We start from the raw sequence: 70600 nt of genomic DNA on the forward strand, positions 1-70600 counted from the left end.
GGCAAACTTGTTTGAGTATCATGCTCCCGATACACCCCTCTATCGTAATCATAACTCGAGGGCGAGTTTTCCCGGAGAGAGAGTGAATAATGTAGAACAGTTAGCCTGTGATTATCTTGAAGAATGTGATCGCCGTAATTGCCGGAAATCTCGGCAGTTTTCTGATTAGGCAGTTTTTTTTACTTTAGGCAATTTCGAATTATCAATATTTTGTTTGATTTTATTAGATAAGATTTGATTTGATTTTATGAGATAAGATTAGATTTGATTTGCTTTGATGTTATATTCATTAATTCGGATATCTTTAGGAGTCCTATCATTATAAAAGGACGTCCAGCTTTGTATTCAGATATTATGAAATTGAATTGAATTCCAGTCGAATTGTAGAAGAGTTTTCCAAGTTATCGCTTCTATCTGCGTCAAACCGAGAAAACTTTGGGCGGTAAATATGCATTATAAAGTGACAAACATCTTAACTTCCAATAAAACTAATTAAATTATATTTAGCTATAATTATTATTACACTCAAAATTATCAATGATACAATAATGCAAGACAGCATCGCTCATGGTCCTTCGGAAAAAGACTGTGTGTTGCTGGTTGCATGGGAGATTCATCGGTAGCCTCATGTTCTTTCGCAGTTTGAAGATCAAAATTAGAAAAGGCCAATAACACCGCTTGGAAATAGCATGGATCATGCGGATGCGTGAGAGAGAGAGAGAGAGAGAATGCAGGTTAGTGGTCTTACCAGTGCGATTGAATCTATGACTTAGGCCTCCATCTAAAGCATAGATAGCATTCCACACTTGGTACTGGTCTCAAATGTCTTACCAACGGAGTCTACGACTTAGAATTGCTCTTAAATGTCTTAGCAGCACAAAAAAAGGGCGCTCCAAAGGCAAGCTCCACTCCTCTGAAGTTCAAGTCTCACCTCAATTCTTCACAACCTAACTCGTGGAATCAAGAGACAACATTTTAGTCCCTTCGAATCCCAAAATGGCATATAAAGTTAGACTAAGAGCTTGCAAAGTTCACCTCAATTGCAAGAAGTTGCCATGAGCAAAATTTCGATCTTATTCTCCATCTTCATCACCTTTAACTAGAAGAAAATTTGGTGAAGATTTAAGAAAGTTCCAAGGAAAAAGCTTAGTTTCTCCCTTAAAAACAGCTCTCAGCCACAACCCCCTTTCATTTATTAAATGTTAGTTTTGTTTATTTGGGGTCTTGCCGAGACTTAGCAGCTGATAAGGGTTAATATTTTTGTGTCCTAAGAACAGAATTCGGAGAGTCATAGACGCACTTTGACCTATATTTTATTGGTCCCTTCTTGCTCAAATAGACAAGTACTTCACTTTCTCATTGGTCCGATGTTACTTTCCAAGGATTAATGACCTTCTCTTCCTTGCTAGCTTCAGCCGACCTTATAATGGATTTAAAGACTGCGTAAATTTTCACCTATCGACCCAACTAAGTGAATTAAATTGATTACGGGGTGTTTCCTTTGTGGTTGGTAAGCACTACTATATAATAGAAACTCATTTAATATAACTATGATTTTCATAATTATATCTAACATTATTCATAATGCGAAACATTACTTAACTTATAATTATATTTATTGAATTCTATTTAGCTTTACTAATATTGATGCACCTAGGGGACCGCGGGACCCTTTTTAAACCCCCAAAAAAAAAACGGGTTTTAAAAAAAAAATATTTAATATAATCATTTTTTTTAATTGTGCACCTTGGGGGACCCGCACATAAAAAATCACAAAAAAAAAATGAAAAAAAAGAAAGAAAAAAAAAATAAAAACGATGTTGATCAATACTCACCTTGTCTTTGGCTGTGACTAACAATGGATTTTCGCGATTCGAGATTGTTTAGATGGATTTTTCTATTTTTTTAGTATTTTTTTATGGGTTAATTTAGTAGAGGGCAGTTTCGTAATTTTGCGTTTTGATGTTTACTAATCCTAGTAGGGTTAGGTAGGGGTGTCAAAAATACCCGCTCAAACATGACCCGACCCGAACCGACCCGACCCGAACAAAGAATTTTCGCATTGGGTCGGATTGGCATTAACTTATTTGGGTAACAGTATAAATAAGGCTTAAGCTTGTTTTGGATCTACCCGAACCCGTCCGAAACAAGCCCACCCAAAACAAACAAGAGCCATTTGTTCTTCTTGCTCCAAGCCTGCCCCAAACCTTGTTTATCGTGATAGTGCGACGCGATCTGTCATCTTCTTCCAGAGCTCCGGATCTGCAACCGAGTAGTGCGACGCAAAGGCAACACGTGATTAATACAGCCCTAATTCACAATGCTGGTTGGTTTTTTATAACAGAACGTTGAGCAAGAATGCATTGAGAAACAAGAAGAAAAGGGAGAAACAAAGGGAAAAAAATCTGCAGAGGCCGGTTCGCTCAAGTGATTCATGATATGATAGTTAATGTGAGTTGCATGTCTAGAATCTTGGTCGCTGGTTTGATTTCTGTGCATAACGAAGAGGTCATAGGGAAAACAACGGCGCAATGCCTTCCGGCAATTCCTTTAGAGCGGAGCTACTCAATGCTGCCGGTATTGGGCTTTTGAGTGAATATTGGAAGACGAACTTGTGAAGAGATGGCTCGGTGTACTTCTTTGCTCTCTGTTCACCGTTCTTTGAATTTATTGTGGTGAGGGGGCAGCATCGTGCCAACTTGGAACTCCTTTTCTTCGAATAATGTTCAAATATCCGTGAAATAGCATAAATTGTTCGACTTACTTAGCTTCTACTAATTTGGCGATTGAGTCGTGTTCCCGTGTATCTTGGTCTATATATCTATGCATAACGAAAGCTATTGCCAATAGAGCATTCTTGAGAGCTTTGGTCTATATATCTAATTTGGTGTTCCCTCTTTCCAAAACACGAACCCGACCCGATCCGAACATGACCCGAATCGACCCGATTGTGTGGCTATATCATGTTCGGGTCTTGTTTCAGTCGGGCCAAGCACACATATTCATTGTTTCGGATCGGGTCGGGTATAATGAAAACCGATCCGACCCGACCCATTGACACCCCTAGGGTTAGGTTTGGGGATATATAAGCTTGTTTTAGGGTTTCCTTTGGGCAGATTTTGAATATTTTGATTTGATAATCATATTTGGAGGACGAATTGTTCTTCTGTCGAATTTTCTTGTTCAGTCAAATTTTCTATTGCGTTTCGGCATCAAATATTGTTACGGTCATATTAATGATACAATAATACAAGACAGCATCGCTCATGTCCTTCAGGGAAAGGCTGCATTGCGTTACTGGTTGCATGGGAGATTCATCAGTAGCCTCGTGTTCTTTCACGGGTTTGAGATAAATATTAGAAAAAGCCGACAACACCGCTTGGAAGATCTACACTTGAACTCTGCTCTTCGTTGAACTCGCAGGCTTCCCATTTAATGCTGACCAGATTGAATCCATTGCTTGTCCGAGGGGTTGGGAGTCACCACACTCTTGGTTAGCCACATGGCAGAGTTCACTCAAAAGGACGAAATTGCTCTTGCCTCTTCTGGCTTTTTTGCCATCAAGTCTTATTTTTTTGGTCTTTTTTCAAGCTTAAGAGTAAGAAACGAAAAATGAAAGACCAAAGCAATGAATCCTCTGCAGATGGAAGATTCAGCAAGATCAAGAAAAGCATGGTTCATGCATTAAACAAATCAATAAATCTCTAGTATATATTTAGGTATTTAGCTTGCAGATTGATGTGAATAGGTCATGCCTCAGAACAGCAGCATCAGTTATCATGGGTTAGAGCGCTAATGACCAGACCTGTTATAGAAATTGTAGAGTTAATTACATCAGACCTGTTGTAGACCTATCATGGCCATAGGGGGCAATTTCATCCTCATTCTCATTCCCATAAATTTGGGTTTGGTTAATTTGGCATACTGTTTTCCATCGAAAAACGGAATGGATCTGTCTTCACATTTTAGCTGGTTAAGTGAAAACACTTTTTTCCCCGTTTTCACAGTTTTCAGTCTAAAATCAAACCAAGGTTTTCGTCACTTCCACTTGTTTTTGTCTAAAGACTCTAAATGAATTACTAGGACTGGATTACCGTTACTTCACTACAAAACCGCTAAGGGAAAATGATATAAACTTTCCTTGAATTTTGGTCCCATGTGCAATGTGGTCCCTAAACTTTTTGTTTATTCAATGCAGTTCATGAACTTTAGCCCAATGTGCAATGTGGTTCCTGAACTTTTAATTTGTTTAATATCGTTCCTAAACTTTTTGTACATGTTCACTTAAGGCCTTAAATTATATGAAAATGTTCAATGTAGTTCTTCCATTAATTCAAGTTCAGGGACTATATTAAACACTTTCATATAGTTTAAGGACAACATTGAACATGTACCAAAAGTTCATGGATCATATTGAACAAATTAAAAGTTCAGAGACCACATTGAACATTAGGCTAAAGTTCAGGAATTATATCGAACAAATTAAAAGTTTATGGACCACATTACACATTAAGCCAAAGTTCAGAAACTGTTTGTGCCATTATCCCCTTTTTTTTCTATGTGAGGTGGGAGTGATTTTTGTCATATGTCTTAGTGGTTTTTTTTTTTTTTACTTCGAGTTGTTAACTTGTTATTCATAAAGCATTTTAAATAAAAGTTAATGCCCAAATCAAGACCAATTCAAAATCGTTCTAGTCGGTTGGGTTCCCAAAAGAAACTAGTAAACTCAAGGCTCAACCGAGGAATCGGATCGAAACAAACCTGGTCGTTTCCCATATTTCCAACCCATAAACCTACCTAAGTCTCCTGCGACGTATAATCATCACCAAAAGAGAAAAAGATGCGAAGGATCCAATTTAGGGACAACTTTTTTTAGGACATTCTAATGAACAGTTACAAATAATCCCCTAGCTTTGGTTCTGCCGAACCACATGGAATGTTTGCCGGGGCGAGCGTGCTTCATTGGGGAGTTGCTAGAGGTAGGAAACGAGAGTAAATAAACGAGGAAGAGGTAAAAGAACATTTATTATTTGCATATATTGTGCTTCGATGCATGATAGACCTTACCCATGAGCGGAAAGGGACATGGCAACTTTTGCTTAAAGTTAAACTTCAAGTACTACTTTAGATAGACATTATGGTCCGGAGAGTTAGTAAGCTGAAAAGGATGAAGAAGAAGAAGAAGAAGAGGGTGCTTGCCATCAACGTTCGAAACGTACACGATCATTTCAAAGAGGAGATGTGATTAGGCATAGAGTGAGCAAGTTAGATAGTAATTGGATACCGGGAAGGAATGAAATCGAAAGATAGAAGGGATTGCCTAAGCTAATCAAAACCTTGAAACGAAAGATATGATAAGATCCATACTTCATGGCTTAGAAATTCTATACTAAAAAACAGTCATAATTCAGTCTATCCTTGCAAAAAAATAGATAATATATATCACATTAAAATAAACAATTTAATAGCCAGAAATTAGCTGCATATGATGGAAACAAATCGAAGTAACTTCAAATTGGAATAGTTTTACGTACATGTTAATTTAGTATTATCTAGCAATATTTGAATAAACAAGACATAGTTTGCGATGAATCACTTATTAAAGCAATAGACAACATGACTTAAGTTTGTTGTTTAGTTAGTAAATAACTACGAATCTGAATATATTGGGCACATGGTAGTTAAAAAATATGCTAACAATTTCGGATAATACTGAGTAAAAGTAATAGTCGACGTGACTTATGGTTGTTTTTGAGTTGATAAATATATATTGTCATGTACATTTAATTCACTTTTCGAATGCAGCGCAATGCACGAGTCTTCAACTAGCTGCTAATATAACAGATGCGATTAGTGAAATGAATAATTGTTCCCTGGGATGGTTTCAATGGTCACCACACACACACACACACACACACACACACACACACACACACACACACACACACACACACACACACACACACACACACACACACACACACACACACACACACACACACACACACACACACACACACACACACACACACACACACATATATATAACGAAATCTTCCTTAAAGATGCCTATAAAGGATGATAGAGAAAAGTCCCAAAAAAGTCTTAATCCTATTGCATTGATACCAATTCAATATATATAACGAAATCTTCCTTAAAGATGCCTATAAAGGATGATAGTGAAAAGTCCCAAAAAAGTCTTAATCCTATTGCATTGATATCAATTCAATCTTAAATTTTTCAATTGGATAAATTTAGTTATAAACATTTTCACATTGATACCTATTGAGTCCATCCGGCCAATATATGCTGGAAATTGCTGATGTGGATGCCGGTTATCCGACGTGACACAACTAGCGCTGACGTGGTCATTTTTTCTAATTTTTATTCTTTTTTTTCCTTTTGTTTTTTTTCTTTCTCTTCCTTTTTTTCCTTAGGGTTAATACCACAAAAACCCCAAACTGATATACCTATGACAAATTTACCCTCCGTTAGTCTCTATTAAATTTTATCGTCAAATTGTTAAGTTGGATAATACGTGGCAGTTGACCGGTATGCCAAGTTAGGGTTTTGCCCCTCTATTTGTTAAAAGTTTAACAGTTTGTGATTTTTCGTAATATAGGATAAATTTGTCACAAGTGTACCAATCTGGGATTTTTTGTAGTCAAAAAATTAGTTTGAGGAAATTTGTTAAAGGTGTACCAATATGGGGTTTTTTGTGGTAAAAAAATTAGCTTAGGGTTAATTTCTCACAAGTTTACCAGTTTGGGATTTTTCATGGTATTAGACCTTTTTTCTTATTTCCCTCCGCCAGTTGACAACCTCCGTGATGACCGGCGGAGGTCGCCGGCCACAGGTGAGGCCAACCCTTGCCTACCGGCCTCTGGCAAGGCTTGTCGGCCAACAAGGACCGGCCTCGCCTATGGCTAGCAAGGGCGTCCCGACCTTCGCCCTTGTGGCTAGTGACCTCCACCAGCCATCATTGAGTAATTTTTGCAATTTCCACTCATTTTGCTTCCGGTTAGGATATATACTTTTCTCATCAAATATCAAGATTGTTGTTCAACCAGAAAGGAAAATAATTTCAAAGAGCTTTAACGTTTAAAATTAACAATTGTGAAAAATTCTAACATATTATGTAATTCTTCTTATTAAGTATATTTCCTTGGAAAACTTTATTATTTTCTCTCAATATTACAATATCCATATATCATATAATAACAGCAATTAGGAATTTTGTTACTGTTATTGGATTCTTATATGTTCCAATTATATAATAGTATAAACTAAGAATTCAACCTTTTTGTTCTAAAGATAAAGATTCATATGAAATAGTATACAATAGATTACTAAAATATGGATCCTTATATATTGCAATATAATATAATAGTATAAACTAAGAATTCCACCTTTTTGTTCAAAAGATAAAGATTCATATGAAATAGTATACAATAGATTACTAAAATATATATTTTTTGATTTTACTCAAATGAAAGTATTTACTCTAGTAGGACATAAGAGTATGCAATTAGGTGCAATTAGAGAAATGACTAATTGTTCCGTGGGGCAATAGTCACCATGTACTATACATATTGTTTCCACGACATAAAAGAAAATGTGTGTAACTAGCTAGGACTCATCATACACAGAATATGAATTTCTTGTGAAAAATGACATAAATACGTATAACTAGCTAGAACTCATCATACGCATAGAAAATGAATTTCTTGTGAAAAATGACATAAATACACGTAACTAGCTAGAACTCATCATACACATAGAATATGAATTTCTTGTAAAAATGAAATAAATTATTTTTACAAAAACATCGCATAATTAATATAAATTATAATTTACACAAAAATTCATTGGGAATGCCTAAAAATGTGTTGAGATGGATTTATCTATATCGATATATGTAAGTCAATCAAAAGTGGATTTTGTCTTACTTTTAGATTCCCATTTAGCCCGGATTTAGATATTACCTTAATTTTGTAATGCAATTTAGCTTCAAATAGAAAGAATAAAGTTGGTCAAATAAAATGGTTAAAAAGGTAAAAGAACAAAAAAACCACTTTTCACTGAAAACTACACTTGGTGAAACTTCTTAACTATCATTACAATGCAACAACCAACTTCATTGTTCATCAATATTTTCTTTTTAGAAAAGAATCCATGCAGCGGTAGCAAAACTAGAATAATTGCTCGCGCGCATGAATATTAGTTAAGAATAAGGAAGAAATGGAGTACGGCAACACGTGTTTTCGAATTTTGCAATAACATTCGTGCCGATCTTTTGCACTCAATATGGTATGGAGACTGTTGTGCGGGTGATTCTTGAGATGTTCCGATTCAATATCAAGTCACAAATGCAATTCTCTCGGTGGTTCTTTCCTCCATGGGTACATCTTTCGTTTGTTTCATACGTACGCAGTTCTATCCTTGGATTATTACAAACGTTCAACTCGAGATCACGTTGATTTTTTCGTGCTGTCTTTCTTTGGTTCTATCAAGCGGGATCAAAGGTAGCCCGATGCGAGTATATGCACGCTTGGACTTCTTCATAAGGAAAGCAAAGAATCGTCCCTTTGCTTGAGTTTGACACCTCTGTTTTTGGGGGTTAGATGAATAAGTTTGGAATAAAAGAATACCTAATCTTACAAGAAATCTACCTCGTATTTCTACGCATCTTAAAGTAACAATCCCAGAGCACTTTGAAGATACCTTTCATTAGCAATCTACTGCTATAAATGAACTAAGGCGCAGTGCCATTAGATAACGCAAGGAAGTTTGAGCTAATTTCAGAAAAATGGCGGGTATCACGGGCAGAACGCGCTCAAAAGACCGTACGGTCGAAGTGTTTAAACCTGCTTCTGGGTGGGTCGAGGAATCGAATTGCCATTACCTCCTTGTTGATCTTCCTGGTATGGAAACTATATAACGATTTCTTTATCCATTTTGTAGGCGGTGAAACACCATATTTCGATATGATGAGTTCGGTTTCAGCAAGTGCCGACCATTCCCGCTTTCATTGAAAATTTTCTTAGAACTGTTCGCGGTAACATTATTCTGGGAGTGTTATAATTTTTGCTCTCTTCCTTCCGACATAAGAAGTAAAAAGTAAGAGGAGATCACGAAGTTCATGTTCTAATCAGTCTCCCATAACTAATTAATGTAGAAGAAGAATATGAGAAATTGCATCTAAAATGATCCTCTTAAGCTGTTAGAATTGCCTTTGAAGCCTACTCTGATGCTGGGTTTTGATCTAATTCTCCTCTCTCACTCCAAAAAACGTATAGATTTCAAGAAAGAAGACATCAAGATTCAGACAGATAGCATCGATCACGTGACGGTCAGCGGAGAAAGACTGCTAGACAACAAGTACATTTACTTCGAAGAAACCTTCAGAGTTCCGGAGGACTCGGATATCCAGAAGACAAGTGGAAGACTTGAAGATGGAATTCTCTCCGTGACGGTGCCTAAGCGAGATACAACTGTGGTGGAGAAGGAAGAGACCGAACACCATGAACAAGAGTTGAACAAAGAAAGCCACGGTGAAGCCCACGAGCCACCTGAGAGAAAAGTGAGAGGGAGAAAATCTAGCACAGAATGTTGCTACTCCAGTGAGGAGATCATCAAGAAATGGGGAGAAGAGAGAAGCATCTTCAGGAGCGCAATGAAGATGCTTAACAGGAACAGGGGGGTTATCATTACAGCTGTTTTAGCATTCTCTCTCGGGGTCTGGGTATCGGGTAAATTCAATTTAGGTGGCCATGAGGAAGCACTTGAATGATTTACTCTCCAGACGTTATATGTCTCAGTTGTAGTCACAATAAGAGCATCCTCAAGAACATGAAATAATGGCATTCATTCAGTTGCCCTGTTCAATTGTTACTTTCGCTGGCAAATTAGATCTTAGATTGCAGAAGGGCGAAAACAAGTCCATCCAGTCTCATCTTCCCGGCCAAATTTTCAGAAGAAAGTTACTATAAGAAAGCAAATGCACTCAATGAAAGGAGGAGGATACGACGGCACGGGAGCGGGAGCACAATCATAGCATAGAAAATAATTACAAATACAAATTGATTTCAATCATATCATAGCATAGAAAATAATTACAAATACAAATTGATTTCAATCATATCTTTTCATACGACATAAGACGCAGTCGGGACACAATGTAAACCACCATATTAAGACTCTTCAGAGGAAAAATTTCTTCCTCGCGAGTGATAAAGCAATAGCAGACATAATAAGTCTAGTTTAAACGCTTATACCCTAATCACAAATTATTTTCTGACAATAGTATTGCATGTATTGGCTTTGCACAACAAAATGGACTTATGAGTTGGGGCATATCACATAGCAACAGACCACTGTGTAAGATTTAAAACATTTTGCATTTGACTGGACAAAGAAAAGGGAAATTGAAGAGCTAACTTCTTAAGTAGATCATTCATTAAGGTGAATATTTACAGTACCAAATTGTCAGATATGAGAACCGAATATATAAAAGCATAAATCACCCTATAAACCTTTTAGCTTCTAGCACTCTGAAGCAAATATCTACATTGGCTAAGACAGAATAGTTCATTATCTCAATTATTTAGAGGTCATAACTGACTTATACTAGAACAATCACTGATGTGTCGACGCTTGAAGAAGACCATCACGGATCTGGGTGGCCACATCACGGATTGCACCAGGAGCATGGGGAATGAACACAGCAGAAGATTTTGATGTTGCACCAATTTCCTTCATGGTGTCAAAGTATTGAGTCACGAGAACCATGTCCATTACATCCTTTGCAGTGGTTCCTGGGACGTTCTCTGAGAAGTCAAGCACACTATCTCTTAAACCATCCACAATGGCCTGACGCTGGCGAGCAATACCCAACCCAGAAAGGTACTTGGACTCAGCCTCGCCTTCAGCTCTCTTGATTTGCAGAATCTTTTCCGCTTCAGCCTTCTCGTTTGCTGCAACCCTCATTCTTGCAGCTGAAAAAGATGAAAATGTTGGAGACAAAGACTACCAGAACAAAAACAAAACTTGCAGTAAACTCGAACTTGACGCAGATCAAAATATATTTTTATATGTTCTGGTGTATCTTGAAGCAGCTTTTAAGCACCAAAGTCTAATTTCTCGTCTGATGCAGATCAAAAAATATTCCAATAGTGGTGCTTTATGCGAATCCTTCTCTTGTCCTCCATAAAGATGAGATTTACTTTATAAGTTGTCTAAATGGGAGCACTGGCTAAGAAAGGAGACCACGTATCAAATTTATTACAGCTTTTAGCTGCCGTATTAGTGTAATTAGAGTAAGTGTACACGCACTACATTCAAAATAGTATATAATGTTTATGCGACACGGACCGTATCTACAATGTAAGTACGCTGAATTTAAATTTAAACCTTTGACATATGTCCTCTTAGAGCTGCAAATGACACGATGTCATGTATCACTAAACATGACAAAATTTTACCATGTCGAACAATTATTTAGAATCAATTGGCAATTGAAATTTCAAGGGTTTCAAGAACTTTGCAGTTACCAGCATTGATTTCATTCATAGCTCGCTTGACACGCTCATCTGGTTCAATGTCAACAATAAGGGTTTGCACAATCTCGTATCCATAAGCAGACATAGCCTGCAAAATTTAGAGAACTCCAATTCAGATTAACTCTCGTAATAATATTGAGAAGTCTAGAGTGGACAACCTTTTCAAGTTCATCTTCAACAGCTTTGGCAATTTCATTCTTCTGCTCAAAAGCGTCATCCAAGTTTAGCTTTGGAACACTAGCTCTGATCACTGCAATGATTGAGAAAACAAAAACAGCTTAAACGACTAAAGTATGTTACTTGCACATGACAATTGCATAAATTTATTCAGTACTGTATTTGTACTGATGTGACGAAATTCATTTGGCATATACCATCAAACACATAAGCCTGGATCTGACTCCTTGTGTTGCTGAGCTTGTAAAAGGCATCACTTGCTTTGTTTGCAAGGGGTCGGTATTGCACAGATGCAACAACATTGACAAACACATTGTCCTGTGAGAAAAATATCACGTGAGGTCATTACCTATTCAGGCATTTCCATGTCAATTGGTAACAAGTGACAAGCTGCCATATCACAGAACTGAAACGAGAAAAGGAAATTGGCAACTTCATCAACATTCAACTCTAAATTCACAAATATTTTGAAATACATCAATAGCCCGCACTAATACTTCTCGACAAACCCACAAAGCTTGTTTAATTATGAAAATGTAATTCTCAAGATGGTTTGAGCACAGGACATTCAAAGAGCGATGTGCTGATTTAAAGATTCTTTGTTTCCCACTAAAATGATCACTAGCACATTTGTGTAGAGTATTGCAAGATCTTCTGGAATGAAACCTATAAGTTGATGGACGTTTGCACAATGAAAAAAGATAAACTTGCAAGGAAAATCCATGTGATCGAACAAACCTTGGTTTTGGTTTCGCATTTCACATCCAACTGCTGCAATCGGAGTGAGAGATGGCCAGCGAGCTGACTTCCGAGAAACCAAGGAAGACAATGGCACCCAGGTTCCATTACTTCTTGAAACTTGCCAAATCTCTCCTTAATAGCTACTGTGGACTGGTCAACTTGAATGCAGCAGAACAGGTTACCCATCTTATTTGTCTTTCAACTGTGTCCACAAGATCAGTGAAAGAAGAAAAACATATAGATCAAAGACCACTCCAATTCAGATAAACAGAGGACACATGAGGTGTCAAGAAGAAGAAGAAGTATCCCGGAACGTGTCAGAAAAAAGACTTGTCCATAAAAAGCAGGAGCAAATTGCCTCTCATCTTCAAATAGTAGTTTGTATTCATAGCACCATTACATCTAAGTCCTAAACATTGATAGTACGGAAAGGTGAAATATCCAATGCGAAGCAGATCATAACAAACAATTGAAACAGGATAAAGCTCCAAATTTCATACACCTCAAGCAAAATAAATCACAACGAGAGAGAGTATGGTATCATTCAGAGAAAGAAGATCAATTAATTAAAGGAACAGAGGAACACTAACGTAAGCACCATAAAAGTGAATTTTAACGAGAAAAAGGAAATACTTGGACCACTTTTTGGAGTTTGGATAGACCTCACAACACATGTCACGAATATTTCCTAAATGGCTAGAAAAGGATTCTGCCCTCAATCCTTATCAGAATTACAGCCAATGCATAAACAGAAACAATGTTAACAAGATCGTGAAACAAGAAATATGCCAGCACTTGTGAACAAGTAATCCAAGCGAAATGATCAATCACAATGTTAGTCTTAATCCCTTATACTTGTCCTCTTGTAAGGATAGCTACATCTACCTTCGCTTTACTCATCAAGGCTATACTTAGTCTAATGGGTTAAAAGAACATTGATGAATATTCACGGACAAATTAGAGGCACGTGCAATTCTTTTTGTGCAGCTATAATAAGTCATAACATCAGTAAGCTTTTTGCAACATCAAGTTAATCAATCCACATTAGAGTAGAGCCATGTACTAAGATTTCAGTGAGACAACTAAATAGGCGAAACATCAAACACCATACAGATTACTTCAGAGAACTCAGAAAGGAAACAGATGTGATGCACAACTCACCCAAAATGATCATTCAATGAAGTATCATAGACAGCACAAGTATGCATAGTTCAGTAATTTAAGTGAACGTTTTATAAAAACTCTAATTGTGCAAGGCCAGATTATATATCAAAGTGCATTATATTTTGCAAAATAACATTAAGCATCAGGAGCAATTGAGAGCAAGAGTAAGATGATCCCAATTATGGCTTATAACACACCCACCACCATCTAGGAATAAAGAATTGCAAATTTTAAACATGCACACACACAGAGAGACAAGGAATTACATCTTTCAGTAGCAAAGCGTCGGATCCGACACCGAATGACTTGGAGGAAGATAGTATTGTGAGACTTCTTCAAGACCAGAACAAATGCTGTTGTTAAATGCTTTCCAATACGATGTTCACTCATAAGATCAAAATGCAAAACTCTTCCTCAGATGAAGATATCAAAAGCGTATGAGGGAGTCAACAGGTCAACCACTGGGAAATTCTCGGGCGACAAGGTAGTTGACTATCTGAGCTGTCCCTCGACAAGCATAATAAGATTGTTAAAAACAATTAAATTGCATTCCATCCGAACAAACTGTTCTCGGTTGGACCACCATGAAGGACAAACCTCAACATTCACGTCAGAATATTTCCTTAAAAACTCTACAAAAGTACAACTCCAATCAATGTACAAGAGAATCCTAATCAAGACCACACAAACAATTATTCCACCCCACAAACACCAAAGCCGAATTACCAATCACAATTCAGAGGCGGCACGCACAGAAAGCCGAACCAGAGTCGGCTTTACTTGTTGAGTTTGCATTGTTTCCAATACGTTCACACGTGAATGAGATGACAGTCACAAATTAGAGGCTCGAGTACATGAACTCGAACGCTCTGTGCAGACCATGGAATCACAAACCCACCACCAACTTGTCCACATCAAATTACACCCAGAAAACGAGCACATGGTGCCCACCTTTCCAAAAGAGGGTAAAGCAGGAATTCCTCCTGCGAGATGGGTTCTGAAGTTTCCAAGAAACCCACATGGAGACTGAAAGTCAAGAGTACAAAGATGGAAAATTTACCTCCCTGGTCTTGCCTCCGCGCCTGTCTCAGCTTCCTGGTGAAGAGGGGTAATGGAAAAAGCGACAAATATCTAAGCGAGAGTGGTGGGGGTGGCGCTACTGCAATGGATTTGAAACAGTGGAATGAAGTGGGAACGCAGAAAAAGGTGAGAGATTCTCTGGGTTGATAGTGAAAGTTGAAGAAATTCGCGATTGGATGCACATCTACCTACGAACAAATTTGAATGGGATTTTGATACTTTTATCTTAGGGAATGAGATGAAATGAAATCGTTTTGAAACAAGAAATAAAATGTAATCTTGATCGCGAATCACAAGACCTTGTGTGGGATAAGATTATACTTAGAAATTTTAATATTCGCGAAAAATCTATTTAAATAACTGTAAGTAGGACGAGAGTTACGAGATATTTATGAGATTGCAACGTAATTACTTTCAGAAATTCTAATCGATCTTCAGGATTTTATGTTGTGTTGGTTTGAGATGGACACCCACATAAAGATTCGCTTTTTATACTTCAAAAACAACAACTTAAATTCATATCCTAGGGCATTGGTGCAATAGAACTACTCGATTATTTTCCCCTAAAAAATCCTGCCTAAAGTAATCGCATTGGGCTTTTTGTTTCTTACTATGATGGATCGAGAAACAAGCCCAAACACCCCTTCTTCTTCTTCTTTTTTTGTCAATAGGCGCATTCTGCACGCCAAGGGAATTGGATCGGATTCCTAGCGAGCACACAGCATTATGTTATACGTGTACATGGATCTACTATCTATATATTGCACAAAAAAAAAATAGAATATCCGATCAGATTACATAATTGTTGATATCTCCAACTTATAAAAGGAGAGGTAAGGAATAGATAATCGAGAGTTTACCGAGCCTTGCAGTTTTTATCCGTATCAAATCAGTGACGAGAGCACAACTCCTATCTGACAAGAAGATTTCGCCGAAGTTGGGGACTCGTTTTACAGCATGAAAATGAGTAACGGCCACCCTCGGGAGTGATACGTAGACCGGAGGAAGCGAACGTGGATCTCGAAAGTAGCATGGCGGACCCAAAATCCAATCCCTCTTCGACAAAGACATGGATCGACAAGAGTAGATCGAATAAAAAGAAATTTAAAGAAAGAGGAGTAGGGAAATCGCGAGGGTTCAAGTGATCGAACGAGGGCAATCCAAAACGATAAGCTCGAATTCCTTTCGGCACGACGGGTCAGGTCCAGTCGGGTCGGGTGGGCCCCAATTCACGTTGATCCGTGGCCCAACGGGTCCTCACATTTTGGAGCCCCGGCAGCCGAGTTGGCCGATTTGACCCGGTCGACATTGGACGAAGCTTTTCTTTCTCCTCCCCCACCCCACCCCACCTTCTATTTTTTTTCACCTCCACCGAGCGAAATGACCAAAGTACCCTCCGGACCCTCTTCTCTCGGCCCCAACTCCAAATCCCAAAAAGCCCATGGTACCCCACTTCGTGAGTGATATCAGTTAGGGTTAATACCACGAAAATATCATTTTAGTTAGGAAATTTAACGGTAAAATTTGATATAAGCTAATGAAGGGTAAATTTATCAAAGGTATACCGGTTTATGCTTTTTTGTGGTCAAAAAAAATAATTTTGAGCAAATTTATCGCAGACATACCAGTTTGGGATTTTTTTTTGTATTAAATATATTAATTATTGTTAATCTAAATCGAAACAAATTTAATTATCATTTTAAAGTTCCTCTTATTTTATGCAAAGGCTTGATTTGATCGAATTTTAAATTTTCGCATTGAGGACATAATTGTGACTTTATTTTCGGAAATCGTCGAAAAAAAAGGAAACATGTGCTATAAGCCTAAAATCCTCATTGTAATACAGGATAAGACCCAATTTATGTTTTCTACTTAGAAAAAGAGAAGAATAAAATAAATTCCGAGTCCATCACTCAAAAGTTCAATAGAAAAATTAAGGGTGATTTTGTCTATTTAGCATAAACAAGTAGGATGGAGACGAATATAACCCAACTGAAACACGGACAAGCTAACACAAATCCTTGATTTTCATCGCTTTATTCCATTTGTTCAACAATTTCCATACAAATATCGAGGCAATACATTCCCCTTTTTGGGATTGGCAAGGCAAATAACAGGGATGATCGATTTCCGATTCGGTCTGGTTCCAAGGTGAAATCGGGAATCGGGCCGGGAGGATCGGTTCCCAAAATTGAGAACCAAGGACTAGACCGGTCCGGTCTAATAGAACCGGTTGCTTAGGGTTTAGTTTATATTTTACTAATTTGGTCAATAAATTTATGTCAATGAAGTTCACTTAGGGTTAAGTTCATATTTTACTAATTTTTTTCAATAAATTTTTATCAAGAAAGTTCACGTAGGATTTAGTTCACATTTTACAATTTTTTTTGAAGAAATAAAAAAAGTATATGTAGTTAGTCTAGTTTTGTCGATCCAGTTCAGTCTAGTTCTCCCTTGAAATCAAAAATCGGACCGCCCAGACACCAATTCCATTTTTAGGAATTGAGAATCGGATCGATACTCTCAAAAATTGAATCCGATTCGAGCGGTTTCCAATTTAGAAGGTACGTTTGGCAGACAATAGGGTAGGAAAACTCAATCTTGACATCATAGAAAAAGTCAACGTCGATCCCTGCGCAACCTATCAAATCTCACCCCCATCGACTAATTTGTACCTCATTACCCCTCGAAAAAATTAGAATATGTAAACAGGCATTTCTGCAATAGATTAGTACCCATACAATCATAATTAATTAACGCAATATTCTAATTCTTTTGTGGACAGTAGATCGCCACCCAATTCACCCTTCGATCGCGACTGATTGGACGTGTTCCTTCTTCGTGTTGGTTTGCTCGACTTTGTGGGTTTTCCTTCCCATTTTTTTTTAATTTCTATTTTCCATTTTATTCTTCCTTTTTCCATAGTTGAATATGAGAACTCGAAATCCAACTATTGTACCCAAAAAAAAAAAAACACATTAGAAGTAACGGTCTCGGGAAACTCTGCAATTATGTATTTATTTTAGATGTTTAGCCACACGTTGTGCAAATCGTCGTAGAAAAATATAATTAGAATGCAGCATGAAATATATTAATAAGAGTGCAACACTGTTCAGATGTATCGTTAATTGTGAAAAGGTACGCATTTAAATTAAATTACCCAAGTGCAAAGCGACTATTTAGTATAAATAAAAATTTGCAAACTTAAAGTAAGATATTATATATCGTAAATGTTATGCTATCTCTGAAATGAGTATAAATTATAGAAATTTTTATCTACTAACTAATATGAGAAAAAAGTTTAAGTTATGTTATCGTGCTAAATAAGAAAATATTTCTCGAATGCAAATGAGCTATAATTGAATAGCCAAATAATGAAGAGAGGATAAGGGCGATAAAGTAGTGCATGTGTGTTTTGCTACTTTATATAGAAAAAGCATTAAAATGTTTTGTCGCGTAAAGGCGATTCCAATTCTAATATTGCGATACTTACACAAGTGGTCAATGTGTAATGTCGTCCTAACTTTTAATTTATTCGATTTGGTTCATAAACTTTAGTCCAATATTTATTGTCATCCATGAACTTCTAATTTGTTCAATATGATCCATGAACTTTTCGTAAATGTTCAGTTTAGTCAATAAACTATATGAAAATTATCGAATGTGATCATTGCATTAATTCAGATTAGGAGAAACATTAAACATTTTCATATAATCGAGGGATTAAATTGAACGTGTACCAAAAATTTAGGACCACATTGAATAAATTAAAGTTCATGAATGGCATTGCACAGTAGGCTAAAGTTTAAAAATCACATTGAACAGATTGAAAATTTAGGAACGATATTGCATAATTTGGCTGAAGTTCAAGGACCATGTATGTCATTTTCCCTATAATATTTTACAATCCTAGGGGACAAACTTACAAAAGATTTTGTTTCATATATCTATGTAGATGAAGGTATCGAATTTTTCATGATGGGTTTTAGGGAAGAGCGACCAGTGTAGCTACCCTTTAACCAAAAGCTACAAAATGTTCATTTGACTCATATCTAACAGTTGGTGTACATGTCCGTCACCGCAACCCGACCAACTTGTCAAAAGCCAAGAGATCTCGCCACTCAAGGTATCAAATGTCCAATGCTCAAGTTGGCCAATGGTTCATTCACAACATGATTAGAATTCTTGATCTTGTAAAAGACTGCAATCCCTTTATCGTCGAGCTAATGCGCTCGGCCTTAATAAAATAAAGAAATCACCACCACCCTTGTAACGTCAAAAAAGAGGTTTCGCAATTTGATTGGCTTTCTGGTCCAAAATGGCAGCTCCAGGTCTCTATGCTGATCTCACCTTGCATGCTTCTTCTGCTCCCTGTTTTCTCCATTCTTGGATTGTGGAGTTGAAGACTTGGAGCACCATCTTTGCTCTATTATTTTATTTCTCAAGAAGCATCATATTGAATATATCTTTATTTCTAGTATGCCACTTTTTCCTAAGTTGGGATTAGACATGCCTTTCCTCTAACATTTTTTTAATAAAAATTAACATAGTTACTTGCTGCTGCTGTTTACCTTGGGAAAAAAAAAAATGAAGATCTATATTCTCGTAGGGACCTTAGATGTCCATAAGTCTAGGGCGTTCAACATTCGCTAAAAGGTCAAACTTTAAATGCTAAAAATATAAAAGGATTGTAACTTAAAATCACTCCCGACACGTGTCCATGATATAGAATTTGCAAATATATAAAATCAACATCAACCGCAATGTATAATTTAGCTTTTGTGATTGTAGTAAGAATTGTAACGTCATTTCGTCGAGATAGTAATGTTAGAAATGAAATGATTGGAATGAGATGAACTACATCGATTGAAATAGAACTAAAACTTTTTCATCTATAAATGACATAACTGTATTTCTGAAAGTGGAAATCGACTTCTCGAAATAAGGAGAACTCATAGCCTAAAACAGAAAAGAAAAAAGAGAAAGAGAAAGAAAGAAAGAGGAGGATCGATTCACTCTTTTAGGTCCGTATCAACTTCGAATAAATGACTTTTTCATCGTCGTTGATGTCTCTTAAGAAAAGACGTCGATATATTCTGAAAATGAAACTTTTAGAATAAAAACATCAATCCTAATTTATCAAAACACAGAAATTTGTTTTCGGCCTCACGGGTAAAAACATTCTCACTTCGAATCATATCGGAGAATACACAAAAATGATCAATGATAACAAATAATCTTACTTTATCAAAACTTTTGTCAGTTAATCAATAACCATTTTATGTTCTAGAATTCTAATCAATAACCATTTTATGTTCTAAAATTCTATTCCTCCCCTCCCAAAAACACCTCCCAACTCTCAAGTCTATAAAACCACAGAGAAAAGCTCTCTCTGTTCTCTCATCGTCCGTCTCTCTCTCTGTTCTCTGTTCTCTCTCTCTCGCCATCATCGGCCACCCATTCTTCTTCACCTGCGAACCTCTTCCTTGTCGATACACTCCTCTCTGTCTTTAGGCCCTCCAAATTTTTCGTGCTTCTGAGTGATGGGTGTGACCTGCCGGTGCTCTCACACGTCCCACATCACCGAGATCATCATGACCAGCTTCTTCCGCCACAAGTCTTAAGTCCTCCAGCCCTCCAAGTTCAACAGACTCCGCCTTCTGCTTCACCCGATGGGATCCAGTTAGAAACCAATTCGACCCAGAAAAAAAAAAAAGTACTCGGATCGTCCATGGCGGGCGGTGGTTGTGGGGGTTCGGCGATCTCGCCTTTGCTTAAGAACCAACGAGTCTCTCCCTCTTCTGACGCCTTTCTCTTTTACGGGTCTTCTTTCTCTCTGGGTATGAATTCTGCGTTCTTTTCTATCCCTGGCTCGCTTTCTTTGTGCATAATCAGTGTACTTACGTTTATGAATATGTTTGTGATTGGACAATCTGGGGTTCGTTGACATGTGCGTGCGAATCATGTGACTTTTGTTGGCGTTTCCTCTTTTTTGGTCAAAATCTTTTGTTGGCGTTGACTGGCTGAATCTAGTTAGAAAGATCAACGAGTATGATGATTTGATGGGGAGTTTCTCCTGCAAAGGTCCTTACCCGGTTGAATCGTGATGTATGCGATGGGATCGACTGGAGTTGCAGGATGCAGAGTTACTCTGTCGTCACTCAATCCGAGGATGAACGATTAAAGATTCTCTTGAGTTTAATACATCGATAAAGTTTAGTGGCCGGTTGCAATGTGCCTGTGAAAAGATGCTGTTTTGAACACAGACCTCATAACCTCATCTTCAATCAGGATTGTCGTTCTTCTGGCTTTCATCGGCCATTCGTTTAGCAGCATGAGTGAACTGTTAGTATTTTTATTGTAGATCTGTTGCTCTGAGGTGCTTCTAATGGGCTGTTCTTGTTCTCGAAGTAGACCCGTAAAGAGTAATAACTCTGGTGACACAGAGGTTAAGTTTACAGCCTGCGAATTTCCCACAAACTAAAATCGCTTTTGAAGGCTGCAAAGTTTTTTGTTTGATCAAGCAGTTTATGACTCGTGAATTTATAGGAAGAATTTACTTCTCTAAGATGGGAGCGTTTTCCGGGTGTTGTGGTTCAGGATCAAGATCCATGGTGAGCTTCGAAGACGCTAATGGTGTGAACGTGTCGAAGAATTCCTTTTTCCAAGCGTTTGATCACCATGAACTTGGGGAGGAAGACCTGGACGATTACTTCCATCAACCCGAGAAGAAGAGGAGGCTAACGACCGAGCAGGTCCATTTCCTCGAGAAGAACTTCGAACTGGAGAACAAGCTCGAGCCAGAAAGGAAAATCCAACTCGCTAAGGACCTTGGTTTGCAGCCCCGGCAAGTTGCCATATGGTTCCAGAACCGCCGGGCCCGATGGAAGACCAAGCAATTGGAGAAGGAATACGATGATCTGCAAGCTAGCTATAACAGCCTCAAGGCTGACTGCGACAGTCTTCTCAAGGAAAATGATCAGCTGAAAGCCGAGGTGAAAATCATATCGAAACATTCAAGTACTGAATTGCCAATTAGTATGAAATCTTACTATTCTAGTCGAATGGTTCTAAAATTCTAGGATTAACACACACATAGGACAATAGCTGCTGGCTCATTGCTTTTGCTGGACTTTTTGTCACCGTATCGGCTCGCATGGGGAGGGGATTGTTGAGAAATAAGGAGGAAGTGGGGCACTTTGAACATTTTGCTTTGAATATGCTAATATGGTCAAGATGTCACTCTGCAGGTTCTTGTCCTCACGGACAAGCTTCTTATCAAAGCAAGAGGAACGACAAATTCCAAACCGTCCAACACATCATCTCATGGACCACCAGAGAATTCCATCGCCTGTTCCGAGGGCGAAGAAGAGAGAATTTCGACGGTGCCCTTTAAACCGGAAGATATCTGTCCGGGCAAAAGCGAGATATTGGATTCCGACAGTCCAAATGGTGGCTATTCTCCGCTAATAGAGCATGGTGATTCTTCCTATGCTTTCGAGCCCGACCTTTCGGATTCCTCCCAAGACGATGAAGACGTGCAGAACGAGAGCCTGCAGTATCCGTGCATCTTCCCGAAGCTAGAAGAGACTCAAGATGATTATCCCATCCCATCCACAAGCTCATGCCATTTCGGATTCGCTCCTGAAGATCAAGCCTTCTGGCCCTGGCCTTACTAAGCAATATCGGTATCCCTTTGCTTGTTTCTTCCAAGAAACTGGACTTTTTGTGAATTATGACTATAAATAAGCAATCAAGTTCATCGATGGTGCTCAATGTAGATCTGATGCTGTACTCTGCACTAGTTTTTACCCTTTCCCAGCCTAAATTCATGTTAGTAGTTGTTGACCCCGCCTTTCGCCATGCAATTATCCGTGTATCGAAAGGAATTCTGTTCGCAGTCTCGATCGTGTGATGTTCCGATACCTGACTAGCAACAAATGCTACTTGACCTGATATATTCGTGTACAAGGGAACCATCGGCACTTTGATGGTCCGACCGCGACGCACTTAAAAACTTTGCAAACGCTTAGATCGGGGAATGCCCGAAATTCCCCGAGAGTTTGTATCAGTCGTCTTCTCTTTCCGATGGCCATCGGATCTATAGTTATCGGTGTTCAGCCCGGAGATTATCAGAGAACTCTTCGTTAGATCTGTTGAGGTGAAGGTATGTCCTTTTCAGACAGTTCCATTTCTATTTCTCAAACCTTAGAAGAAAAGGTCCGAGTCTCTGGGTGGTTCTCTTCACTTCCATGCCACTGCTGGGAACTTCTTCTGAGGGGAGTATATAATCATGTGGAAGTTGGGAGATCTTAATTGAGATTAATAAAGGATTAGTGCAGATGATTAAAGCATGATTAGCTGTTGCCCTCTCCTTTAATGTTGTGGGGTCGAGGGGGCTCTTGAGGCTAAGACTATAGAGGTCGCTTTTAGACGTCAGCATTTTCTAGAAGGGAAAAGGATTAATTTAACGGGGGTTAGTGGTTTTTAGACCTGTAAAGGTCTTAATCGTGTCGATTAACTTTTCTTTTCTTTTTGCCTTTCGAGAGTTGCACATTTAGGCACCTGAGATGATTCTTTCCCCCACCCCCCGGGCTTCGTACATGTTCGTGAATAGGTTCCTGTTAAGCCTTTGTTGTGATCGAAGGCGTACGCACCCGCACGGCAGCCATGCGATCATACCGGCAAACTTGTTAGGAATCTCGATAAGCGAATATTATAAGGTTGTAATCACGTGTCGCTTTTATCGTAAGATGCAATGGGCGATCCCCGACAAAAGAAGGGTTTCTTATACATAAATGAAGTTTATTTAAATCTCGAGTGCGCATGGACCACGTAAAATTCGCTTTTATATTAAATTCGACTGATCGAAAATGTTGTAAATAAGCTTATCGCTCGCTTTTGTCATGTCTTTCGACAGCATGATGCGACGAATCATAATCAACGATCAAGCATACAAATCACATGTTGTGTAACGTATCAGGAGGAATTTCAAAACATATTCCTAGCAATTGATTTTCAGCAGAACGTGCTTATACCCAGCACCCTCAATTCCCTTCAAATTGATTTCTTCTCTAAGAGGCGTGAATACCCTCTCGTTGCTCTACATGCTAAGAATCCCGAAATCTGAATAAGACCCTCGATGAAGCGGATTTGAGAACTTACTTAGGTCCTCCGTAACACGTTCCAAGCGAATGATTTTCAGCGGAACATGTTAGGAACTTAACAAAAAGGTTTCGTCAAGAATCCCGGGGAAATCCACGCCGTGCCCAATGGGCACGCGCCACGTGGCCTTAAGAGGTTGGGCCGGGGGGGTTGCGAGCCTAGCCTAAAACGACGGCGTAGCAATGGGGGATGTCCGCATCGGACAACTCGCAATCACGGGCATTGTTTCCAAGAAACGATTACCGCGGAATCTGCAACTCGGTGGGGCCCCCCAACGACCGGGGGGTGCTGGTCTTCCGCGCACGTGGCGGGCGATCCCGAACCTGATTGGCTGATCAACGGGTCGGGACGAAAAGAGAGGGGGGACCGGACCCACCACTAAGTTGTTCTTTTCTTTCGAAGCAGATAAGAATGGGACGGGCAGGGATGTGGGACTGGGCCGGCCGGTGGGTCCCCCGACGGCGACGTTTCCGCGGTGGTTGCGCCTTTTTGGCCCATTCTTCCACGCGTGCCTGCCCCCCCGCCCCCCCTCTCTGAACGGGTCTCTTGTGAATTGGGTCCCATCCCGTCCATTGATCATGCAAATCCTGCACAAGTTGGATTATGGTCGAACATGATCTCGGCAATGGTGGTTGGCGAAATTCCATTGTTATTGCGAGGATCATCAGTGATCTGCTTATTGAGCTCTGATTGCCAAGCAAACGATATCATTCACAATGCATGTGAACTATTTTTTTTTTGTTCATTATCACACTGCTCCTTTCTCTTTGATAGAGAAAGGGCAATTTCAACTTGGAAAAAAAAACCTATTAATTGAAAAACCTATTAGGCTCCTTTCGTTTTACGGAAAATAACTTCTAAAAAAATATTTTTTGAATTTTTCGGCGGTCGTTTCATAAAAAAATAAACTAGTATATGAACCAATGAAAAAAAACATCTTCAAAAGTGGGGAAAATGTTTCCGCTTCTTTCACCTCACTACCTTTCCAATAACACATTCACCTTTTATTTTATTTTTTTAAAATCGAGTTTATAATTATTTTTTATTTATACTTTTTTCCTTTTCTTTCTTACTTTTTGTTTTTATTTTTGCTTCTTCCTCAGTTAGCTGCTGGCCACGGCGGCGATCGGCGATCGGCCAAAAGCAAGTTTGAGCTCCGTCGGATGCGGCAAGCTGGGTAAGGCTCGACCTCGCCGGAAGTTGGCAAGCTTGAGCCTCTCTGGCCTATTGCGAGGCTCGAGCTCACCTGTGGCCAGTCGTGCGGCCGTTGTCATGGCCGAGGATTGGCCAAGGAAGAGGAAAAAAACAGGAAAGAAAAGGAAAAAAAAAATTAAATAATTAAATAATTCGACTTTTTTTGATAATTTCCCCTAGAAAATCAAATCGGATACCAAATGGCAAAAAATATTTTCTAATTCATTTTCAGGTATCAGCCAAACACCGGAAATATAGTGTCATTTTCCTGAAAAATTACTTTTCAGAAAATATTTTCTAGAAACGTTACATTTTCCGCGAAACGAAGATAGCCTTATGATTCGTTTATTTCAAAAAAAAAATGAATAGCATGAAAAATATTTTCCTACAATTATTTGATTCTATTGCTTACAAAATTGAACAATCCAAAAATTATACTACGAAAATATTTAGACATAAATTGTTACCGGTAATAAAAATATTTTTAATTAATTAATTATTTCAAGCATTGTGAGTAATGATTTTCCAAATAATTCATTTTACACGAAACAAACGAAATACTAGTAGAGTGCAATTTCTCACACCTAGGTTTGATAATCGTGTGCCGTGACCTTGGAGTCCAACTTCGCCATGGAATTTCAGTGTGCTCCATCTTCCCAATCTTCATGTATGCAAATCAAGTGATAATGCATCCAAATTTTATATCACAAGATAAGGTCAATTCGAGATAATTAATGTTTCGAAATGATTAAGAGTTAATGGACAATCGTATCCATATAATAATATCATGTCCAATAGCTAAGGAATTCAAGTACTCATGCTTCCATAAACTTGATCGATCGAGAACATAACCATCGAGGGAAACTAAAAATAATTAAAGAAAACTTAACGCCGGAGAAGGTATCCGCCGTCCACGACCAAATCATGCCCGGTGATGAACTTCGACTCATCCGACGCCAGAAACAGCACGGCCTCCGCCACGTCTCCGGCCTTCAGCATACCTCCGCCTTTCAACACCATGGACGGCTCGTAGAACCTCTCCACCTCCTCCGCGCTCGCCCCACCGAGTGCGCCGCTCAGGAGCCGCGTCGCCACCGCGTACGGCGAGACGCAGTTCACCCTGATCCCGTGCGCCCCGAGCTGGAGGCTTGCCGACCTCACCAGCCCCACCACCGCGTGCTTCGACGCGTGGTAGTCCGTCCGCCGTACCCCGCCGCAGCTCCCCGCGACACTGCCCGTGCACAAGATGCTGCCCCTCACGCGCCCCTCGACCATCGCCCGCGCCGCGTGCTTCACGCACGCCGCCACGCCCCGCACGTTGAGTGCCATCAGCCGATCGAACTGGGAGAGTTTGAGGTCGAGGATCTTCTGGTCGGAGGGGCTCACCATCCCGGCGTTGCAGAACATGACGTCGACGCGTCCGTGGGCCTGGACCGTCGACCGGACGAGGGCCTCGACTTGGTCTTCGTCGGTGACGTCGCAGCGAGCGAAGGTGCAAATGTCGGCCCCGATCGAGGCGGCGACCTGTTCGCCCAGGGCGTCCTGGACGTCGGCGATGACGACCGCGCGCGCGCCGTGGGCGGCGAAGAGGCGGGCGGTGGCCTCGCCGATGCCGCTCGCGCCGCCGGTGACGATGGTCACCTTGCCTTCCAGCCTTGTCTTGGAGTCGGACATTGGTTTTTGGGTGGATGCCGGGGAAGTTCAACGATGAGAGGGGTGGGGCTTGTTTAGGTTTGAATCTTGACTACCAGTATCGGTATATGCTACACTGTAAAAAATTATTTATTTTCTTGTTTTTTTCTCTCAACTAACATAATATTATTTGCTACGAGTTTTTTCTTTATTTTTATTTTCCTCTTTATCCTTTTTAATCCAGTCACAGTTAAATTTATTTATTTTTAGTTTTCCAACTTTCTTTCTAAATCAACCCACTCGGGTATCTTTTATGATTTTATACTTTTCTCCTTCATATGGTTGATAGACCTTTAAAAACATTTTGTTATTGAATCCAAATATGAAAAAAAAACCATTTCAATTTTTTTAAGCGTTTATTACGTGATAAATCAAATTTAACATAATATTATCGTTACATATACCAATTAATCTATATTCCACTAACGCTATGTTTAGGAGGGGCTATCACTTGTCTACATACTATTTTTCTTACCATCACTGACCATAAAAGTGCACATCTATTCTTTTATTATTTTGTCTGAATACTGAGACAAAGCTCGCATTCTCGTGGAATTTGTTTTCTTTTTACACAATCGACTATTTCTCTATCAAATAAGTTCATTTTATCAAACTAAAGAGTATCGGCAAAATGATGAATTAATTTGAAAGTAAAGTTTAGTTCCCTTTGGCCAAATTACTTCATTTTCCTCTTTAACATCGAACAACGCAAACGTCTTCAACACGAGCATTTCTTCTTAATCTTACTTTTTGATTTCAAATTATAGGTAAATCACTGTCGTTATCTCTAACGTTTTGTCCTGGTGCGCGCATTTTCAACCCCTAAGAAACGCTCGTAGCTGAAGGCACAGCAGCTTTATGTAATTTCATGCAATCGAGTCAATCGATATCTTCCATCAATCAGACCAATTTTTCAAATAAAAAAGTACGACTTGGCGACCGAGACTTTTCAGGATCGGTGGGCACATCGTGGACGAGGGGGAGTTTCTCTGGCTTCTGGATGGCGTCCGAGACCAAATTGCCTTTTCTCATCTTGATTGATAGCTGCCCCCGTGAATATCGTGCGCTTCCATCTTTCTTGTTCTTGTCAGCACATGATCTCGAGGTTTCAAAAAGCTCCAAGAATCGTAAATCAACGAGGAAAATAGTTTCATTTGGCCACTGATGAAGATGGGTCATCCCGGCGATCATCCTGGCACGTCATCGTCCATCACCCACTCCGTTTCGACGTATCTCAAGCAGAAGTTGCATTCCATCCACTCCCACCTGGGCGGCGGTCACAAGCTCGACGAGGAACCGGCGCGGTCGGGGTCGGGACTAGGGTCGAGACCCGGATCGTCCGCGGCGTGCAGTCACGCCACCGTCCTCGAGGGGTCGTGCGCCGACTGCGGCGAGGCCCTCGGAAACCACTGCGGCCGGGATTTCGGGTACCTGGTGGAAGGGCTGCGGCTCTCGGCGGCCGAGGTCGCGGGGTATCGCGAATCGAGGAGTCTCGCGGATGCTAAGAAGCTCTGCTTGGTTCTTGATCTGGACAACACTTTGGTGGATTCGGTCTTGCTGTCGCATTTGGCACCGGAAGAGCAGTGCTCGTTGGATGCTGCAGACGCTCCGTTGAACGGTACACTCTTCGTGCTGCAAGATTTGCCCCTAGTGACCAAATTGAGGCCCTGCGTGCGCGAGTTCCTGAGACAAGCCGGCGACATGTTCGAGATGTACGTGTACACGATGGGCAACCGGGAGTACGCGGCGGCGGTCGTCAATTTGCTCGATCCGGAGGGAGCCTACTTCGGCTCCAGGGTCATCTCGCGCGAGTTCAGCACCTCTTCCACTTACAAGAGCCTCGACCTCGTGCTGGCGCCGGAGAGCGCGGTCCTCATCCTGGACGATACCGAACAGGTCTGGCCAGATCACAGGAGGAACTTGATACCGATCTCGGGTTACAAGTACTTCGATTTCGAGACTGGTCTCGAGGACAGCATAGATTGGAAGTCGTACGCCGGAACGAGGATCGACGAGGACGAGGACGGCGGCGTGCTGTCGTCTATACTCGGCGTGCTGAAAGAGGTGCACGGGGAATTTTTCGACCCCAAGTACGGGGCGAACAATTGGGACAAACGGGACGTGAGGAAGGTGTTGGCCGGGGTGCGGTCTAGAGTCCTGAAGGGTTGTGTACTGGCTCTTAGCAAGATTGTCGCATCGGGATCGGAGTCGGATCGGCTCCGGGCGGCGGCGGAGGAGTTAGGGGCCAAGTGCAAGGCGGGCCTCGGGTCGTCGGTGACGCACGTGGTGGCTTTGGACGTGGAAGAAGAGAGCGCGAGGTGGGCCAAGCGAGAAGGGAAGAAGTTGGTATCGCCGGATTGGTTATGGGCGGCTTATTATCACTGGCGGAGAAAACCAGAAGATGAATTCTCATTGTTATCGGAAAGTTGAATTAGATCGTGATGATTTTGGTTTTTTTGTTTTTTTAAATTTTTGTTTATTTATTTCTTTACTTAGCTGGATTTTTTTTTTTGAATTTAAGGAAATTTCAATTTGGGAGACCCCTTTGTTATAAAGTTTTAGGTAACGCGATAGTTTCTTGCCTTGATGATGGAACTCCTGAAATTTCTCATGCCGGCGGTGTGTTGGAATTTTGCGTTGATTTTCCTTTTTCATGTGGCTTTGGATTGTCCACTAATTTGTATTTTTCTTAGGGTTTGATAAGACCATGCATAAAATGAAGAGGAAATTGACTAATTTGTATTTACTTCTTTAAATTGATGGCAACTTATCAAACTCAATTTTTAGTCTTATACATATGAATGGGTAGGACATAATATTATCAAAATTTCATTATATTTTCATATAAAGATTATTTCCCATCTTCTCTTCCAACCACATGTGCTGGACCTGGACCGTTCAGCCAAATTTTTTTTTATAATATTTTCAATTACGAATTTTCTTTCTTATTCATAAATATCTTACTAATATGGCAGGGGCGGGCAGATATTTTAAGAATCTTATACATATATCAATCCCAATCTATATTATCAGCAAACTTTATTCTCTAAAAAAAAAGTCATAATCTTTGCACGGTATATGAAACGCTATAATAAGCGAACTACGTATGGAGATAGAATGCACGTCTCAATCGCAACTCTTTTCTAATAGCCTTCATTGGAACTTGAAGATGACTGAAGTCGAAAAGAAAAATTGAAAAGTAAGAAGGAAAGTTCTTAATGCCAATCGACTTTCGGTTGACAACTTAAATAAGAGAAAGAAAATCGACCTTTCAACCGAACCATTAAATAGAAAGTAAGGTTTTTGCTTCGGTGGCGGGTAGGTGGCAATTTTAGGAGCAACCCATAGAGAAGAGTCTTTTACAATATTTTTATATGAGTGATTACACATTGGCCATGCATTACATCCCTAATCGATAATTACCCATTTCGACATAATTATTGAAGGAAAAGAGACATTTGTTTCCCATCATTTCCAAAATTATTCTTCCATTACACCATCAACCATTTCATGCAGACGTTCATAAATTTCTATGTATTCTAATGCATGTTGCTCTGCCGTATTCTAACGTAATTAATCGGAAAAAAAAAGCTACCAGTCGGAATTAGGGGACGACCACCGTTGCCTGGAGCTGAAGGGATGGAGTAGGAATCGACCGTCCACCGCCAGATCATCCCCCGTCACGAATGCCGTCTCATCACTTGCCAGAAACAGCACGAGAAAATATTGGGTGTGTTTAATACTCCACATAGGACCTGCAACAAACCATCCAGAGTCAACACGTGGCAATCCGGGCCCACAAGTCAGATTTTTCAAAACTTAATGACCGCCCCCCCCGCCCCCCCTACTCTTGTAACGCTCCATTACTGATAACGTGTGCTCTCCCTCTTTCACTCTTCATGACGTCTCTCTCCCTACCTCCCTCCCTCCCTCCTCACGACTAAATTCTCTCCGCTCTACTCTCCATCTTTTCTCCGCGGAGGCGCGTCGTCTCTAGTTGTTAACCACGCCGCCGCCTCCACTGGTTGCCTCCGCCGTCTCCTCCCGAGAAAACCTCTCTCTCAAGACTAAAATCTCTCCTTCTGCTCTCTTTCTTTCCTACACGAAGCGCGTCTCTATTCGTGAACCACGCCTCTGCCGTCGCCTCCCGGAGCCCATCGGTGGCTCCAATGCCGAACACTCTGCCGCCTCCGCATCGCCTCCCGAAGCTCCATTGGTGGCTATGATTCGTCCTCTGCCGCTCTCTCTCTCTCTCTGTCCCAAGAATCAACTCCACTCTGCTCTCTGTCGTCCGACAAATCATGCCTCCGCCGTTGCTCCCGAAGCACCATTGGCGCTCCGATTCGTCTTCTGCATCTGAAGAGCTTAGGTTAGGGTTTTGTAGAGTTACTTTGGCATTTCCAATTCTTTGCTGGGTTTCCGTACAGTTGCTTTTGTTTTCAAGCTCAGTGAGAAATTAGTGGCTTGGCGTGATAGGTTTGAATAATCCTCTATGAACTCACTTTCGCCATATCCTTCTCTTTGCAGTTTTAACAGTAGGTATTTATTAGTAGGGCAAATTCTGTTTAGGGAAAAGTATAATGAGCGAGTTGGTAGCGTGAAACTCTTGCAGGTGCTTCCTTTGAGAAATACACAGCAGAACTATAACGTTAGTGCACTTGCTGTTATGTTTTTTGCAGTTAATAGATTACAAAGACTTATCCATCTTAAAGACTACTCTAGCAAACGGGCATTCGGGTCCTACAGTCTACTTAGTCAGTTGAAACTAGAAAATTTTATGTGACAGGTGGAGTATCCATTAAGCATACAAAACATTACGAATGCTCTTAACAGCGTTGTGCTTGAAGTCCCAATATATCATCTACAAACACCTCACATGAAGAAGCCAGATTATTTTGCATGTTTAGTGGACGAGTATTGGTGCTAGAATTAATTCTTTGTACAAGTGCGAGTGATAGTGTTGTAAAAATGTTTGTTTTGTACTTCATTAGGAGGGAACTTTGATGAATTATCTCTGTTTTAAAGTCATCACCTCAGTTAATTTACAAGTGTAAAGATATCGAATGGCTGACTCAGAAGTAGTTCTTCACTCATACTATGTGAAAGGGGGCTCCGGATTCATTCATTCCAGGATGCTGAAAAGAGTTTGACGACCCCTATACAAGGAAATAACAAATATATATATACATTTTACTAAACAATATGCCTAGATAAAAATGTTTCAAGTAATCCCACGTCAACAAAAGGCAAGTTGTACCTAACTTGAAATGGTTCTGTGAGATCTATTATGGTACTCCAACATCTATCCAGAAAAAATCATTAACAATAAATATTACAATAGTAATAAAAAGTTGAAATAACACCATAATCTAAAATGATTTCATAATAAGCACCTCACTAGTGAATGAGGAAAATCCATTTATAATTCCTGGCGACATGATGTATGGTGATTGAATCTACATTAAATAAATGATCCAATTATCATAATGTAACTAAATTATCCTAATGATTGTAACTTTTGGGAAGTATGTGTTTTCTGTAACTGTAAAGATGCACAAAACTTGAAGAACATATAAGCAAACCGATTGATCATCAATTAAGCTTCCCTTATGTTGATAAAAGCAATGTGGACGAAACATAAGCTAATACACCAGACTATTAAATACCTGACTAGGGAATAGGCAAAATTCATTCATAATTTCCGACGGCATGATGTATGGTGGCTGTTGCATCTATATAAAAAAATGACCAAATTAGTATAATGTAAATACAAATGGAGGATTAAGAGCGACAAACCTGATTATGAAAATTTAGATTTACTGTAGGATTACCAATGTTGCTAGTGTAAAAGGCATTTCGAAACTGATCTGAATTACTCGAATAATTTGGGAAATGAGTTTCATTATGTGTTGCTTGGACAATCAACTCTACATTACAAAGTAATAAATATGTTAATTGGCATCATGTAACATAAGCAAAAAATTTAACTATTCATATTAACTAGAATAATATGTCACTCACCTCAATTTTCTATTCGCGTTGGGGTGTTCCTTTCTTAGAGTTTTTCTTCTTTTTCTCACTTGAGCTTTTAAGCCTTCCATAATTTGTTTCCTTTTCTTTCCTTTGAAGGGGGTCCAATACCGAAATATCGCACAAAGAAACCTCATTATCATTATCATCACTAGCGTCATTAGTCACAACCATACTCGATTTGTATGATAAAATTTCAACCTTCGCTTTTTCCATGTTGTTCCTCACTATTCTCATAGTATTTACATCTTCAGCTCCCAAACTTATCAATTCAAAAGATTCTTGCGGACGATTGATGAGTGTCTACCAAGAGGAATATTGTTTTTGCATTGAAATAGTAGGGAAGTTTGTATAGGGCCAAGAGGAAAAAGACATAACTTCGGGATGTTGTATGGAAATTTTAGACCCAACTTGGGAAATTCTAGCAGAATTGCCATTTTATTCAACCATCGAGATTTTTTCTGGATTCTAATTTGTCCCATTTTCTCGATAATTAAAGTAGGATAGATAAATTAGGGAGAAAATTTCAAAGAAGGGTTTGAACTGCCCTTATTTTCTAAGAAAAAGGCCTAAAACGGACTTTTATGCGTGTTACGTTTAGTGAACTTATCTGGTATAAGCACCTGTGTTCTAACTCGGGCATCATAATACCCAATGACTCGTGACTCATCATTCCCTTAAGTATCCAATACTTAATGGTGAAGCTAAGAACACACAAGTCTCAACTGGATCATTAATATCCACTCAATGATCCATCGATCGGGAACAATTTAAAGATTCAGTCTAATTGTGAACCCATCACACATTAATATCTCAAGAATAGGTCCAGTCACAACTGATCTTTTGGATTATTCATATATATAAACAATTGGACAAATGAATGAATACGTCATTGCCACTAAATAAATAATGAAATTGATAGTACAACTTAATCCCTAACATGGAATTATTACATGGTTACTTAGGGTATACATCCAACAATACACACAAGCCAAAATGCAGATGATGTCATAATTAGTGCCACGAGATTTTGATATAAGGAGTGCTCTACCGATATCGAGGAATTGTTATAAGGTATCGAATGTCAAGATGTCTATGAGCTAGAAGGATCTTCAGATAAGGTGAACATCTGGAAAGACCTTGATTAAGGGTGAACAAGTCGGGAAATATATGGATGTTCGTGATGGCTTAGAAGGACCAAGACGAGATGAACAGTTTGATGGACCTAGTGATGGTAAACAATAGGGGTGATCGGTTCTAGACCTGGAACCTGAAACCGACCATGTTATAATTGGTTCCTAGTTTTTTGAACCTGAAATCTACCCTATTTGCTCTGGACTCTGTTTTGGAACCTACCCTGTTTTTTTGGTTCTGTTATAGGGTCTACCCGAGAACCCCTTTTTTTTTTTGTTTCTTTTTTTGGTTTCATTTTTTCCGGCTAACAAATAGGAAAACTTATAACTTAAATCAAAGGTTATAAGTTTGACTGTGCAAACAATCTTAAGTATTCATACAAAAGCATATTATCTTAGTCCTAATAATTTAATGGACGTGATAAAACAGCATACGTTCCAGTTGGATACGTAGTTTCTTTGTTACCGAACAAAAATTTTAAGAAAAGGGAAACTGCTTCCTATAATACTTACAAGTCCTTGAGTTAGACTATCCGCAAATAATGATCACCTCCCTTATCCTTTATGATATAATGCTTTGAATTCTGGCTATATAAAATTGCAAGTGGACCTCCATATAAAATCGGTTCTAAAACCGGTCCAGGTGGGTTTTCACTTGGAACAGGAAATCGGACCGGTTCTAACCGGTTCCCAAAAAATGGAACTAGTTCTCGAACCGGTTCAAACGGGAATCGGTTCCCGAACTTGTTTTTCGGGTGGGCCAATCCGATTTCCGGATAAACCTGATCCGGTTGCACACCCTAGTAAACAAGTCTAGAATGGGGATGTTTAGTAAAGCGTGAAAGGACCATGGAGATAAATAGCTTGATAGAGTTGATATTGCCTATATGCATGGAAGGATCAGAAGAAAGATCAGCAAGAGCGTTATTGGGAGCAACGGATTGTGGGCAGGAGCAGCTTCAAAAACAAAGAGGTGCAAGACAGGCGACATTCTCTTTCAATCCTCAATCTGGTGTCTAATAGTTTTGGACTATGGAAAAGAGCATAAGAGTTGACCAGGAGCAATTCTAGCATTAATGAAAAAGAGATAGTCTGACAAAAGTATACTAATACTGTTCAGGAAAACTGCCACACTGTTATAGAGATGCTGCCGATGTCAGAGAGCCGTTCTGACTATTATGAGCGACGTTATGCTACCGGCAATGGTGGAACCAACGGCTACTTGAGGATGTTGATGGGCAACGGTCATTTGAGGATGGATAGCTATATATTAAGTCCAAGAGAAGTAGTTGGCTTGGGTGGAAATGAACAAAACTTGTCTAGTACTTTGAGTATTCTTTTTTGCTATGTTTTTGTGGTTAGCTGCTGTGTATTCCTGATGTCAATGTTTGGGTGGTGATAATGTTTGTAATCAGTGATAAGAGTAAGTGTATAATGGTGATGACAGTACGTGAGTCATGATGTGTGATCTCTTGGAAATGCAGTAGTTGCTGATTGTAGCTTGTCTTAAAGATTATTAGTGGATTCCAGTTTTGTTGTGGCTGTTAGTATTGAGAGTGGACGTAGGCTTAGTGATAAAGTTAAACCATTACATATCTGCTTGCAATATCTTCTATGTATTTATTATTGGCATTACTTGTTCGTTATCATCACTATCTATTAAACGGGAGCCCACGCATGCATATGATTTCTGTAATTTGTTTATGCTATTGTTTGTAGTTGAACTTGTTATATTCCGCAAATATTTTTCATAATTCTCAAACAATCTAGTCGCCTTCCTCTAAGTTGTATTGTTACCCCTAATAATTTGTAAGTTGGAGTATGGGGATTTCTTACTCGATGCCGCAATACGTAATTCTTTATCTATTCTTATGCTAAGTTAACCTTAATTACATATTTCCTTATCAATTATTTACTTTCATTTGAATTGTGAAGTAAAAGACAAAAGTTGTAGAAGAAGATATGAAAAAGGTGATGACCTTCTATCTAATCCACTTTTCAAAAAGAGTTCTTAGTTTCTAATATAGATTTTTATCCTTTATGTGGTGTTTAGGTTAATCATCCATTTAATACAGAAAATACCAAAGATTATACATAGTCTTAAACTCTGTGCGACGCACAGACATCTTGCTAATAGAGACTAAATCATGTCGGTTTGCCAAAGTATTCGGAGCCCACCGTTGTATCTCCTCTGGGGTGTCCACGTGTGATGCTATTGAGAGTTTTTTGTGGTAGTTTTGCTCCTAATACTCATCATATAGAGGTTAATCATTCTTCTTCTCTGGTCAAGTTGGTAATAGCTCGCCCCTGTTCATTATGTAAGACTGTTGACACCTAAATTTTGACTAACTATTTAATAATAATTTACATAGAAAATTAGGGATTAAATTTTAACCCCTAAATAAAAATATTAAAATTGCATAGCATATAGTTTAAGTTCATATAGGTTAGTTGCATTCCGCATCGGACCGGCGGTGGCGAAAAAGCTAAAAATTCATCGCGTAAACCGAGCTTGAGCGCTCGGCTCACTCAAGGGATTGGGGGCCAAAATTCACAAGTCTAAAAGGCTTTGATTGTTTTAATTTGAGCTTAAATCAGCCCGAATTAATTTAGCCCATTTGGAATTAAAATAAAATTAAATGATAAAGCCTAAGTCTAAGCCCATTAGGACTAGGAAGCCCGGTTAATTAACCTAGGATTGCGATATAAATATGTCGTTATGCGTCATAATCAGGGGGACTCTCATAATTTTCCAGAACGCAACTCCTGAGAGCGCGAGGCCACACAATTGAACACACGGCCACACAATTGAGAGAAAAATCGTGAGAAGCTTCGGAGATTCACGGCCACAGTTCTGCGAAGAGTTCGTAAAAAGGTGGCTTTGAGAAAGAGAAGCGCACGAATTGGCCCTGAAGAAGCAGCACCAGAGAATTGTTGGTGGTGCAAACGGAGAATTGCCGCACATCCACGGTTTTGACGTTGCTGCTACCCTCTTCCTATCTGGGGTCGTGTTTAGCCACTATCGCGTCTCCGACAATTGCACCATCAGCAGCTCTTCGACCAAGCTGTGGCTTCCCTCTAAATCGGGTCCCTGTGGTCCGACGCCTTCATAGTTTCAACACCCCCGGCAAGCACTGCAGCAGCGGGAATTCAACCAGAAACATCCTGAACCTTCTTGCACCGAGAGCTTCCAGATTTTCCTCTGTTTCGCAGAATCGTTCAAGGTGTTATGGCGAGCAAACCAAGCCATTGACTGGTGGGAACTTCCTGTGTCGATCCACGAATCAAGCTGTGACCAAGAAACGCCTAAATCGTGATCCATCGCCAGTCCACCTCGGCAAGCGCTCCTGCTATCGCATCACCCTTGCGGCTGACCCCATGGTCGCGAGTCAGTCCGTCGTCCCACTCGTGATTCTGTTTCGCAGGTGACGAGCCTAAATTCCTGACGATCCGCAAGCGACTCGTTGTCGTCGGCCATCCGCTGTCGGTCACCGTCCCGATCCGCGAGCCCGAGTCCGATCCAAGTTCGAATTGGAAATATCCACAAATTAGGTAAGATTCTCATCTATAGTCTTAGAATATTCAATTTCCTAATCTTTCGGGTGTTTGAATATTTCGTAAATATTTGGTGGATAGCTAGATATCTTAGGATAATTTTGTGGTATCCGCAATATTCGGAAACACCCAAAATTAGGAATCATTCCTAATTTGGCAACGTATCTGGACGACTATCCTACCTTATCCCTAAGGTATGATACGCGGCGATACAGAAAATCGTTATCTTATCCATAATCACTTGTATACGATAATAGATTTTATTTGCTTTCCAAATTTGAACAATCAACTTTCTGTCGATATCTATAACCCTATAGATATGACCGCTAGTTTGATTTCTTTGCCTTATCTGAATTTGAAGAATCTTGCGGATTGCGTGGATTGTTTGAATGTGATTGGTATTTTTGTTTGATCGTTTTCCTTTTAAATAAAGAAAATCTAAAAAAATTGTTAGTCTAGTTTAAATTAAAGATTGTTTTAATCTAAGTGGATTATTTAGGATATTTAATAATTTCGAATTTTAATAAAAATCCCAAAAAAAAAAGAATCACTTTAGGATAGATCAAATCATTTTCTCTAGGATAGATTGCATGTTAATTTGAGTAATTTTTAATTCCGAATTTCATTTGAAAATACCAAAAATAAATCATTTGTCCGTCATTAGAATTAGGTCACGTCGTCGTATGACATATAGTTTGCATGTTAGGCTGCATTAATCGCATGTTAATTTTTGCACGTCATTACATATAGGTTAGCTTTCATTTAAATAAGTGAAAATCCTAAAAAATATTGAGTGAACTGCTTGTTAATTAGAAATCATATTAGGATTGTTGATGTGATTTTCTAGCTAACAATGCAGATGCTTACGTTGCTTCGAGGTAAGTAATTCTCCCAATCTTGCAATTTATTTAATGTTTTGATTATTGGGTGTTACTTTGGTGGTTTGCGCACCCGCATGATCACCTCACATGCTAGTGACTAAGTTAAAATGAATCCAAACTGTCTGCCAAAACATTTTTTTGAAAAGAAAAGGTACCGAAAGGGCGTTAGACTAGATCTAGCGTAATCAAGTCCCCGAGCTTAGAATCTCTGGTTCGTAGGAATAAAACATATCTCCCTATGTTTTATTTAGGTTTCTAATCGACCTACCGCAAATAGATTAGTGGCGACTCCAAACATGAAAACTTTTGCATGCTAAAAACTTAAACCCTAAGTTGCGAATTGGTAGGGCTTGGGAGTGCCCGAGTTAAGTTTAGTCTTAATAATCCATTAGCCTGAGAGAAATTTTAGGTCGCGACAAAGACAAAAACAGGGTGAGTCTGACTAAATTTTTTCCTGTCACTCTCCTTTCTGATTGAAGTTCTTGAGATAAGCATTGCAGTGGACTTATGGAATGAATTATTACTAGCAGCTCAGTCAAATTAGAGTGTTACTCACAACATGGATTTCTTGAAATTCAAAGATCAATGGCTAATGTTATTTCTACATCCAAATTTTGCTACTTCTAATAAATTTAAAGGATCAATGCTATTTGTTCTTTCAAAAGATGCATTAGACTGGGAAAACATATTACACTTCCTGAATCAAGATAATCTAATGTACAACAAAACCACATTGACAGTAGAACCGAGCAGGTTAAAATCCGAGCAACTTCCAAAAAGTACAAGAGAAGCTAGGAAAAAAGAAAGGAAGGGCATTCAGAACATGTGAGAGGAGCAACGATTAGCCATCCGCAGATGGTTGGTTCTCATAGCTTCCAGTATATGCCCAGTTTGTGTAGGATGCCGGAGACAATTCCCCAGAAAACTATCTCCGCGAATATCACATACAAGAGCGTCCCTAACCGCTTAGAGTGCCAAACGTTAATGAATATGTGCTTCTGGATCCAATTCACCTGCTCAAGTAGCGGAAAGGTTTCTCAGCTCGCATGATCCAGCACAGTTTTCTATATTCAAACTAATGTCGGAAAGTTTTATCTGATGAGAAGTGAATTCTGCATGAATAGGGCTTTCTGTACTACTTACCAGATTGTCGTCTGGATCTTTGGAGTACCATCCATTTATGAATGCAGCGAAGATGCCCTGTGCAGCCATCACGAACACAAGCATTGCGTTCATTCCAATCCACTCCAAGAATAAGAAGGGCGTTCTCAATCCCCAAACATCGATCTGTTGATCATTCGTGAAATTCCAAGTAGGAGGGAAAACAGGTTATCAATTTGCATCGGCTATTTGTTTAATCTTGCAAAAACAAAGTAAGTAAAGTTGCAATTATGTACCACAATGTAGAAGGCAGAAAACACAATTCCGGCTGCACCGGCTGTGAAGCAGACATAGCTGAAGCTATATAGCTGCTTGTTAATAGGAATGGCTGCAAAATCAGGGTAGGTTCTTTTAATCATCCACCAGAATAAAAATTGCAAAAAATATTGTAAATCATGCTGTCTATAACATGAGAGTTGTAAAAAATGGCGGCATTGAAGAGTTGAAGGAGATCACCGTCTGTGAAATGCAGGATAATGGCAACGATAAGTAAGCAAAGCCCCATTGAGACCCATTGCTTGAGCCTCTCAAAGTGACCCTGCAAGACCAAATACTATCTTTACGGGCCTTCAAGGTCAATCAGAAAGGCGAATTTGTCCAAGGGCAAGTCGTGGTCTTACCTTGAAGTGAATCAGGACATGCCCATAGTGGATGCCAATGGTGCCAGATAGAATGGCAGAACTTGTACTGAGAAAGGCCAAAAAAAAAAAGGTCAATCATCCAAACAAAGCCTCGCTTTTAGGTCCTCATGGATATGACGACATTCTTTTTCTTTTCAGGAGACTGAAAACTCATTTCAAGCATAAAGCTAGTAGGTCCAAACAAGATGTCCGAATAAGAACACGCATAGGATAAACTGTCAAAACCTCAATAAGCCTTCTGGCTCAAATGGAGCACGGCACCATGTAGGAGCATCCTCACGAAAAGGGCCGGAACTCGGGTAACTAAGAGTGCAAGCCTACAAGCAAGATCAATTGGTGACTAACTTTTGATCAGAACAAGTCAGATTAGAAAATTTTCTCTGACAATTGAAAGGTAACCTTTAACCGTTGCCAGACTGGCTGTGAATACAGATGGTTGACACCCCAAACCTGTCGGTCGACGTAGCCGACTGCATTGCATGCAGGACCTAGGTGTCCTCTCATTCCACAATTGACCTGTGACAAGTCGAGCAAAAGAAATCAAAATTTTCACTTGAAGTCATTTCTCCAACTAATAGTACCTCCAAGATGTCATGGCATTTATACATACTGTATATCTCTTGGGTCCATCCTGGCCGTGGACAACGAAACACCAATCAGGAACATATAAAGCATATGTCGTCACCATGTAAATTACAAAAGTGACGAATCCCCCCATCCTAATCATACATACATAGATCATAGATCACTTAGATCATTAGTCAAGGTATGAGTTGACACTCAGTAAGCCAAGCACAAAATTGAACTCACCATTGCCAACGATATGCTGTGAAAATAGATAAATGTCCAGGCTCAAGTACTGTTGGTCTGTGCTTTGTGGTGAGAGTCTCTATTAGGGCTATCATGAAGTAAACAAGTGCTATTCGCTGTAAAAATGCATGACACATATAGTTGTTAGCATGATAGCTGGCCTGAATCTGATCTGATACAAAAGTTTATGGAAGAATTTCCAAGTACTAATTATTGAATTTCAAAAATAACCTGGAGGATGCCACACCAACGGATGTGTTTCATGTCTACTCCATAGGACAGATCATTAGGTGCATGGGAATATCCTCCTGCAGAGCTCGTTTAGTTGCCGATCACACAATCTTTATGCATTATCTTTCGTTAAGTCATCAACTAAAATAGAATTCTGTTGCCAAAAAGCTTTAATTTGTCTTCTGCGAAAGAACATTGTATATTTGACTGAGAAAGCATGAAACGCTTCTTCAAATCCTTAGCCGGCAGAATCACACTTGAATATCAATTTAAAACATTTGTACAATGCTGCAGGGTCCAAGAAAAAACAGCTTACCGCTCTTAGGACGGACAAAAAGGAAAGACAAAGCCAAGAGGAGTATCGATGTTACCTTGCAACAGAATGCCCCAGAAAAGAAGCTTCAATGTCCTTATGACAATCTTTTTTATTGCATCCTTGATTCTGGGAATTTTCTGCAAAATCAAGAAATTGTGCCGATAGACTACATGCTCAAATGCTCCTGTTTCCGCAGAGGGTGAACCAGAAAATATGTATATTGCTGATAATTTGCAGTTTAGGATATTGAACTAACACGAGCTTTCAACTCCAAATAATCCACCCAAACCTTTCGGACATTATCTCAAATATGTCCCATTAGATGAAACACAAAAATTCTCAAAGTCTTCTTATATTGGAACAGTTTACTGACAGCTATACGATGCTGCCATTTAATTCAGAGTTGGAAAGTGCAACTATGTTGTCACTTGCCAGAATGAAGAACAAATCTTCTAGTCGGCGGGGAGCGGATTTTCTAGCTATAGCCAGACTAATGACGTAACTAATTTCATTAACGGAAACGAGCAATGATGGGAACGGGCATTCTAGTACCTTGAGAGCAAGGGCGATTGCCACCCCGACAATGAAGAGAAAGAAAGGCATGACAAAATCAGCCAATGTGCAACCGTTCCAAGGCGAGTGGTCGATGCGTGCATACGCTTCCCCGGCATCATCCACAAGAATCATCAACTGTACATAAGGTCAAAATTACTATCAGCAAAGAATTAACAAGTGCGTCATAAGTATAAGTATTGGCACATAATCCAATGGGCTAATGACTAGTAACATATATGGGTTTTAGGAGTTAAAATTACCACTATGGTGAGGCCTCTAAATGCATCTAAAGTCGCGACCCTCTTGCTCTTCTGCGTGACCTGGGGCTGCTCCTCTGCTTTCTCGGCCACAGGCTGGTCAAGCATGTTGTCGACGCGATCTCTGCCATCGTTTCTGTCTAATTTCTTGCACAAGTCACCTTCGCAATCTTCCTTAATAAGCTGAGTCTGGGCTTCACGGGCTAGTCCTTCTTCTATTCTCTTTGCTTCATCCATAGCTTCTGTATGCCAATTTTCTTTTCACTATAGGTTAAGCTAATAAAGTGATGGGAAGTTTATATATTAGAGTTGAGCTTGAACTGTAGTTTGGAGTGATAGTAACAGAACAATAAGAAACAACGAGACAACTTTAGGATCAAAGGGCCGGCACATGAATTCGCGTTGAATGGAAAAATAAGGGGTGGGACATGGAATTTGAAAGAGAGACAAGAGAGACAAACAACTAAGGTGATAAGGACTCACAGACAAATCAGAAGCCAATTCAAGAAAAGAACATGGAAAACAATTCTTGATCCCTAAAGATGGAAAGTGGGTATTTCCATAAGACCAGCACACTTTTCATAACTTGGGGATATGGTTGGTGGTTGGTGTTTGTTGTAGTGTTCAAGGGCTTATGAGTGTAAGAATTTGGCCTTAGCGAAGTTATTGCGATATGATAATTGGATTTATGAACGAAAAGTGGATTTTGGTTCATCATTGTTTATGGGTAATTGTCATATAAGAAAAAAGTTTAACGTCGCATGGTTGGGTCCATTCAGATTGGGCCTCACCTTCACCCAGTCGGTTTTAAAATATTTCAGTTTTAATTTATGGTTGCATGAGAATTATCTATCGGCACGGATGCCTAGACCGTGGCAATGTGAGATGTACAATGATTACCAGGAGTCTCCGACGCTGATTAAAAAAAATAGGAAATCAGATTTCGCTTCCGCTGCGTTGACCAACAAGGCCCCACGGCTGGCCTGCGAGCATATTTGTCTTGGTGTTGAATGAGACACCCCTTGGTAAGAGGAGATCAACAAGGTGTGAATCTTCGATGACAAGCATAGCAATCCTTTCCGTTCATTTTGAGGTGATGTACAGTGACAGCTGCCATTGCTCCCATTTCGTCCCATCTTTGTGTTTTCCTCCTCTCTCTAGATGATCTCTCTTTCCACACTTTTGATGCAAGAAAATGCGCATTGCTAGGGTATAAAATACATTGTGCGGCATGCTATGATAGCTTAGATTTTCAATACGGTGTCGGAGCCACAGATCATCCTTCATGATTTCATTTAATATAGGATTAATATCATCAAAAATACTAAACTGGTACACATGTGATAAATTTACCTAAAACTAATATTTTAACTATGAAAAACCCTAAATTGGTATACATTTGATAAATTTATCTCAAACTAATTTATTGACTAGAAAAAACCCTAAACCAGTACACTTGCGATAAATTTACCCCAAACTAATTTTTTGACAGCAAAAAACATTAAACTCGTACATCTGTGACAAATTTATCCTCAGTTAGCTTTTGTCAAATTTTATCATTGAATTTGTTGACATGGATAACATTGGTGACGTAGTAAAGTAACATGGCAAGTCCACATGGAAATCCTAGTTTAGAGTTTTTCGTTGTATTAACCCTATGGATTTACACGTGGACTTGCCACATTACCATCCCACGTCACCATGTGTCATCTACATCAGCAAATTTAACAATAAAATTTGATGAAAGCATTCTCAAGGGACTTAAATTGACATACTTTTTGTTCTATTAATCTTTTCTTTATGCATTATCATTTTCAATTTTACAAAAGAACTTAGCTTCGCTTTTTACACTTTTCAAGGGACTTAAATTGACATTCTTTTTGTTCTTTAAAGTTAAAAGTAGATATATTTTTTAGTTAAGCTTTATCATTGCTGAACTGCACTATGATGAGAGGATATACAATTTTATAATTAGATAGATATTGTAGTTTTCACAATATTAAGAGCGCGAATGATAACCATTCTGTTCTAGAAATCAATTTCTATTTCTTAGACGAGTTTCTAAGTCAAAATACACATTTGATAATGATACAAAATTTTTATTTCCCGGGCGGCCGGCAGGAGGCGGATGGCGGCAGACGGCGGCTAACGGCAAGAGGTGGTTGGTGTTAGGCAGTGATGAAGGGCGGAGACGGTGGGAGGCGGCCGGCGACGGCCAACGGGTGGCCGACCGGCTAGTAGCAAGGGCGAGCGATGAGAAGAGTTTTCATTTCTCATTTCTATTCCAGAAATAGAAAAGTAGAAAATTTATACTTCTTATTTATGTTCCAAACATACTTCGGAAATCAAAATTTGTTCCAGAAATAGAAAAATAAAATTGCGTAACTAAACGGATTTCTGTTTCAAACTTATTCCCGGGAACAGAAAAATAGAAAAATAGAAAAGTATAATGGTTATCATATGTGCCCTAACCGTTTTTGGTGTTATGTTTAATTTATGTTTTAGATTATTGGGCTCCTCTAAACAATTTGTCGCAATTTGTATTTTCTACTATTAATAGACAAAAAGTTGTTCCAACTTTAGCATTTATCGTTTTCAAAAGTCCATGAAAGCAGCAAGAGAGTTGAAACTCATTCTCCTCCGTAATTCTGTGGTTCACATTAATATTTCACGAAAGTGGCGAGAGAGTCGAAACAATATATTTTTCGGAATCGCGAAGGTGAATGATGATGTTTTCTTTCTCTTATTAGATTTGGCATTCGCTGGATTACCTCGTTGATGTTGTTGTAGCTTGTTTACATTTCTTGTCATAGTTAAACTTGTGGGCTTCGAATGCTTCACTGAGCTCATTTTCCATTTAAAATTTAAATTGTACATTAGTCATAAATTGATTTATGGATTGGAGGTTATCTCCATTTATGCATTTGTAGTTCCTTTATTAGTCGATCATGAAAAATTCTTACTATTTCCATTTGTACATTTTCAGGTTCATTTTACACTGATATGTTGTTTATACCAAACAATAAAGAAGATATTATATGAAAATATCCGGCCTTATTACTACGATTCGCCAAACAGTGAATACGATATAGCAAAATCCTTGAATTTCATGTTTTATCCTATTTGGCCCTATTCTGACTAGAAATCCAAACAACCAAATACAGCCTTGATATCTCAATGAATGTCAATTATTAATGAGAATATTGTTAGCAACTAAAGTATGTAAGAGACACCGAGAGGAGCACCTTGTGGGGTAGAAGATCTTCATACAAATTAGGGTTTAAATAATTTCTCCATACTAAATAGAACAAATAATATTTAAATGAATTGCTTACATGTAAATCTTTTTTTAATAATGTTAAACATACTCAAACTCATTACCCTTTTTTTTTACTTATTGTAGCAAATTCTGAATCGAATGCTTAAACGGGGCTCACTTGCTTAAATAACCACTTATAAAGTACGACATTACTTGTAAAGCAATTTATTCGATGATCCCTAATATCACTAACATTGTTCTTTCTATGTTAGCACGGGATATACTAATACCCAAAAGTGCATGAAAATCACCCCTATCCACACATATATTTAAATAAGGCTTTTACATACCAGGTGCCTAGTGTGACTCTAAATACTAGTATGAGTGAAAAACGTCGTAATTTGAATTGTCATTCCTACCAAGAACTTTATCACACGCGATACGACCATATTGGAAAAGCAATAAACTCATAAAAAACTCTCTCTCTTGTACACACATATACACAAATATGTTTCATTATTCTAATTCATATGACAATTTTCAAATGGCCAATAAAATACTTACATTATACCCAAACAATCGCACCCAACAAAATTCGATATTCTTATATTGCAGACTGCAACTTCGGCATCATCTAATCATTGTAGCCAAACCTGATGTGACAACGTCAGTTGACATTTATCTTGGGCTGCCGGCAACAGGTCCTCGGAAAGAGAGTCAATTTGATATTCGATCTCTGCCATCCAATGGTTAGATTGTAAAAATAACATTGTAATATTATTCCTTGTAATCAGAAAAATTATATATAAATAATAATTTTGAGAAAGCAATAACAAAATAAAAACGACCAAGTCAATGTGTAAATATGTTGAATGAATTTTCTCAACACGTGAAGAGTATACCAATATAAACCAAATAGACTGGCAAAATTGCTATAAAATTGTAACAAAATTAAATAATATGCGAGGTACGTTAGCCAAGGGGATTAGTTTTTGCTAATGGCGTTAAGTAGTTTCATGAACTATATCTCCCAAAAATACAATATCTTGAACCCATTTGTATTAGCATTGTGCAAACATGATTCTGTTGAACACCTTTCAAAACCAACACACTCAAAGAAGAAATTTAAGAGAACTTTTACTCTATTCTCTATACTTTCTATACTCCATTTACTCCATCTTCTTTTGGAATGAAGAATAGTTCAATTCCATTTATAGAGTTTGAATAAACATGAACTGAAAAGATACGTGTACCCAAGAGATACATGAACTTAACAGATACATGTACTGAAGAGATTAATAAACTTAAGAGATGCATGAATTGAAGATATTTAAGAACTGAAGAGATTCATGAACTTAACGGATACATGAACTTAAGGGATTCATGAACTTAAGATATTTATGAACTTAACAGATACATATGAACTGAAAAATCATGCTTTGTTTTGCTCACATACGTTGATCCATTAACCCATAATTACAATAACAGAAACCTGTGCTCATGTGATAGAAATTATTAGATTAACATCCGGCCTCCTTAAAATAGGGTAAGGCTATCAGTAGAAAAAAAAAATTTAACAGAAAAAGAAATGTTCTCATAATGTTGTCCTATTTGCATTTGAGGTTGGAGCTTTTCAATTGTTTTTTTTTACCCTTTGTGCATTTGAGGGAAAGGCAACAAATTGCGTCTAGAAGATTAAGACTGCTATTGATGTGTTGTTGTTATTATAATTATTATTACCATCCAAATGTTTTTTTTTTCATTTTCTCCATCAAAGTTTGATTTTCCTTCTATTGGCACCCAAAATTTAACTATATCCATTGACCGAGCCGAAGAAGACTCTTCATAACAAGCCGAGTCAATGAGGACACAAGGAGACCAAGGATTGGTCGAGCAGTCAAAGCTAAAAAGCAGTCACATGCGCTCCCAATTACTAGGAGTTGAAAAAAGGACTCATCGACCGCACAATATCACAAGTGGATAAGATTAGGCGTGAGCAATTATCCCAAATTAATCCAAGAATCGGCCCAAATCAGCATTACCCAACTACTTTACACGGGGACCAATCCGGTTCTTAAATCCAAAGATTGGGAACCGAAGGCTACTGACCATCTTGAACCGTCAGCTCTTCTAGGGAATCGGCCATCCGGATAGAACATACAACCGAACCGGTTTTAAATGAGGATCAGATTATTGAGGGAATAAGGGTCCCTAGAACTTTGATTTCTGTCTTCCTTTTACAGAAATAAGGCCACAAATGGAAAAGAGAAAGTCCCATTTCAGTATTTAAACTTTTTTTTTTGACAGATTTACCATTTATGGGGCACTTCTCACTCTAAGAGATACTCCATAGAAAAAGATTCTTCCAGAAAATGATAGAGAAAATTGTCCAAAAAGTCCTAAACTTATTACATATTTGTCAATTCAGTTCTAAACCTTTTAACTTTATCAATTGAGTCCCAAACCTTTTTACTTCTTGCCAATTGATTCTATCCAGCTAATTTTGATTAGAAATCGCTGACGTGGACACTGGCCGGCCACGTGGCGCTAACGTGGATATTTTTAAATAATATATTTAATAATTTTCTGAATATTTTATGATTTTTTTTCTTTCTTTCCTTTTCTTTGTTTTTTTTTTTTGGGTTAGGCCCGGTGAGGGTGGCCTGGCGACCCTCACCGACCACAGGCGAGGGGCACGATGCCCTCTCTAGATCTGGCTAGGCGAGGGCACCCCAGGTGAGGCGCTTGGCACCCCTTGCCGTTCCCACACCCTTGCCTAGGGCAGGTGAGGGCCGCCAAGCCCTTGCCTGGCCAAATCTGGCAAGGGCGTCGTGGCCCTCGCCGGATCTGGGCAAGGGCCGTGACGCACTCGCCAACTAAAGCGAGGGCGCGCAAGCCCTTGCCTAGAGCTAGCGAAGGTCGCAACGCCCTCACCCAAAGTCGGCGAGCGTCGCCAGCCCTAACTCGAAAACCAAAAAATAAAATAGAGAAAAGGAAAAAAAAAAGAAAAAAAATCATAAAATTATTATTTAAAAATATCCACGTCAGCGCCACGTGGCAGGCCGGTGTCCACGTCAGCGATTTCCGATCAAAATTGGGCGGATGGACTGAATTGATATGAAGTGAAAATGATTCAATTGGCAAATTTAAAAGGTTTATGACTGAATTGGTAAAAGTGCAATAAGTTTAGTTTTTTTTGGACAATTCTCCTGAAAATAGTATCTTTAAGATTGATGAGGAGAGAGACTAGTTGTTGAAAGGAAAAATTATTAATTTTCTCCATGGAAAGAGAGATGATCTTACAAGCTTTGAGTTGTCAAAGCCGACCCTTTTGCTCATCATCGTCATTATCATTACCAGCGGAAGCAAGGTAAAAGAAAAGATCAGATATTGCCATCATCTGAGATTGAGACTTGATGTAGCTAGCAAGGATCACCTAGAGGGGGGTGAATAGGTGATCTTAAACAATTTTTATAAATTTACGCGGAAATGAATGATCACAGTTGAGTCTGAATAAAATTCAGATTCTAAACAGTTTATATAGACAGTGCTCTTGATGTGCAGTGTGTAAAGTGAGAGATGAGGGAAAGAAAAACTGCACACAAGTTTATAGTGGTTCGGCTTATAGCAAGCCTACGTCCACTCTCCCACGCTTACAGCCTACCGGCTGGATTTCACTATGTAATCAAGAGGAATTACAACTTCTGAGTGTTATCACTCTTGTGTATGATAGGACTCTCTATCTCACACAATCACTCTTACAAAGTGTCCCTCAAGATCTTAATTTTTGGCTCAGAAAGACAAGACAAATGATCGGAGTATGCTCAGACTTTGGACTTGATGATTCTTGATTCTGTACTTCCTTTTGCTGCTCGTTGATCTCCTTAAATACTCCTCTACTTCCAAACTAGCCGTTGGACAGCATTCAGAGGATCATCTTCCAATCTTCACCTTGGACAGATTTGTATAGAAAGGATTAAGTAGCCGTTGGATGACAGATTCTGAATCCCGCTGATTCTGGTCGCCCATACAATCAGAATCTTGGTTTCCATAAGTAGAGCTTTATCCGTTGTAATGCATACTTGTCATAGTATTTGATTGTCAATCAATTTGATTGAGTTTGAGACAATCAAAACTTTCCTTCTGTGAAATCCATACCAGATCACTAGCTGTTTTGTTTCGTTCTGAATTCTGCGTCTGAAGAAATTCTGCGTCTGCATCTGAAGAACTTCTGCGTCTGTGTTTGAAGAACTTTTGCGTCTGCTTCTGAATAATTTCTTTGTCTGCATCTGAATAATTTTTTCGTCTGAATCTCAGAACTAAGATTATGTGGGTCTTCAATAAGATATTTGCCAGCTTGTAAAGTCTGAATAACTTCCTTCTGAGCTTCCAGAATATACATATCTAGAATAAATTAGTTCAGAATAAGTATCAGATTTACAATATCATGGAAGGTTTTGTCAACTTCAAAATCAATAGGAGTTTTCCTCAACAATCTCCCCCTTTTTGATGGTGACAAAACTTTCCTGCAGATTGAATTAATTTGAAATTGATTTAAAAGTAAATAAACATATTAAGCTCATGAAGCACAGATTGAAAGAGCAAACTCTGTTGATATCTATGTCTTTTTCTTTCTTTGTATATAACCTGCAAATCTGCATATAATTTCTCCCCCTTTTTGTCATCAGCAAAAATAATGATGATAGAGAGAATAAATCATTGATATTAAGTAATCAAAACAGTCTAACAAGGATTGTTAGAAATATTACAGACCAAATAAAAAAAGATGATTTGAAGAGAAATGTTAAAAAAAGCAGGCTATTTTTTAGAAGGGGTATGAATGAGTTGAAAATTGTCCAAAATAGAGACAGCCTCCTCAATCTTCGAACTGCATTGACCTATAGCCTTATCCATGTTGGATGAGCACATAGCAATGGTTTCCTCAAGTTCTGTTTTATCTGCTGCTGCCTGAAGTCGTTGAGTCTTGTTGTTTTCCTCAACAATTCTCTGTAGATTCTTCATATCTTGCTCTAGAGCAGCTTGCTTTTCTTTAATCTCGAGCAGAATAGAGAGGATGTTCTGATTTTCAGATGGCTGATCTTGAACATTAGCTTCCTCAGACTGATTGTACCCCGTGGCTGATTCTGGCAGAATCTCCCCCTGAACAGGTGCTGGATCTTCAGAAACATGTTCTTCAGGAACTAGTTCTGAAGCCTTTGAAGTTGGTTCAGGAACATGTTCTGGGCCTCATGTTTCAAAGTGCTCTGCTTCTGCTTCATCATTTTCATCATGCAGAAGAATTCTTCGTTTCTTGCTGTACACTTTGATTGGGGTAGGAGAATCAGGCTGCTTGCTGGCTGAACTGGATCTTTTCCTTTGCCCTTTTTCTTTCTCAATTTTCTTTCCAACAGATTTTGCCTCCGACTGTTGAGCGTCTTTTCCTCTTACTCTTTCCTTTACATCTTCAAAATGCTTCATTTTGGAGAGCATTTTTTCTCTAACATACATACAACGAACAAGGTTCTTGCGCATATCATCAGGAATAGATATTTTTAAGAACATGAAGATGCGAGAGATTAGAGCACCATATGGCAATTGGCCCTTGTCTTTCTGCAATGCTCTGTACATATGGAAGATAATGATATGAGAGAGAGAGAGAGAAGGATTGACCTTTCAAGATAGCCCAAATGAGCTTGATTTCTGATTTTGATATGTCAGTTTTTGAGGCTGCCTTGGGCTTCAAACAGTTGATTATGATCTTATGCAAGATCACAGACCGTCTGGACAAGTCAGAGTAGGAAAGATGGTGCTTGGATCCTTGACCAAAGTTTGGATTTTCAGAGGCCACCTTGGAAGCATCTTCTCACATCCAGTGGAGAGAAATTGGAATGTTTTGCTCCAATAATCAATGCCAACTCCTTTGCTTTTAAATCAAACTTTTTGTTACCAACAGTGAATTGAATCCAGTTGGGTGACAAAATGGAAAGATTAGAGTAAAAGTATGCAGTGAGTTCAGCATAGACATGTGCAGATTGCAAACAAAATTCAAGAATGCCCAATTTTGCAAACAAGTGCTCTACTGAAATACCAGCCTTTTCGAGGTAGTCGAAATCCACAGTCCTATGGTTCATGACCCGTCAAGCAAGTAACAACTTATAACAGACATTATGCTCAGTACTTCTGAATAATCCACTTGTACCTGGCACACCAGATGCTATTCCCACATTCATTTAAAAAATATCAAAAAATCGAGCGTCATCATCAGGAACAACAAATTTTGAGGCAGTTGTGGACTTAGGGCTTATAGGAATAGATTTCTTTTCAGAAGGAGTAGATGATTCTCCGACTTTCTCCTTGCCCTTTCTGGAAGAATGCTCTTTTGGGGTAGAGCTGGTTGGAACTTGGTCAGATTTATTGCAAAAAAGAGAATAATTTTCCACAAGATGTGCTTCAGATTGAAAACCGTTGTCTTTCAAACATTCATGAAGGATCGACGCAGAAGCATTATTCCTTTTCAACCTTTGATAAACTTCCCACACAAGTTTGATGCTTCGGAAGCGAAAATCAGTTTTACTGGATGATTTTGGTGGCGACGATCGCTGAGGTGGTGTCGCTTCAGAAGGGTCTTCATGATGGTCGGATTCTGAATCTGAAACCTCCATATATTCCGCCGGTGCTGTAGACTTGGAGTCTTGGTCGAGAATACGTGAAGATCTTCGACGGGCCACAATCTTGAACGGCATTTTGATCACTTTTGGAGTGAAAAGATTAGATTTTTGGAGAACGAAGAGAAGAAGGCGATTCTGAGTATCGAGAGGTTTTGGAGAGAAAAAGTTTGTACGATAGGATTTTGAAAAGAAAAGGACGAGTTTATAAAGGAGGAGGATAGGTTTTGGAAGGAAAACTTATTTTTAGAAAATATAAAAAGAGATTCCAAAAATGTAGGAAGGAAATATACTTGATGAAGCACAAACACTCATGATAATATATTAAGCATAATTAATCAAATAAATTAGAATACGTACCTGATTTGCTTCGTAAAGTAACGATTATGAAAATATCCTGCCAAAAATACCAAAAATATACCCGCCAAAATTTGAATAAAGGACGTACCTTTCTTTGTGAGTCTGAAAAATGTTCAGACTGAGAATATTTGAGTCTGAAAAATTCCTGTCTATCAAACACTTCAAGAAAATGGATAAGTGATGCACAGTTTGTTTCTTATGAACTCAAATGAAGATTTTTCAAGAGGTTTTGTGAATATATCAGCTAATTAATTCTTAGAATCAATGAATTGAATATTCACATCACCATTTTGAACATGATCTCGAATAAAATGATGCTTGATTTCAATATGCTTAGCACGTGAATGAAGAATAGGGTTCTTGGTCGAATTGATAGCACTTGTGTTGTCACATTTGATTGCAACGCTTGAATCTTCAATAGCATAGTCTCGCAACTATTGCTTCATCCACAGAATCTGCGCACAACAACTTCCTAAGGCTACATATTCTGCTTCTGCTGTAGAAAGTGCAACTGTGTTTTGCTTCTTTGAGTACCAGGATACCAACATATTCCCAAGCAGTTGACATGTACTTGTAGTACTTTTTCTGTCCACTTTACATCCAGCTAGATCAGCATCAGAATAACCAGTAAGAGTAAAATCTGAATCTTTGGAATACCAAAGACCTAACATTGGATAAGTTCTAATGTATTTGATTATCCTCTTTACTACAGAAAAGTGTGATTCCTTTGGGTCTGATTGAAATCTTGCACACATGCTGACACTAAATAGATTGTCAGGTCTAGATGCAGTAAGATATAGTAAAGATCCTATCATGCTTCTATATACCTTTTGATCAACCTTTTTACCATTTTCATCTTTGTCCAGTTTGGATGAATGAGACATAGGAATGTCTATTTTCTTGCAATTCTGCAATCCAAACTTCTTGACAATCTCCTTTGCATACTTCTCTTGGCAAATGAATATACCACCTTTGGTTTGTTTCACTTGTAGGTCAAGAAAGAATGTTAATTTTGCCATCATGCTCATCTCGAACTCATTCTGCATATTCTTAGAAAATTCTTTGCAAAGCAGTTCGTTAGAAGATCCAAAAATAATATCATCAACATAAATTTGAACAAGTAAAAAATCCTTACCTTTTCTTTTAATAAATAAAGTTGTATCAACCTTACCTTTTGTGAAGTCATTTTGCAGAAGGAAGTTACTTAACCTTTCATACCAAGCACAAGATACTTGTTTCAGACCATAAAGGGCCTTTTTGAGTTTATAGACATGAGCAGTCTTCCTTGGTTCTTCAAAGCCAGGTGGTTGTTCCACATATACTTCTTCTTTGATATATCCATTCAGGAAGGCACATTTCACATTCATCTGAAACAATTTAAAGTTATGGAAACAAGCATAAGCTAATAGTAGCCTAATGGCTTCTAACCTTGCAACTGGTGCATATGTTTCATCATAATCTATGCCTTCTTCTTGAGAATAGCCTTTTGCTACCAGTCTTGCTTTGTTTCTTGTGACTTTCCCTTTGTCATCCAGTTTGTTTCTGAATACCCATTTAGTTCCAATTACTGGATGATTTTTGGGTCTTGGCACAAGCTCCCATACTTTATTGATTCTGAACTGCTGAAGTTCCTCCTGCATAGCTTCGATCCAGCTTTCATCTGATAATGCTTCACCAACTTTTTTTGGTTCTATTTCTGATATCAACGCCAAGTTGCTGATGTTCTCCTTGTGTTTAGATCTAGTCTTGATACCATCTTCTATTTCTCCAATGATGAGGTTCTTCGGATGACTGGATTTATGTTTCCAGTTTTTGTCAAATCTTTCCTTCTGAATATCTGCAGACTCTGAAGGTTCTGGTTGAGTCTGGATTATATCTTCTATTTCTTCTTCTACAGATTCTACGATCTTTGGAGATTCTTGTTGAGCTTCTGATAACTCTTGAATGTTGGGAGATGGTTCAGGTTCATCTTTGTGAGTCTGAATATTTTCATCAAACCTTACATTCATTGTTTCTTCCACAGTCTGAGAATTCTTGTTGAAGACTCTGTATGCCTTACTTGTAGTAGAATATCCAAGGAAAAATCCTTCATCTGCTTTCTCATCAAACTTACCAGGACAATCATTTGGATTTTTGAGAATAAAACATTTACAACCAAACACACGAAAGTATGAGATACTGGGCTTTCTACCTTTGTAAAGCTCATAGGGGGTTTTCTCAAGAATGAGTCTAAGAAAAACTCTGTTAATGATATAACATGCTGTAAAAACTGCATCTGCCCAAAAATGAAAAGGAATCTTGCTTTCAATCAACAAGGTTCTTGCCATTTCTTGCAAAGAACGATTTTTCCTCTCCACAACACCATTTTGTTATGGTGTATAAGGAGTAGAAAAATTGTGTTGAAAACCATTTTCCTCACAGAATTCTGAAAAACTTTGATTTTCAAATTCTCCCCCATGATCAGTTTTAATGCAGGAAATGGTATAGCCCTTTTTCATTCTGAATTCTTTTTTCAAATTTTGAAAAATATGAAAATGCTTCATTTTTATGAGCAAGAAAGAACACCCAAGTAAATCTTGTGAAGTCATCAACAATAACTAAACAATATTTCTTACCACCAATATTTTGTGTTCTGGTTGGTCCAAATAGATCCATATGAAGAGCTGCAAAGCACGATTAGTGGAAACATGATGTATAGACTTAAAAGAGCTTCTTACTTGTTTTTCTAGAGTGCATGCATTGCATAACTCTGTTTTCTTGTATTTCAAATCTGGCAGACCTCGAACCAGTTTCTTGTTTGAGATTTTTGAGATTTGTTTCATACTAATATGCCCCAATCTTCTGTGCCATAGATCTTCATCCTCTTTGATTGAGATCAAGCAATGAGTGGAGTTTGGATTGACATCTAGAAGATAAATATTGCCATGTCTTCTTCCTGTGAATGTTTGAGAAGAATCTTTGCTTGTTCCTGAGCATGTATCTTCTTGAAAGTTGATTCTGAAACCTGTATCACATAGTTGGCTTATGCTGATCAGGTTGTAGTTGAGTCCTTTTACCAATGAAACATCATTGATTGTGAGTCCTCCAATTTCAACCATTCCTTTGCCAACTATTTTTCCTTTGTTATTTCCTCCAAAGAAAACTTTTCCACCATTCAGGTTTTGTAGTTCAACAAATATGCTCGGATCTCCAGTCATATGTCTAGAATATCCACTGTCTAGGTACCACTTTCTTTTTCTCTTCGTGGTAACCTGCAAAAATTATAACATCTCAAGTTTTCTTTGGTACCCAAATTTGTTTGGGTCCTTGAGGATTAGTATAGGCTGTCTTAACAAAGTCTCTTCAAATAGGTCTCCAGACCTTAGGACATTCATTCTCAAAATGTTGTGGATCTCCACATTTTGAGCACCTGAGTGCACTTCGGCCAACAGGTTTGACGAAATTCCTTTTGAAATGGTTTTTATAAGCTTGTCGAGGAGGTCTTTGTCTTAATCTCTCTTTGACCTTTGGAAAATTAATCAAGCTATCACTTTCCTTCACAAATCCGAGACCAGATTTGTTATAGTAAGGGATTTGGATAGAAAGGATATGCTTCAAGGTTTCTAAACCTTTTGAAAACTTGGAAGTAATTTCTAAAACTCCCCTTTTCAAAACAGCGTTTTCTTTGGAAAGAAAATCTCGACTTTCCTTGATTTGATGAAATTCTTTTTGAAAGAAATCGATTTTTTTTTTAGAAACATCCTGTTGCCTCAGTGATAAGTTTTCCTTTTTTCAAAGAAGAGATTCTTTTAAGAGCAGTCTTAAATTCAAAGCATAATTCATCAATATAATTTGATACTTCAATAGGCATATCAGAATGCTTTACCTCAATTTCCACTTTAGGATCTGAATCTGAGTCTGAGTCTGACTTAGCCATTAGACAGAAATTAGAGATATCTTCATCACTATCTTCGCACTCTGTATTACTCCAGGTTTCTGCTTTTAAGGCCTTCTTTGCTTTCTCAAATTTGGTCTTCTTTTTCAGAAGTGGACAATTTGGCTTGATATGTCCACGTTTCTTACAGTGAAAGCATATAACATCCTTTGATCTCTCTGTTTCATCGAAAGACTTCTTCTTCTCAAAAGGCTTCTTACCTTTGAGGTTTCTTCCTCTGATCTTCATCTTCTTATACTTCTTTATGAAGAGAGCTAGTTCTTCATCGTCAACATCTTCATCTTCAGAATCTGCATCAGAATCAATGTTAGTTTTTAATGCAATTGACTTATTACCTCTGGATTCATTCTCCTCATTTCGATGCTTAATCTCATATGATTGAAGAGTTCCAATCAACTCATTTATTGATAGAGGCTTGATCCTTTGTGTCTCTCGAAGAGATGTTTTGATATTATCGCACTTCTTTGTCAGTCCTCTCAGTAGTTTGCTGACTTTCATTGCATCTGGGACTGGTTGTCCTTGATATGCAAGACCGTTTACTATGTCAGTAAACCTGTCATACATATCAGCAATTGATTCTTCAGGCGTCATTTTGAAAGATTCATATTGACCAAGCAAAAGATTGATTTGAGTTTCCTTGGCTCGATCTGTTCCTTCATAAGTAGTGTGGAGAGTATCCCAGATTTCCTTAGCTGATTCACAAGCAGTAATTTTTTTATATTCAACAGGAGATAAAGCACAATATAAGGAATAAATTGCTTTGAAATCTAAGGTTTCTCTTTTGGATATCTCAGTCTGAGATAATGGAGGATCTGCTGCTTTACTAGCATCTGCCTTTTCTTTTGAATCAGAAGATTTTGGATTGATTCCTCTGATGATGACATCCCATTGCATGTGATCAATTGACTTTATGAATGCCTTCATCTTATTCTTCCAGACACTATATTCCTTGCCATCGAAATATGGTGGTCTGTTGTTGCTCTGTCCTTCAATGAGCCCTGGAGCACCAAAGCTAGCCATGTAGATCGTTAGCTCAGAAGTAAAACACTTCAATAAATGAGCAACCTGCTTTGATACCAATTGATGTAGCTAGCAAGGATCACCTAGAGGGGGGGTGAATAGGTGATCTTAAACAATTTTTATAAATTTACGCGGAAATGAATGATCACAGTTGAGTCTGAATAAATTCAAATTCTAAACAGTTTATATAGACAGTGCTCTTGATGTGCAGTGTGTAAAGTGAGAGATGAGGGAAAGAAAAACTGCACACAAGTTTATAGTGGTTCGGCTTATAGCAAGCCTACGTCCACTCTCCCACGCTTACGAAATTTGGATTTCACTATGTAATCAAGAGGAATTACAACTTCTGAGTATTATCACTCTTGTGTATGTCGCGACCTAAAAAAAATTCCTCATTTTTCGGGCTAATGGATTATTAAGACTAATCTTAACTCGGGCCCTCCCAAGCCCTACCAATTCGCAACTTAGAGTTTAAGTTTTTAACATGCAAAAGTTTTTATGCTTGGAGTCGCCACTAATCAATTTATGGTAGGTTGATTAGAAACCTAAATAAAACATAGGGAGATATGTTTTATTCCTACGAACAGAGATTCTAAGCCCGGGGACTTGATTACGCTAGATCTGGTCTAACGCCCTTTCGGTACCTTTCTTTTCAAAAATGTTTTGGCGAGCGGTTTGGATCCATTTCAACTTAGTTACTAACATGTGAGGTGTTCATGCGAGTGCGCAAACCACCAATTTAACACCCAGAAAGCATTAAATAAATTGCAAGTTTGGAAGAATTACTTACTGGAAGCAACGTAAGCATCTGCATTGTTAGCTAGAAAATCACATTGACACCCTAATATGATTTCTAATTAACAAGCAATTCACTCAATTTCTTTTTTGGATTTTCACTTATTTAAATGAAATCTAGCCTATATGCAATGACATGCGAAAATGACATGCGATTAATGCAACCTAGCATGCAAACTATATGTCGTGCGACGACGTGACCTATTTCTAATGACAAGACGAATGATTATTTTTGGTATTTTCTCAATTTAAATTCGGAATAATAAAAATGCCTAAATTAACATGCAAACTATGATGACTTAATCTACCCTAGCATGATTTCTTTTTAGGATTTTTGTTAAAATTCGAAATAATGAATAACCTGAATAATCTATTAAGATTAGAATATTACTTAATTTAAACTAGGAAATAGATCATCTCAAGTCCTAATTTAAATTAAATAACTACTCTATCTTCTAGATACATTTAGGATTCCTAGACATGCAAAAACTCTAATTCAAATCTAATTAATATTTTTTTGAATTTTCTGTTTATTTGAAAAAGGAAAGCAATTAAATAAACAAGGATAACAACCACATTCAAAACGTCCACGCGATCCGCCATATTTGTTTCAAACTCGGATTAGGCACAAAATCAAACTATCGGTCATATCTATAGGGTTATAGATATCGACGGAAAGCCGATTATTCAAATTTGGAAAGCGGATAAAAATCATTATCGTACCCAAGTGGTTATGGATAGGATAATAATTTTCCGTATCGCGCGTATCGAACCTTAGGGATAAGGTCGGATGGATAGTCGTCCGTCATACGTTGCTAAATTAGGCAAAATTCTAATTTTAAATATTTAAAAATATTGTGGATATATCGAACATTATCCTAAGATATCTAAATATCCACATGATATTCACGAAATATTCAAACACCCATATTAGGAAATTAAATATTCTGAAAATATCGGATAATGTTGAATTACCTAATTTGCAGATAATTCCCAAATTCGAATTGTGGATCGGGATCGAACTCGGACGACGGGTGACGCGGCGTCGGCGCGGCGGCTCACGGTGGCGTCCGGCGACGGGCGCGGTGGTGGCGTGAGGGGATCGTCGGATTGGAGCAGCTGGTCGTCAATAGGGCTTCAGGACGGGAGCGTCTCGGTTGGGTGCAGGCGTCCGCGGATGTAACCATGGACTGGATCACTCGACTTTGACGTCAAGCTGGCTCGGCATAGTGGGCAAACGATATCAGCAAGTGAGTCTTTTCCACAGGACGTTTGCAGCGACACCAAGGGATGCGGTAGCTTTACTCAGAGGACACCGAGCTGGAAAACAACTGGACCGCCATTGCTGCGTCACTCGTGTGTTGACCGGTAACTAAGAACCCGTCGAAATTCGTCGGTCAAGGAGTGGTTTGGCGCAGAGACAAGAACCCACGGAGATACCGACTTTGCAAATCTGGGCGTGACTGGGGCAGACCGAGCCAAAAATCGCTGCTTCCTGTCTTTATGTATCAAGCTCCTTTGTGTGTGTCCGTTGACCTGCAGAAAAAGATAACAAAAACTATTCTTCGTCTCCTCCTCGTGGAAGCGTGAAAAAATTCCAGAGAAAAAGCCTCATCTCTTTTTTGTATGTCTCCCAATGTGGCTGCCTTCCCCAGAACCCTTCTCACGATTTTCTTTTTCTTTTTCTCTCTATATGGTCGTTTTCTCTCTCTCTCTCTCTCTCTCTGCCGATTTTCAATGAGCCAACCTCACACCTCGTGATTTTCTCCTCTCTTTTCTCTGGCTTTCTTGTGGCAATGTATTCAATTGTGAAGCCACTCCCTTGCTCTCAAAAATTGTATTCTCTGAAAATTATGAGAGCCCCTCCGTTGATTATGACGCATAACGACATATTTATATCGCAACCCTAGGTTAATTAACCGGGCTTCCTAGTCCTAATGGGCTTAGGCTTGGGCTTAGGTTTAATTTAATTTAAATGGGCTGATTTAACTTGGGCTTTTATTTAATTAAGCATAATGGGCTGAATTAAACTCAAATTAAAACAACCGAGCCCGTTTGACTTGTAATTCCGGCCATTGCCTTAGAGCAAGCCGAGTCTCGTTCGATGAAATTTTAAGCTTAAGCATTCGCCCTAATCTGATGCAAAAATGCAATTAAATTAAATGGACCTAAACTATATGTTTATGCAATTTAAATATTTTTGTTTAGGGGTTAAAAATTTAATCCCTAATTTTCTATGCAAATTACACTAAATGATACGCCAAAATTTAGGTGTCAACAGTGTATGATAGGACTCTCTATCTCACACAATCACTCTTACAAAGTGTCCATCAAGATCTTAATTTTTGGCTCAGAAAGACAAGATAAATGATCGGAGTATGCTCAGACTTTGGACTTGATGATTCTTGATTCTGTACTTCCTTTTGCTGCTCGTTGATCTCCTTAAATACTCCTCTATTTCCAAACTAGCCGTTGGACAGCATTCAGAGGATCATCTTCCAATCTTCACCTTGGACAGATTTGTATAGAAAAGATTGAGTAGCTGTTGGATGACAGATTCTGAATCCCGCTGATTCTGGTCGCCCATACAATCAGAATCTTGGTTTCCATAAATAGAGCTTTATCCATTGTAATGCATACTTGTCATAGTATTTGATTGTCAATCAATTTGATTGAGTTTGAGACAATCAAAACTTTCCTTCTGTGAAATCCATACCGGATCACTAGCCGTTTTGTTTCGTTACGGTCTGCGTCCGAAGAAATTCTGCGTCCACCATACGAAGAACCTGCGTCGTAATGCGAAGAACTCGCGTTTGCTTCGAATAATTTCTTCGTCGCATCTGAATAATTTCTTGGTCTGAATCTCAAAACTAAGATTATGTGGGTCTTCAATAAGATATTTGCAGCTTGTAAAGTCCGAATAACTTCCTTACGAGCTTCGAATATACATACACGGAATAAATTAGTTCGAGAATAAGTATCGATTTACAATATCATGAAAAGTTTTGTCAACTTCAAAATCAATAGCAATTTTCCTCAACAAGACTGAGAAAGTGAGAGTGTAGTAGATAGGAGAGATGATGAAGAAGAGAAGTTGTGAAGGCTGTTGTGTTGTTAGCTCTTTATTGCGAAACGACAAAAACAATAAAAAAACCTCGGCGGGTTCAGGTTCAACGGGGTTGATTCCTCGTTCTAAAAATTGGGATTCAAATCTAGAACCTAGGACCAATCATCTCTAGGTAAAATTGTTGGATAAACACAAAGACCGTTATTGAGCTAGTCAGTTGATGTTTGGAGCGGTTGAAATTGATAATCAGTATAAAAAGGAGGATCCAACCGAGAATGTACACGTGCAAGCACATGAAGGGCAAGACTTTTAGCTCCGCCAATGTCCTAAAGTTACTTGCAATTTATTTCCAGTCATTTCCAACAGCCTCTTAGTAATCATTCCGGTTGTTTATTTTAGGAGTGAGCGATTTCTAATCCAGTTCGATCCAACCCAAGAATTGGAAACCGGACCGAGAGGATCGGTTCCCAGTTTCTACGATCGGGGATCGGACTGGCTAGTCTTGGGACCGTGGACCGGACCATCGGTCCGGTCTGGTTCGATCCGGTTCCAATGGAACCAGTCACTTATTGATAAAGGCAATAAGGAATTGGGGAAATTAGATTAGGCTTTCTATTTTTTTTCAAAAATTTTAAAAAGTAAATAAATATATATGAAAAAATTAAAAAATATATATTTATCAGTTCGGTCCGGTCGGTCCGGTCCGGTCCGGTCGGTCAAGTCCGGTCCGGTCCGATCCGGTTCCCACCCTAGAACCGGGAACAGGACCATTCGGAAATCGGTTTCACTTTTAAGAACTGGGAACCAGACTGATATTCCCGGGAACCGGACCAAACTGGTCCGGTCCGGTCCCGATTTGGGCGGTCCATCTTGCTCACCCCTAGTTTATTTCCTTTTGTCAATCCATCACTTGCTCTTGTTTTCCGGAAAACATTTTTGTTGTTGTCAACAAATTCATTTCACTAGCATTATAACCAAATTATCGAGTTTTTGTTCCTTTGGTGGTGTGAAATTGTATGTAGATATCCAAACACAACAATTGCTATATTTGATGAGGATTGTTGATAAATAGAGGCGCAATAATTTCCTTATCAAGGAGAGCGATTTTCGATTGAATAACCTTCCAAAACAAAATGTGCTTTGGCAAATATAGAAAATACTAAAAATGAATCTAGATCTCAAATTTTCTATGGGTTTTAAGTCATATAATGTTAATTAAAGCCATTTCACAAGGTAGAAAAATGACATAATTGTCCAAAAAATCCTAAATCTACACTACAAAAAAACATGATTATTATGACGGAAATTTGCGACGGATTATTTTCGTCGCTAATTTGCAACAAACTTTGCAACGGATTTATTTTCCGTCGCGACGAATATTTTATCCGTCCCAAATTGCGACGGATTTTGCGACGAAAAAGGGTTCGTCGCTAATTTGTGACGGAAAATTAATTTTTTGATATGCATCCCACCCCACCCGTCAATTCCTCTCTCTCTCTCTCTCAGTAGTGATTCGTCAGGTCGCCCGCTTTTCTTTCACCTTCTCCTTCTATCATTTCTCTCAATAATCCGTGCGTCCAGAAATCAATCTCGGTGAAGCTTTTCCACCGGTAAGTATCGTAGCTAATTTCGTGACTAAACATGCAACTAATATGGTCCTGTCCTTCTGATTCGTCGTTGGATGCGAATTTTTTTTTATTGATATTTTTTTTTGTTTTTGTTGTATCGGCGACCGGCCACCAATTTGCGTCGGACGGTATTTGTCCGTTGCAAATTTGCGACGGACACACCTGGGCGAGGTGCCGGTCGACCTCGCCGCCATGGCGAGGCCGCGCGGCCTCCCCCAGATCTGGGCGAGGCCGACTGGCCTCGACCCATGGCCGGCGAGGCCGCGCGGGGTGGCCATGGCCGCGGGTTGACCTCGCCGTCGCCCAGAGGTTGACCTGCGGCCATGGCCAGGCCGCTCGGCCTCGCCCAGATTAGCCGAACTGGCGGCCATGGCGAGGCCGAGCGGCTTCGCCGGCGTCAGCCGGTCGCCGGACTGGCGACCGGAGAAAATTGTAAGGAAATTTTTTTTTTAAAAATTCGGAAAAAATAAAATATTATTTAAAAATGAATGTTAAGTGATTTTGCTTTTATTTAGGTACGTGTCCAATTGAAGGTCTCGCAATCCAAGTGAACTTTGCAATTCTCTTCAAATTGACCACTTTCTGCTATCAAGATTTCAGTCAAATATCTGGGTAAGTCTTCTTTACATAGTAATTTTTTCATTTTTTAAAATTTCAAAGTAATTGTTGCGTGAAAAACAAAATTTTAATTTTCATAATTTTTTTTTGGGAAAAAACCACCAAAAACCCCCTACCACTTGTGACACATTTACCCCGAACTTTTTGTTGTGTCATGAAAAACCCCAAACTATGCAACTTGTGACACATTTACCCCAATATACTGTAACCTAGGGCATTTTAGTCTTTTTCCCCTTTTCTATTTTTTTTCTTTTTTCCGGCGGGGGCTGAGGTCGCCGGCGAGGTCTCCGGCGACCTCGCCGGCGAGGGCGAGGGACCCTCGCCCCGCCCAGTAGGCGAGCGAAGGCCGCCCTCGCCCTAGGCGAGGAAGGGCGCAAGCGAGCGGCCCTCGCCGGCGTCGAGCGAGGACCCTCGCCCCGCCCGAGCGAGGCGATGGGCGCCTCGCCTTGGCGGGGAATGGGGCTGCCGCCGGCGCCGGGCGAGGGCTTCCCTCGCCCGCCCAGGCGAGGCGCTGCCTCGTCGGCGTCCGGGCGAGGTCCTTCGCCCTTGCACAGACAGGGCGAGGCTGCCCGACGCCGCCTCGCCTGGGCGGGGCAAGGGAAGCCCTCGCCCGGACGCCGGCGGGCAGCCCTCGCCCGCCCGGGCGAGGCAGCCTTCGCCTCGCTTGGGCGGGGCGAGGGTCCCTCGTCCGACGCCGGCGAGGCGAGGGCTGCCCTCGCCCAACGCCGGCGGCGCCAGCCTCGCTGGGCCTCGCCCTCGCCGAGGCGAGGTCGCTGGGAGACCTCGCCCGGCGAGGGACCTCTTTGGAAAAAAAAAAAAAAGCAGGAGAAAAAAATAGAAAAAGGGAAAAAGACTAAAATGCCCTAGGCTATAGTATATTATGGTAAATGTGTCACAAGTTACATAGTTTGGGGTTTTTCATGACACAAAAAAAAGTTCAGGGTAAATGTGTCACAAGTGATAAAGTTTGGGGTTTTTTGTGGTTTTTTCCCATTTTTTTTAATTAACAACAGTAGATATGATATTTTAAATATTTTACGAGATTTTTTTATTTTAATACAGACACAATGCAAAGAAACGGGGCTTGGATGTATAATAAGAACTTACCTGGACGTCAAGGATTGACCGATGAGTTTCGTACTGGGTTGGAACTATTTTTAGACTTTGCTAGTAGTAAATATGAGTTCATGGATGGAAATAAGTTAAGGTGTCCGTGTAGAAAGTGCAGTAATGGTAAATTTCATGTGCGTGATACATTTGGAGAACATCTTTGTAGATTTGGGTTTACTCCGAATTATTATAATTGAACTTGCCATGGTGAACCATTTATATCTGATGAAGGATATTGAAGAAGTGACCAATTTTTAGTTAGGGAAGAATGTAGCTTTTATGACCAATTGAACCCATACGAGAGGATGGTGATTGATGCAGCTGGTCAGAATTTTGTTTCAGATTTGAACCATGCAAGTACTAGTTTTACTCCTACACATGAACAAGTGGGTACTAGTCATGCATCACAAATGGAAGAGATAGGAGTAACGGGTTTTGATGAGAATGTGTGTAATGGAGCTTTTTCATCTAATCAGTTCTGGGAAATGTTGAAAGCAGCAGATGAACCTTTATGGCCAGGTTGTGACAACCATACTAAGTTATCAATGACATCAAGACTGTTAAATATCAAGGCAGAGCATAATGTGTTGCAAGATTGCTTCAACTCTTTTGTTGAAGTAATGCGGGAAACAATGCCTCGTGATAACAGCATGCTAAGTGATTGTTACGATATGAAAAAGCTAGTGGATAACTTAGGTCTTTCGGTTGTAAGAATTGATGTATGTAGTAGGGGTTGTATGTTATATTGGAGAGATGATGAAAATGCAGAATCTTGCAAATTCTGTAGCCAACCTAGGTACAAGATTAACAGGAGGCAGGATCGTAATCAGAAGCGTAGACCATGCAAGCAAATGTTTTATCTGCCCTTAATCCCCAGATTGCAAAGGCTTTATGCATCTCAAGCCACAGCTGAACACATGACTTGGCACGCAAATCATGAAACAGAAGAGGATCTAATGTGTCATCCTTCAGATGCAGAGGCATGGAAGCATTTTAACATACCCTGAGTTTGCGATAGAGCCTCGAAACATCAGGTTAGGTCTCTGTGTTGATGGATTTGCCCCATTTGGGAAATCAGGAAAAAGTTATTCATGTTGGCCAGTTATCTTAACGCCGTACAATCTTCCACCTGGTATGTGCATGAAGACACCTTATATGTTTTTGACATTGATCGTGCCTGGCTCGCAAAATCCGAAAAAGTTAATAGATATTTATATGCAACCATTGATTGAAGAGTTACAACGGCTATGGGAGGAAGGTGTCCTTACATATGATGTCTCTACCGATCAAACATTTGTAATGAAGGCTGCTCTTCTTTGGACAATAAATGACTTTCCAGCTTACGGAATGTTATCTGAATGGAGTACAGTTGGGATCTTAGGATGTCCGATATGTTTGGAGAGATCAAAGTCATTTAGATTAAAACATGAAAAGAAGCCCAGCTATTTTGACTGTTACAGACAATTTTTACCGATAAATCATACATTCAGAAGGAATAAAAAAGAGTTCATGAAGAATAGGACTGAAAGAACACGTCTACCATTGAGGTTGACCGGCGATCAAATTTGGGAGCGGGTGCAAGACTTTCCAACTGTTGTTCAGAATCCTTACGACACGACTTTTGCATACGGAAGTACACATAAGTGGACAAAACGCAGTATATTTTGGGATCTACCATATTGGAAGGCCTATCTTATTCATCATAATCTTGACGTCATGCACATAGAAAAGAATGTTTTCGATAATGTCATAAATACTGTGATGGATGTCATCGGAAAAATAAAAGACAACTTAAACGCAAAAAAAGATATGAGAGATATTTGTGATCGACCAACACTAGATGTGGATGCAAGCAGCAGGGGACCAAAACCAAAAGCAGTTTATACATTGGATAAGGAGCAGAGGCGAGTTGTTTGTCAATGGTTGAAATATGTGCGGTTTCCTGATGGATATGCTTCGAACCTCGGAAGATGTGTTGATTTGAATGAATGCAAGTTGACAGGTTTGAAGAGTCATGATTGTCACATATTGATGGAAAGACTAATTCCAATAGCTTTTAAGGAAGTTCTACCGAATTTTGTTTGGGGCTCCATTACAGAGTTAAGCAATTTCCTGCATGATATTTGCTCGACAGTGTTAAAAGCATCGTACATGGACAAACTAGAGAGAGATATTCCAATTATTCTTTGCAACTTAGACAGGATATTTCCTCCATCATTTTTTGATTCGATGGAGCATCTCTTAGTTCACTTGCCTTATGAGGCCAAAGTTGCAGGTCCCAAACAATTTCGATGGATGTATCCATTTGAGAGGTAAATTTTTTTTTTAAATAAAGTTCAAATTACTTTATTATATATTATGTTCCGATAACCTTCTTTCTATTGCAATTAGATTCTTATATCATTTGAAGAAAAAAGTGAAGAATAAGGTACGTGTTGAAGCTTCAATTTGTAATGCATATATTGTGGAATAAGTGACAACATTTGCATCATACTATTTTGAGCCGCACGTGCAGTGCAAGAGGCGGAGAGCAGGCAGAAATGATGAGGGCCCCATTGATCCCAATTGCAAAGCATTCTCTATTTTCAATTATCTGGGTCGACCAAGCGGCGCATGTCAGTCTCGTTACCTAACAAGCGAAGAATTGCATGCAGCCCATACATATATTTTACTGAACTGCCCAGAAGTCGAGCCATACTTCGAGTAAGTGTAAATTTGCAAATATATGTATTGTGTGTCAAATATTTACTAATATATAAATGGTATTTATTACTAGGATTTTCCAAACTTCAATGTATGGACTACCACAAAATGAGTTTGACCGTATGTGCGACGAACAATTTGTAGCATGGTTCAAAACATATGTAAATTGCCTATGGACCGTTCACTTGCCTTATTAAAATTTTATACATCATTTATTGAAATATATATTATTGACTTTACGTGTGTAACCTTAGGTTCACAATAATCATGATGAACTTGGAGAGCAAGGATTGCTATATTATCTGTCATGGGGTCCACAGTTAAGAGTGCGGAGTTGGCCAGCATATTTCATAAATGGATATAATTTTCACATTCAAGAATATGGAATGGGAAAAGCCACAATGAATAGTGGTGTGTCTGTTCGGTCATCCAATGGTGGCAGTTCAAAAGATGATTTTTATGGATTGTTGGATGAAATCATAGAGATAGAGTACCCTGGACCATTAATAATGCGGGTTGTGTTATTTAAGTGCAAGTGGTTCGACCCCGTCAAAGGAATGAAGGTGCATACGAAGTTTAATTTGGTTGAAATAAATCACAAGAAAATGTATGTGAAATATGAACCATTTGTCTTGGCACAACAAGCAATTCAAGTATGTTATGCATCATATCCTAGTTTGAAACGTGATAAAGCTGATTGGTGGGCTGTATGTAAAATCAAAGCACGGAGAAAAATCGAGGAACACTGGAAGGATAGAGCCTATCAACAAGAGGAAGTTTGTAACACGGTTGAAACTGAGGAATATAACATTCCAACTTTACGAGATCCATGTGGAGCTATGATAGATGTGGATCCAATAGAAATTTGCGAATTAAATGTACAAGACTGTTCAGAATCTGATTTTGAGACAAATGATGAAGACGAAGAGCAAGACGAAGACGAATTGGAAGATGAAGACGAAGACGAAGACGAAGATTATAATTTTTGTGACAAAACACTAATGATGTGTAACTATTATTGTGACAAGTGTTATTTTGGTTGTCATAATTATTATTATTGTTCTTGTTATTATTGTTATTGTTATTAACATTATTGTTGTTGTCGCTTATTCTTCTTAATTTAATTGATCGTCGGAAAATTTATCGCTAAATGACGACAAGTCAAATATTATTCGTGCGATGACATTTGCGATATTATATTTTCCATTGGATTTAGATCGTCGCTAATTTCGTCGCTCATTTTACGACAAAAACTTATTCGTGGTTATTGTACATCGAAGATTTATTGACGGACCAAAAAATTCATGGCAATTGTTCGAATCCGTCGCAAAATTTGCGATGGATTCGAAAATGACCTTTATTTTTGGAATCCGAAATAAATCCGTGGGAAATTTGCGACGGAAAAATATTGTCTGTCGCAAAATTATGGATGGGAAAAAAATACGTCGCAAATTTGCGACGAACTTTTATGTCCATCGCAAATTTGCGATGGACGACGGACCAATATAATGTCCGTCGCAAATTTGCGAAGGACACAACAAAGTCCGTCGCAAATTTGCGACGGACCAACATAATGTCCACCGAAAAGTTGCGAAGGACACAACAAAGTCCGTCGCAAATTTGCGACGGACCAACATAATGTCCGCCGCAAAGTTGCGACGGACCAACATAATGTCCGTCGCAAATTTGCGATTTTGCGACGGACACAACAAAGTCCGTCGCAAATTTGCGATTTTGCGACGGACACAACAAAGTCCGTCGCAAATTTGCGACGGACCAAAAAAAGTCCGTCGCAAATTTACGACGGACCAACATAATGTCCGTCGCAAATTTGCGACGGACCAAAAAAGTCCGTCGCAAATTTGGGAAGGGAAAAAATTTCAGACGGAAATTTACGACGGACAAAAAAGTCCGTCGCAAATTTGCGACCAAAAAAAGTCCGTTGCAAATTTGCGACGGACACAACAAAGTCCGTCGCAAATTTGCGACGGAAAAAAAAATTCCGTCGCAAATTTGCGACGGACCAAAATAATGTCCGTCGCAAATTTGTGACGGATGTGCAAATTTGGACAGGAAAAAAGTCCCTCCCAAATTTCCGACGGACAGAAAAGTCCGTCGCAAATTTCCGACGGACACTCCGTCTCAAATTTCCGACGGACTATTTAACATCCGTCACAAATTTGGGACGGGAAAAAAAATTCCCTCCCAAATTTGCGACGGACTAATTTGTGACAGGAAAAAAAGTCCGTCGCAAATTTGCGACGGACTCACCGGAAATGTGCGTCCGTCGCAAATTTGCTTTCCCGCCTGCACGTGTACGTGCCCCCGTCAGCTTTTCTTCTCTAACAATTTTTGTTGTCTTCCTCCTCTTCTTCTTCTTCTTTTTCTTCTTCTTCGTCTTCCTGTGGGTGGTCTTCGCTGAGTGCACTGATCCGCCGCCGCCATCGCCGCAGTCGCCGTCGCTATCGTTGCCGTCGCCGTCGCCGTCGCCGCTGCCGTCCCCGTCACCGTCGCCGTCGCCGCCGCCGTCCCCGTCGTCGTCTGCCCCGTGTGGGGTCGCCGCTCGCCGCCTCCTCGCTCTCCCGCGCGCCTCGCCGGCCGCCACCGCAACCGCTGGCCGTCGTCGCCCGGCCTCGCCCAGGGCTCGTTGTCGCCGCCCGGCCCGCCGCCCAACCGTTGCCGCCCGGCCGCCTAGCCTCGCCGAGCTCCCGTCGCCGCCCGGACCGCCGCCCAACCGTTCTTGCCCGGCGGCCTGTGCCCGGCCTCGCCCGAGCTCCCGTTGTCGCCCAGCCGCCGCCCAGCCGTCGCCGCCCGGCCCGCCCGGCCTCGCCGAGCTCGCCGTCCCCGCCCAGTACCGCCCGGATCCGTCGCCCAACCTCGCCAAGCTCGCCGTCCCCGCCCGCCGCCCGATCCGTCGCCGCCCGGCCTCGGCCTCGCCGAGCTCGCCGTCCCGCCCGGCGGCCGCCCGATCCGTCGCCGCCCGGCCTCGGCCCGAGCCTCGCCGTCGCCGTCGCCGCCCGGCCCGCCGCCCGAGGTCGTCGCCGCCCGGCTCGCCCCGCCGTCCAGCCCGCCGCCCGGCGGCCGCCCAACCTCGCCC

General features: G+C 39.6%; 7 protein-coding genes across 12 annotated transcripts; 3 read left to right on the top strand and 4 right to left on the bottom strand.

Annotated features, from left to right (window-relative positions):
- The first annotated feature begins 8712 nt into the window (after window positions 1-8712).
- Window positions 8713-9888, top strand: LOC115691052 (16.9 kDa class I heat shock protein 3-like). Its single transcript, XM_030617613.2, has 2 exons — window positions 8713-8924; window positions 9300-9888. The coding sequence occupies exons 1-2, from the start codon at window positions 8810-8812 to the stop codon at window positions 9791-9793; spliced, it is 609 nt and encodes a 202-aa protein (XP_030473473.1). The 5' UTR covers window positions 8713-8809; the 3' UTR covers window positions 9794-9888.
- Window positions 9889-10436: 548 nt separating this feature from the next.
- On the bottom strand, window positions 10437-15699 carry LOC115691025 (hypersensitive-induced reaction 1 protein-like). Of its 6 annotated transcripts, none has more exons than XM_056314286.1 (7): window positions 15584-15699; window positions 14704-14911; window positions 12477-12681; window positions 11936-12056; window positions 11720-11811; window positions 11553-11649; window positions 10437-10997 (listed from the first exon to the last, which is right to left on the bottom strand). In XM_056314286.1, the coding sequence occupies exons 3-7, from the start codon at window positions 12663-12665 to the stop codon at window positions 10639-10641; spliced, it is 858 nt and encodes a 285-aa protein (XP_056170261.1). In that variant the 5' UTR covers window positions 12666-12681; window positions 14704-14911; window positions 15584-15699; the 3' UTR covers window positions 10437-10638. The 6 variants fall into 6 exon arrangements, with proteins under 6 accessions (XP_056170261.1, XP_056170263.1, XP_056170262.1 ...); XM_056314288.1 differs by lacking the exon at window positions 15584-15699 and adding an exon at window positions 13910-13976 and having other exon boundaries at window positions 14704-14974; XM_056314287.1 differs by lacking the exon at window positions 15584-15699 and adding an exon at window positions 13910-14144 and having other exon boundaries at window positions 14704-14974.
- A 4425-nt stretch (window positions 15700-20124) lies between these two features.
- LOC115691011 (homeobox-leucine zipper protein HAT5-like) lies at window positions 20125-22501 on the top strand. The gene is made up of 3 exons (XM_030617545.2): window positions 20125-20563; window positions 21324-21718; window positions 21974-22501. Exons 1-3 carry the CDS (start codon window positions 20455-20457, stop codon window positions 22400-22402), a joined length of 933 nt encoding a protein of 310 aa, XP_030473405.1. The 5' UTR covers window positions 20125-20454; the 3' UTR covers window positions 22403-22501.
- A 3262-nt stretch (window positions 22502-25763) lies between these two features.
- LOC115691044 ((+)-cis,trans-nepetalactol synthase NEPS1-like) lies at window positions 25764-26946 on the bottom strand. The gene has a single exon (XM_030617605.2). The coding sequence runs from the start codon at window positions 26754-26756 to the stop codon at window positions 25968-25970; it is 789 nt and encodes a 262-aa protein (XP_030473465.1). The 5' UTR covers window positions 26757-26946; the 3' UTR covers window positions 25764-25967.
- A 447-nt stretch (window positions 26947-27393) lies between these two features.
- Window positions 27394-29400, top strand: LOC115691003 (RNA polymerase II C-terminal domain phosphatase-like 4). The gene has a single exon (XM_030617535.2). The coding sequence runs from the start codon at window positions 27939-27941 to the stop codon at window positions 29202-29204; it is 1266 nt and encodes a 421-aa protein (XP_030473395.1). The 5' UTR covers window positions 27394-27938; the 3' UTR covers window positions 29205-29400.
- A 2631-nt stretch (window positions 29401-32031) lies between these two features.
- LOC115691859 (uncharacterized) lies at window positions 32032-33041 on the bottom strand. Its single transcript, XM_056314465.1, has 5 exons — window positions 32809-33041; window positions 32571-32715; window positions 32441-32506; window positions 32168-32230; window positions 32032-32076 (listed from the first exon to the last, which is right to left on the bottom strand). Exons 1-5 carry the CDS (start codon window positions 33039-33041, stop codon window positions 32032-32034), a joined length of 552 nt encoding a protein of 183 aa, XP_056170440.1.
- Window positions 33042-39060: 6019 nt separating this feature from the next.
- On the bottom strand, window positions 39061-42600 carry LOC115661759 (uncharacterized). Its single transcript, XM_030583962.2, has 13 exons — window positions 42348-42600; window positions 42085-42222; window positions 41588-41669; window positions 41217-41293; window positions 40986-41101; window positions 40786-40894; window positions 40575-40691; window positions 40401-40492; window positions 40155-40221; window positions 39991-40072; window positions 39771-39862; window positions 39517-39660; window positions 39061-39386 (listed from the first exon to the last, which is right to left on the bottom strand). The coding sequence occupies exons 1-13, from the start codon at window positions 42579-42581 to the stop codon at window positions 39240-39242; spliced, it is 1497 nt and encodes a 498-aa protein (XP_030439822.2). The 5' UTR covers window positions 42582-42600; the 3' UTR covers window positions 39061-39239.
- Between the last annotated feature and the right edge of the window lie 28000 nt (window positions 42601-70600).

This window comes from Syzygium oleosum, unplaced genomic scaffold (genome assembly GCF_021117445.2).
Source record: "Syzygium oleosum isolate NSW1041296 unplaced genomic scaffold, Sole_v2.1 Sole_v2.09, whole genome shotgun sequence".
Lineage (NCBI taxonomy): Eukaryota > Viridiplantae > Streptophyta > Magnoliopsida > Myrtales > Myrtaceae > Syzygium > Syzygium oleosum.

Bases quoted from the DNA above. Each gene is read 5' to 3' on its own strand.
- LOC115691052 (XM_030617613.2), top strand. From the start codon at position 8,810: ATGGCGGGTATCACGGGCAGAACGCGCTCAAAAGACCGTACGGTCGAA. The intron at 8,925-9,299 runs GTATGGAAACTA...AAAAACGTATAG, and splicing joins CCTCCTTGTTGATCTTCCTG to ATTTCAAGAAAGAAGACATC.
- LOC115691025 (XM_056314286.1), bottom strand. From the start codon at position 12,665: ATGGGTAACCTGTTCTGCTGCATTCAAGTTGACCAGTCCACAGTAGCT. The intron at 12,057-12,476 runs GTTTGTTCGATC...TTTTTCTCACAG, and splicing joins AATGCGAAACCAAAACCAAG to GACAATGTGTTTGTCAATGT. The intron at 10,998-11,552 runs GTAACTGCAAAG...CATCTTTTTCAG, and splicing joins TATGAATGAAATCAATGCTG to CTGCAAGAATGAGGGTTGCA.
- LOC115691011 (XM_030617545.2), top strand. From the start codon at position 20,455: ATGGCGGGCGGTGGTTGTGGGGGTTCGGCGATCTCGCCTTTGCTTAAG. The intron at 20,564-21,323 runs GTATGAATTCTG...GTTGTGGTTCAG, and splicing joins CGGGTCTTCTTTCTCTCTGG to GATCAAGATCCATGGTGAGC. The intron at 21,719-21,973 runs GTGAAAATCATA...GTCACTCTGCAG, and splicing joins ATGATCAGCTGAAAGCCGAG to GTTCTTGTCCTCACGGACAA.
- LOC115691044 (XM_030617605.2), bottom strand. From the start codon at position 26,756: ATGTCCGACTCCAAGACAAGGCTGGAAGGCAAGGTGACCATCGTCACC.
- LOC115691003 (XM_030617535.2), top strand. From the start codon at position 27,939: ATGAAGATGGGTCATCCCGGCGATCATCCTGGCACGTCATCGTCCATC.
- LOC115691859 (XM_056314465.1), bottom strand. From the start codon at position 33,041: ATGAGAATAGTGAGGAACAACATGGAAAAAGCGAAGGTTGAAATTTTA. The intron at 32,716-32,808 runs ATAGAAAATTGA...AACATATTTATT, and splicing joins AAAGGAACACCCCAACGCGA to ACTTTGTAATGTAGAGTTGA. The intron at 32,077-32,167 runs GTGCTTATTATG...TTTTCTGGATAG, and splicing joins TTTCCTCATTCACTAGTGAG to ATGTTGGAGTACCATAATAG.
- LOC115661759 (XM_030583962.2), bottom strand. From the start codon at position 42,581: ATGGATGAAGCAAAGAGAATAGAAGAAGGACTAGCCCGTGAAGCCCAG. The intron at 42,223-42,347 runs GTAATTTTAACT...CCTTATGTACAG, and splicing joins TTAGAGGCCTCACCATAGTG to TTGATGATTCTTGTGGATGA. The intron at 40,493-40,574 runs GTTACCTTTCAA...TCTTGCTTGTAG, and splicing joins CAGTCTGGCAACGGTTAAAG to GCTTGCACTCTTAGTTACCC.